At 44.5% G+C, this 59,500-nt stretch overlaps 2 protein-coding genes across 2 annotated transcripts; one reads left to right on the forward strand and one right to left on the reverse strand.

Moving 5' to 3' along the window:
• Window positions 1-7,897: 7,897 nt before the first annotated feature.
• On the forward strand, window positions 7,898-12,891 carry UPK1A (uroplakin 1A; the record flags this gene model as incomplete). Its single annotated transcript, XM_081335454.1, has 7 exons — window positions 7,898-7,960; window positions 8,389-8,589; window positions 9,244-9,318; window positions 10,017-10,124; window positions 11,360-11,539; window positions 11,660-11,743; window positions 12,618-12,891. The coding sequence occupies 7 exons, from the start codon at window positions 7,898-7,900 to the stop codon at window positions 12,660-12,662; spliced, it is 756 nt and encodes a 251-aa protein (XP_081191580.1). The 3' UTR covers window positions 12,663-12,891.
• Window positions 12,892-16,789: 3,898 nt separating this feature from the next.
• Window positions 16,790-56,085, reverse strand: ARHGAP33 (Rho GTPase activating protein 33). The gene is made up of 22 exons (XM_081334518.1): window positions 55,867-56,085; window positions 46,185-46,279; window positions 45,444-45,528; window positions 44,301-44,384; window positions 43,106-43,243; window positions 42,368-42,460; window positions 40,971-41,093; window positions 40,032-40,109; window positions 38,087-38,153; window positions 35,630-35,689; window positions 35,345-35,494; window positions 34,585-34,687; window positions 33,358-33,502; window positions 30,910-30,992; window positions 30,098-30,205; window positions 29,051-29,196; window positions 26,813-27,002; window positions 25,075-25,220; window positions 23,797-23,871; window positions 21,672-22,220; window positions 19,835-20,196; window positions 16,790-19,441 (listed from the first exon to the last, which is right to left on the reverse strand). The coding sequence occupies exons 1-22, from the start codon at window positions 55,870-55,872 to the stop codon at window positions 18,323-18,325; spliced, it is 4,005 nt and encodes a 1,334-aa protein (XP_081190644.1). The 5' UTR covers window positions 55,873-56,085; the 3' UTR covers window positions 16,790-18,322.
• Between the last annotated feature and the right edge of the window lie 3,415 nt (window positions 56,086-59,500).

Genomic DNA, 59,500 nt, shown 5'->3' on the forward strand with positions numbered 1-59,500 from the left:
AAATGGTAGAGGAAAGGAAGGCCTGGAGGAACGTTGTCCATGGGGTTGCGATGGGTCGGACATGACTTCGCAGCTAACAACAACAACAACAACCCAAAAACCAGCCTCGCCCCTACCTGCCCACACTCTATCCCCTGCCCTGCCCACAGGGCCACTCACCACCTCCATAGCCTGCCACAGATCACCCAGGCAGCCCAGCAGTGCCATGGCGGCCATGTCCTCCGCCCGCACCCCACAGCATCAACTGCGCGCGACGGGGCACAAGGGCGGAGTCTTGTCCCTGCTGCCCAGCTGCCATGTCCTTGGTTGCGCTGCTCCGTGCGGGCTGCACTCAGGGGTGACTCTCAGGGGGGGCTGCTGGTGAGAGGGCCACAGGGGGAGGGGGGCTGGAGTGACGGCGCGCATGCCCACAAAGAGGGCTCTAAGTGCCGCCTCTGGCACGCGTGCCATAGGTTCACCACCTCTGCTTTATAGCTTAACATTGTGCCCACCTCTAGCATTTTGGTGACACCCAATAGCCATCCCATTTCTCTTTCTCGGGACTGACCTCCGTGTCAGTTCCCTATTCCTGGAATTGACAACTGTGTTAGTTCCTTATTCTTATTCCGTTTTCCTAGTTACCGAGCCAGTTTCCTGTTCTTCCTTGCCCTTGCTCTGACCACTACTTTCCTCACTACCATTTCCACTCGTGTCATTGTACCCGTGAACAAGGCTCAGTTCCTCAATTCCTATGCTATCTGGTTCCGCACTCTGTTCCTGCGGAGAAATATGTGCCAGCTGCAATCTTTCACCATCTACTGCAAAGGTCACAGTTCTTCCTTTTACTAAGAATGTCCCAGCAGAAAACCGGTCTTTATTTTAATTGACTATCAAAGAAATATGTTTGATTTATACAGAAAGAATTATTAAGATATGTTTTTTTCCTTTCACAAGTATGAAAATACTTCTAATACAGTACATAATAAAACTATGCATTTGGATTTTTAACAGCATATGTTTAGCTGTCTTTCCACATAAAAAAAATATCTTGAGATTACTTATAACAAATATGGGGAAAAAATAGCATGTTATCTCTCACTGTCACGCATTCAAAACCTGAAATGGACAAATACAGTTATATATTGATTAAAAATAACTAACTGCCTCACTTTTTGAGAAAGGAAACCAACAGCTGTACAAATACAGGCTTTTGATTTGACTCTCAACCCTTTGGAATTTGCTGAGTTCACACATTATGCTAAGCTATTGTTTAATCCCATTTTCAAGCAAAACTTAGAAACTAGGCTTACACATATTGCTAAACCATAAATAATAACATTGCTTCATAAACCACAATACCCTGACTCAAAATTTGCCTTTAAATAAAAAAAACTACTTATTTTAGTATCAATCATTTATTCTTGGTTAACTGAACTATGTTTTAATTAACCAGTTTGGAAAGTTCCCCAGCAAACCAAATCATAAATCAAATGCACCCAATGGGTTTGCATAATACACTAGATTAAACAGCAGTTAACTAGTTTGCAACTCAGCAAATCATGCAAATTCTTAACACAATGTATAAAATGAGCCCCCTTTTTCTTATCTATCTGCCTTGCAGACCTCAAAAAAAATCTTTAGGAGATCATTCTATCTTTTCTATTGAATCTCCCTATGCCAGAAATGATAGTGGAGAGTCAATCAGACAACTATTCCTGGGTGGGGCAGGAATAACTGAATAGGCAAAAAAGAAGGAGGACACCAATCTTGGTTGCTGGTCCATCCAGCTTCTAAGCCAGAAAATCCAGTCCCGTTCTCTGACCCTTTTGCTCCCACCTCTTTCATAAATGTATAAAGGGCAATGCTGAGTTTATTGTATCTTGCAGAACAGGTTAGAGTTGGCTGGTGTACATCTAACAGGTAAGTGGGGCTTGTAAGGTGGGACCCCCTTCAAGATGGTTGAAGGAGCAATTGTCCTTCAGACCCATTCTCCAAATTTTACTCAAATAAATGCTAGAATTTAAATAGTACAATTAGAGCTGTACTTCATCGAAGTTCTTAATTGTGATGTTCTTCCTGAAACATAACCAGAATAATCAGCTGTAGCAAAAGCCAACTCCAATCTTAATGCCATCTCAAAGTCTAATGAGTTCATTGCAGTGAAAGCTTTGGGGACTAAGATGCTTTTGGTAAAATTGGTCTCATCTTCATCTTTTAGTGCATTTATAAATCCCTGATTTATTATGGTGATGTCTTATGCCTTGGATGTTCTACCAGTTCCCACAGGGGATGTTTACAATCTATGCTGATTAATAATGTATTAACAGCATGGATAGCTGGAAAATACAACTTTTGTTGAATTGTCAGATGCTCAACAAGCCTAGCACATTATACAGATCTAACCCATATAGTTCAGTATGTCCAAACATGTTGCTGGATGGATTGAATCATGGATATTTGTGAAGAACCACAACATAGATAAAGGAAGATTTTAGGTTTCCGAAAACCTGAGTGGAGGACGGGTATTAAAATCCTTGAAGTCTCCCAAGTAGACTAAGTTTAACTGAGCTGCAGAATCAATTATCCACTGCTTCCTGTGAAACAATATGCAAACCAATATGATACATTGATTAAAATATTGGGACTAGGAACCAATACAGGTTCAAATCCCTACTCGTTCACTCTCTTAGCAAAATGTATGTTAAAAAATGTGTTCTGTTTATTAAATTAAAAGACCTTTGAGCATCCAGAATACATTATTGAAATGCAATACTAAAAACGAATGAATGAGCCATGCCTTGTAGCAACCTGGATCTCCAAGTGCAGATATGCATGAATTTATATATGGTGGCTGGGTACCAATGCTTTTTTTGTAAAAGAAAAAGGTGCCGGAACTCACACGTCATACAACCTGCCTTGCCTACCCTACAAGGTTCCATCCAAAAAAAGGTGCCAGAACTCCGTTCTGAGCGTTCTATGACAAAAAAAGCCCTGCTGGGTACTATGATCCATTAAACCTTGTAATCTAGTGGAAGAGCAGATTGTCTCCTATACCGTGGCTATCACAGTTTAGAAGGCTTATAGTATTAAAAACGGGGGAAGAGGTGTGTTTTCCAAGCTTTTATTTAAAAGGAGACACGGGTCAGGTTAGAATCTTAAAGAGAAGATCTGTAATGAGGGGCGTTTAACAGCTACGCTGAATTCTATGGCTGTTATGAGGAAGGCTTGTGAAAAGTATCCGTGGGTTGTTTACAATTTTTCTTGTATTTCTCTCAAGGATGGTTTCTTGGTCATGCACTGCAGAAACTCTCAGCAAAGGAAACGGCTTGAGCTTTCTTCTGTCAATGATTTGGTATTCCTAAAGTTTTTAGAGAATCTTTTTATTCCTTCCTCCCCACTTTAAAGTGTGTGCTAAAGCAACACTAAACTGGGAGGGAGCCCTACTGGGTGTGATGTCAAATCTTGCCTTACCATTTGGCAAAACTCAAAAAAGGAAGGTGCTGGAGGGTGCTTTTTTGGGAGTGGGGGGGGGGGCTGCCCCAGCTAAGTTCTCCTGGCGTTTTTCTTTTGTCGGCATTTTCTCTGAAAAATCCCTGGCTTGTTTGGATTTAGCAGTTAAGCCAACAAAATGGGATGAAGGATATTCTCCAAAACAGCATCCAGAAGATACCTTAAAAGATTCATTTCATCTGTGGGTGTTGACAAAGCATGGATTTACCCTTCGTGTTTGTGGAGTTAGGGTTGTTTTGTTGTTTTTGTTTTGTGTTTTGTGTTTTGTGTTTTTGTTTTGTTTTGTTTTGTTTTGTTGTTTTGTTGTTTTGTTGTTTTGTTTTGTTTTGTTTTGTTTTGTTTTGTTTTGTTTTGTTTTGTTTTGTTTTGTTTTGTTTTGTTTTGTTTTGTTTTGTTTTGTTTTGTTTTGTGTGTTTTGCACCTTGACTTTGCTGGGATGTTTTTCTGTATTTTTTAGGGACTGCTCTCATTGTTAATATTTTTTTTTAAATTTACAATCCAAATCAGTGGAAGGATGTACAAAAATCCTAAACCAGAATGTTTCAATTTCTCAGAGAAGGATCTCCTTCTGTCCTTCAGCATTATTTTGGGTCCAACTGGTTTTTTTTTTGTTTTAATTTTTGGAAATACCTAATTTAAGAGGAAAACGATGTTTAGCTCAGCCAGATTGATTGGATTCCATACATTTCTATGAAAACTGATTCCAATGCTAAAAAGAATTGGCAGCGGTTTGAGGATAGAGGTCCTTCAGACAATGACACTTGCACACCTTGGACCAGGAGTCAAAGTCTGATTTCCCTGTTTTTACCAGAACTTGTTAATTCCTGAGACAAGAACATCAGCACAGATAAGGCTCATTATTTAGTCTGGCAGCAGTTCAAGTCAGGAGGCGGTGCCAGAATTGTGGACTGTTACCACTCCTCCATCACCCAGGTCCCACCCAGGTGGGATGGCCCTCCCATTGGAATAAGGTGGTGCCCCAGAGAAAGAAGTTGATGTTTGAGCACCCTTGCCGTTTTCAAATCCAAATCAGGACAGGGTGGTGTCCTTTGCTTCAAGCCACAAAATATCTTGGGTTGGTTTTGTCAAGATATGCATTGTTAGCTTGTTCCCCAGTCTTATCCTCTTACCTTTCCAACATATAATATCCAAGATGACTGGTAGTGATAGGGCCTTCTCAGTAACTTCATCTAAATTTTAATTCAGAAGGCCAAGTTGATGCACTCCCTCTTGATTTTGAGCCAGTGGCATGACTAGACGCCAAAGGCGCACGGAACGCTGTTACCTTCCCACTGTAGGGGTCCCTATTTTTCTACTTGCATTTTTATGTGCTTTCAAACTGCTAGGTTGGCAGAAGCTGGGACGAGTAACAGGCGCTCACTCTGTTACGCGGCACTCGAGATTCGACCCGCCAAACTGCCGGCCTTCTGATCGACAAGCTCAGCGTCCTAACCCACTGAGCCACCGCGTATATAAACCAACCCAGGAAATTAAAATATCCTGGAAGAAGACAGAAGAAAGCCATTTTTGTACCATTGCCACAAACCCCGCCCCCCAAAAAAAGGCATAGAGGATGGATCCGATCTTAAAACAAGGATCATTTAACTCAAATGAGACTTTTCTTTTTAATAATAATTTTAAATGTAATCTGGCTTGAACAAAACACATCTACTAAAAGGGCAAGGTAGAAATCCTTTGACTGGTATGGCTGGTGTGTTTACCCAATAAAATTCATAGCTTCTTAGCAATGGAAGGTTTCTGTTTAGTTTTAATTGAACTGAATAATGTGCCCAGTGCTATAGATACATCTTTTATTATACAGATAGTCCCTGACTTACAACAGTTCGTTCAGTGACCATTCAAAGTTACGACAGTACTGAAAAAAAGTGACTTATGACTTAAAACCATTTCAGCATTCCCCGTGGTCACGTGATTAAAATTCAGATTCTTGGCAACTGTCTCATATTTATGACGGTTGCAGTGTCCCTGGGGATCGTGTGATCCCTTTTTGTCGCCTTCTGACAAGCAAAGTCCACACGGAAGCCAGATTCACTTAACAACCATGTTGCTAACTTAACACCTGCAGTGATTCGCTTAACAACCGTGGCAGGAAAGATCGTAAAATGGGGCAAAATTCACTTAACAAATGTCTCTCTCAGCAACAGAAATTTTGGACTCAGTGGTGGTCCATCCTAAGTCGACTACTACCTGTGTTTTTGTTTTTATTGTATTTAATTCAGTTTACAGAGGTGAGGTTTATACCACTCAGAGTCGTTTGCAACCAGAGTAGCCTATTAATTTAGTGAAATAAATAATAATAGTAACACAGACTGAAAATGTACACATCGGAACTGATACAATACGTACCCTTTAAAGCAAGGGTCTTCAAACTTGGCCACTTTAAGACTCGTGGACTTCAATTCCAAGAATTCCTCAGCTAGCCATGAATTCTAGGAGTTGAAGTCCACGAGTCTTAAAGCACCCACATTTGGAGACCCCTGCTTTAAAGCAACTGCAGCTTTTCACAGTATTCTTTGCTAGTTGGCTTAGAAGACCAACTCCTGTTTGAGAGACACTGGTGAGAAAGAGAGTGAATTTCTAAATCCACATTCATTCCTCTCAGATCCTGATCTGCAGATAGGCAGGTGATCACTTCCTGAGAGAAAACCTTGTATTTTCTCAGAAAAGTGGGGCAAAGCACACCAGGCAGGACTGGTTTAAGTTGTAGAAAACTTAGCTCTTATTTTCCTTTCCTTCTCCCAGCAGAGCTATCCTGGATGGTGCAATGTGGACATCCAGGAATCTCTGCTATGCTGTGTCCTCAGCCTTATGTCCAACCTGACAAGTTAAACCTGCCATTTGCAGATTCAAGTGGGCAAGAATCAGGAATTGCAGACAGTCTGATCAGAGATACTTTCCCGGTGGAGTTTCAGTTGTTTGATTCTCTCCATCTGCCCCTTGCTTGATTCAGATGCACAAAAATATTGCAAAATATTTTAATTCATAATTCCATGCCCAGTTTGGAAAGCAAAGGGGCTATGGCCGAATCAAATGGCTGAAGATGTCTGTCAGCCACAGGGTAAACCAAGCATGTCCATGGGCAGCCTGAGGCCCTAGGTAGCTAGTAATGTGGCCTCACAGGATGGTAAAATTTTAACATTATGTGATATACATATATTAACTCTATTATACATTTTATATGTGGCCCAAGACAATTCCTCTTCACTCGGGGTAGCCCAGGCAAGCCAAAAGGTTGGACACCCATGGCACAGACCAGTGGTGGGATTCAAATATGTCAACAACCGGTTCTCTGTGTGGATGCTACTTCCGGAAGTCCATTCTGGGCCTGGGCAACAAAAAAATTAGCTACCGGTTCTGCCAAACTGGGGCAAACTGGCTGAATCCCACCAATGGTGCAGACTCTCTTTCTCTTCTGAATTCTATCATTTCTGAAGTTTCCTTCTTCTCTTTCTCCTCCTTTTCCCTTCTCCTTCTCCTTCTCTTCTTCCTTCTCCCTTCTGCTTTTACTGTTCCTTCTCCTCCTATCAACTCACTTAGCACTAAATATGTTAGTTGCTCTTTATCATGAATGATTTGGACCATGAATACCTCTGGCACTCCAGAATTTCAACACCAGCTTTGTCTACTTTTGGATCACATGGAAGGTATTCCTCTAGGCTTCAGAAATGGCAAGCAGAAGTCCCCTTGAAAATCTGGCAATTGGAAAAGAGGGAATGGGGTTCCCTAAATTGCTTGCAGGTTCATTCTGCAGGTCATCTAAGATACGTGGTAAACAATATATTGTTGCACCTCTATTTTTCCCAAGCATTCAGTATTAATTCCTTCCATCTTTCAGGACTCTTTTGGAGAGGTTAAAAGCATAAGAGTAGCTACATCAATGCACCTGTTGGCCTGGGAAGCAAATGCATTTTCAATGTTGCCTCCTCTTTATACTTCTCACGTGTAAACTTTGACCCATTTAAAGCAATTGAATAACAAGACCCGAAAGTATTCAGGAAGTCGCTGGCTTAAAATACATGTTTTCGAAAAGTAGCTAAGCCTGTCAGCAGTACTATCTGGTGTGTACCACAGAGAACACAAACACACACAAAAAATATGTTGATACAAATGTACATGCCATGGAACACCTGGATCACAAACTACCTTGTTAGCTAATTGGCAAACCAGAACAAATTTGCATTTTACTAAGTGCAGATGTTGAAGGTATTTAAGCTAGTTTACACAAATGCCCTTTACAGTATTCCAAAGAAGGAGAAAGAATTGAGAAAAGCAATAAACTGAATTTCTCCTTCACTTAGCAAATTGTTTTATTTTTGTTTGTTTGTTTGTTTAGCCTCCCTTCTGCAGAATTTGAGAGCCGGTATCCAAGAAGCCATTCCTGGAAAACATGGCAGAAAAGAGATCCCCCCTTGTTGTGGGGCTACTGGTGGTGGGCAATGTTATTATTATGGTAAGAGAGCAATACAACAATATGACTCAGCAATAGGAAAATTCCTGGGTTTGATTTTGATAACTGAAAAAAACAAGATGGGAATAGAATGACATAACTCATGGTTCTGATAAAAAAAACTTCTTTAGAATATTAAGTTAAACCATGATTGACTGTACCATGTTGAATGACTCATCATTGGCCAGATTCCAAAAAACCACCATGATGGGTTTCATATAATACTGTACATGAAATGAGAAATGCACAATTTGAGGCCCCCAAATTACACAGGACCCTGAAAAGGTAAGGGTGCAGCGCCGAGAGATTACAAAGGAAGCTAAACTAAACAACAACCCACTGCATCACACCCCTTGGTCATGCCAGATAACAAAGAACCTGGTCTGATATATGGTAGTTTGGTGGCTATCAACCTTCCTCTGTTTCTGCAGCTTTCAGGGCTGGCACTTTGTGCTGAGTCTATTTGGGTAACAGCTGATCCCTATAAAGTCTACCCCATCCTGGGGGTCACCGGCAAAGATGATGTCTATGCCGGCGCCTGGATCTCCATTTTCACTGGGTTTTGCTTCTTCTGCGTTTGCGTCTTTGGCATTATCAGCCTTGTGAACGGCAACCGCCTCATGGTGTTGTTGGTGAGTAACAGAAGAAATGGACTTCTCTAAATGCTACATTTTCTCAACGTAACTCTGGTTACGTTGCAAATCATGACTGTGTGATGCTGCAACCGAATGCCAAGCAACTAAATTGTGACTCCCTGACTGTGAGGGTGTACAACAGTGGTAAGTGCAAGTGCAGTTTGTAAGTAACTTTTCCAAGGCCATCATTACTTTGAACTCTTGTTAAATGAATCGTCATAAGTTGAGGACAATCTGTATCGTCATTTCAACATTAATGTTCTAGTATCACATTCTGTCTCTATAACAGCCATGCTTAGAATCCAGTGTTAAAGGCAATGCATCTCACTCTCAGATGTTCCTCCCCAGAAAATGGAATGTACGTACTGTCTCCAGATCAGTTCAAAAATGGTATAAATAATGAATGTTCATCAATATCTCTTCTATATGGATCTGCTTATCCCTCTTTGAAAGTTAGGCCATTATAATATGCCACTAGACTCGAGCATGGGACAGAAGCAACAACAGCAACAAATGTCTGTGTATCTACAAATCAAGCGATACAAGAATTATCTCTAATCCATAGTGAATATCCTGGGGAAAAATGTCTCCAGGTGTGATTTTTTTTTCTTCCGGACATTGAATCTTATTCTCTATTTTCTTATTTTTCAGTACCTGGTACTGATCCTGGTTGTCTACTTGTTTGAATGTGCCTCTTGTATCACCTCCTACACTCATCGTGATTTTGTAAGTACAGGGTGCAAATTCTTCCCAACTTGATCTAAAAGCAAAATTTTGGTTCATTCCACATGGACAGGAGTACAGTCTTTCCCAGTGTCTGCTTTTATCATGGTGAATGATCCATCCAAAACATAATTCAGTCTGGGAATCTTAATGAAGCTTCAATTTTGTCCTTTGTCAGCCTTATTACTCGAAATCATTTTCACGGTAGGCCTGCATATAATATGGGAATGTTGACAAATTTCTTTGATCCATTGGCTGTTCATAAACTTTCATGACACCCAAAGCTTGTCCAAAATAGATAAGAAAGGCCATAGTTGCTTATTATAAGATTATGGATCTTTTGATCCTACAGTTCACATCAATTCATACAGTTTGGGCTTCTGTTGGAGGCATAATTAGTTATACAATAGTACTAAATGATTCCTGGAGGAGGAACAAGTCATTTTGTCTCATTCTAGAAGAGCAAGACAATCTAGAAACATTTGGGTCTTTCTTCTCATTTTTGAACAGTACTTTTTTTCCACAGATTGCATACTTAAAAAAGAAAAACCAGAAATGCTGTGCAGAAGGAAATGTATTTGGAAATGTAGAAATCTGTTTGCATGTCTTTATGTACGCTGAAACTTTGGAAGTGAAATGTTTGTGTATCTGGGCTTGGGGAATGTAGCTGACCAACATTCTCTCCTTCTTCCCCACCCCAGGTAGCATCAAATTCCAATCTGGTAACCAAGCAGATGCTGGGCTTCTACTCAGCAGACACAGACCAAGGCCGAGAACTCACACGGATGTGGGACCGTTTCATGATGGAGGTATATATCATTATGCAGCCTATGAGAACACCCTGGCCTTTTGTCCTTCATCCAGTCGTAGCTCCAAAAGGCATGCATGTAGGGACTGTGAAATCAATGCAAAAAATGCTAGCGATTGGGAATTTTGAAGCTAGGGAAGGGATTGGAGTGAAACTGAGAACACAAAACACAGCACTAGGTATGGGACTACGGCTCTGCTCAGCCACTGATCAGAAAAAGAACAAGTCTTCACCAACTATCAGTTCTTTCGAATATTGATAGGCTTAAAAGCAGCAAAATTCAAAGCAACCCCAATCAGTTTCAACTACACTTTCTAAAGGAAGACCTGGGTGGCAGAAAGTCTGGCCCAGAGAAAGTATAGTAAGTAAGTATAGAAAGTATAAAGTCCTCGGCTTACGATCCCAACGGTGCCCACAATTTCTGTGGCGAAGTGAGGCATCAGTTAACTGAGTTTTGCTCCATTTTACGACCTTTCTTGCCACGGTTGTTAAGTGAATCACTGCAGTGGATGTTAGTAACACGGTTGTGAAGTGAATCTGGCTTCCCCGTTGACTTTGCTCCTCAGAAGGTCGCAAAAGGTGACCGCATGACCCCCCCCCCCCAGGACACTGCAACCGTCATAAATAGGAAGCAGTTGCCAAGCCTGTCAATTTTGATCATGTGAATATCGGGATGCTGCAATGTTTGTAAGTGTGAAAAACGGTCATTAAGTCACTTTTTCAGTGCCGTTGTAACTTTGAAAGGTCACTAAATGAACTGTTGTAAGTCAAGGACTAATCTGTACCCGAAAACTAAGAAAAGGCAGCAGAATATCCTGTTTGCAATAAATATAAAGGTAAAGGTAAAGGTTCCCCCGCACATGCGTGCTAGTCGTTTCCGACTCTAGGGGCTGGTGCTCATCTCTGTTTCAAAGCCGAAGAGCCAGCGCTTGTCCGAGGACGTCTCCGTGGTCATGTGGCCGGCATGACTAGACGCCAAAGGTGCACGGAACGCTGTTACCTTCCCACCGTAGTGGTCCCTATTTTTCTACTTGCATTTTTACGTGCTTTCGAACTGCTAGGTTGGCAGAAGCTGGGGCGAGTAACAGGCGCTCACTCTGTTACGCGGCACTCGGGATTTGACCCGCCAAACTGCTGACCTTCTGATCGACAAGCTCAGCGTCCTAACCCACTGAGCTACCACGTCCCTTTTTTGCAATAAATATATGATCTCTCTTTTCCCCTGTTCACTTTTAGCAACAGTGTTGTGGTGCCAATGATCCCTTGGACTGGGTAAATTATACCTCCGTCTTCCGAAGTAGATACTCTGAAGCAGTGGCACCCTGGCCATTTTACTGCTGCAAACGTGATCCAAACTTTATCATGATCAACGAGGAGGGCTGTAGATTGGGTCACATTGATTACATCAACACTAAGGTACCAATTTCTTCCATCTTTATTCTGATGTTACCTACCATTTTTGCATTCTTGGGGGTATTGGTACCATCAGCAACTCCTCTTCAAGGCAATCTTACTGATTTGTTCTTCCCTTCTCAGGGCTGCTTTGAGCACATTAAGCATGCAGTACAAAGCTATGCCTGGGGTGTCTCCTGGTTTGGTTTTGCCATTCTTATGTTCACAGTAAGTCATTGCAGAAAGGATTGTTTGGATGTGTTGGGGCTGCAATTCCAAAATTTTGTGGTGGAAACTATAAGAGCTGTGCCTTAAGAAATCAGAGATTGGGGAATGTTGTAGCTTGAGAATAGCTAACACTTGAGAATTTTTTTGAAGCTCTGCTTATCCGTGAAACATATCCTGCATGTCCTCCACTCTAGCTGTCCTCAAAAACCTCTTCAGTATCCCAGTTTCCACAAGGAACAGCTGAGTGTTCATGGGAAACTCACCAGCAGGACCAGAGGATATTAGTCTCCTCCTGGTGCTACTCTTCAAGAACTTCACTGGAAGACAATATATGTAGTTCAGGGTTGAACTATGGATTCCTTGGTGCTTTCCAAGCTTGGTTGTTTGCTTGCAGACATTTCATTATCCAACTAGGTAGCATCATCTATGTCTGATGTTGCATATCTTCAAGAACTGATATGCAGAGTATATTTCTTGCTTGTTAGACAACATCTAGCTGACAAGCCTTGAAGCCAGGCTTTCTCAACCTAGTGTTGCTTAGATGTGTTTGGCCTACAATTCTTCACCGTGCCTACAAATTCACAGAATATAATCTCAATTCATCTGTGGGCCATCAAATAAACAATGCCTTTAGAAGTCTTTCCCATAATTGGTGTGTTTTCCATTTCCACTACGCTTGGGAGGATATTGGATCAGTTGATCTCAAAGGATCCTTCCAGTCTTCATATTGCATGTGAGGATAAAATTGAAGAAGAGGTTGTGGTGGGATGGATCATACCCATTCAGCTTAAGATACCCAGGGTGGGAAAAGGGATCACCGTTACAAAAAGTTAAATAGGAGCTTGCAGTAAGAGATTTATTGTTGTTTTTCCAGTGTCCTGTCGTTCTTCTGGCTATATACCATTACACCACAATGTGAACAATTTCAGCCAAGGAAGTGGATTTTTTCCTAAGAAGAGGAAGAAGATGAACAAAGGGATAAAGCCCTTCCTTGAGGAAAAAAATCTCCATGAATTCCCCCTGTACTATAACACTTTCTCCAAGGCATGACTACTTCCTAAGATTGCTTTGGGTGTAGAGCTTACTGGGCATCTCTACATCTAAACCTATTGCATATCTCCTATAGAAAAATCATCCCAACTACTTTAGTAAATCCTTTTTTTTTAAAAAAAAGTGTATAGTAAATGTTTGGTATGTGTGAGATTTTTTAAAAAAATTCTTTGTGAAATTCTGTAAGGAACTTGATCTGTGACTGAGCTGTGTGTATTCGCTGAGAATGCCTCAGGAATCCAAATCAACTCAATCTGACAATTCAAGTTGGGTATCTAAAAATAGGATCGGAGTGATAAAAAGCCAAATCCTATAATCTATCTCTCCTTCTCCACCACCCCCTCTCTCTATATATATAAAACCAAGCCAGTGGGATTTACAAAGGTTTAAATGGCATGAAAACCCAGCCTGCGTTGACCTAGAAAATTACTCAAGACATGGACCATTTTTAATATGTTACATAACTCCCAATACTGTACTGGGAATAGTCCAGTCCCAGTTCCAGTCAAAACAGATTGGAACAGATTGGCAAAGAAGCATCAGGCTGGTGCTCAGGGTGGATGTGTCTGTCCATTCATCCATCTTTCTGTCCTGTCCACCTATCTGTCCCTCTATCTTTCTGTCCTGTCCATCTGTCTGTTCATATTTCTGTCCTGTTCATCCATCCATGCATCAGTCTGACTTTCCATTTGTCCATCTGTCTTTCTGTCCTTTTAGCTGTGGCTAAAACTCATTGGTGTTACTGATTGTGTAGCCAAGTGTGTAGAGAAGTCTCAAAAAAGCACTTAATCTTTAGAAGACCCATGACTTGCGTAGAAAATAAGAGTGGAGTGGAGTGGAGTGGAGTGGAGTGGAGTGGAGTGGAGTAGAGTAGAGTAGAGTAGAGTAGAGTAGAGTAGAGTAGAGTAGAGTAGAGTAGAGTAGAATAGAATAGAATAGAATAGAATAGAATAGAATAGGATAGGATTCTTTATTGGCGAAGCATGATTGGATACACAAGGACATTTATAACCAATACAGTTGTTTCTTAGCACTTGCTAGAATGACAACGCAGTTTAGCTTCCTGGCTGGTGTGCGTATCACAGGACAACACCTAATCTTTGCTGTAAAAGCCATTCAGATCAAATGACTCAACTCCTAAACAGATGTGTGATCCAAGAATTTCTCGCTGCGAATACTAAATGAGGAACCAAGTGGCCTGTTGTCCATTTTTAAATATGATATATAAATAAAAGGTAAAGGTAAAGGTTCCCCCGCACATGTGTGCTAGTCATTTCCGACTCTAGGGGCTGGTGCTCATCTCCGTTTCAAAGCCGAAGAGCCAGCGCTTGTCCGAGGATGTCTCTGTGGTCATGACTAGACGCCAAAGGCGCACGGAACGCTGTTACCTTCCCACCATACTGGTCCCTATTTTTCTACTTGCATTTTTACGTGCTTTCGAACTGCTAGGTTGGCAGAAGCTGGGATGAGTAACAGGTTACTCTGTTACGCAGCACTCGGGATTCGACCCGCCAAACTACCGACCTTCTGATCAACAAGCTCAGCATCCTAACCCACTGAGCCACCGCGTCCCTTGTATGATATATAAATACATACATTTTATTCCATTTCATCTCTGCAAACAGGGAGACCCACCACAGACCCGAGCTGCCAGTTTGCCTTTATTTGTTAATTGGTTTGAATTAAGCCATTTAGTACAAGAATCCCAGAAAAAAGGGAAGTCAACTTATATCCAAAAAAGAACTGCAGCACATCAGAGGCAACAAGGAAACAGGGGCTGTTAAAAACACAGGCACATATAGACAGGCCAGTACGGCAGTGATCGCTTCACAGTATTGGGGAACACGGGACTGTCACTCATTTTCTTCCCTTTCGAAGTTCTGCCTCTCATGGAGGTATTGTACAAAGTAAACAGTAGGAAGCCATTTCCTTGGTTTGTCTTTCCGTGGCTGGCCCACAGGCAGAATAAAGTGGCAGGAAGCCAAGGTGTGTGAGGGGCAACTGTGGCCACGTAACTACAGCTGCGAATATTATGCTTTGATGCTCCTGCACAAATTGCAGATGGGAAACAAGCGTGGTGAAGTACAAAGCATCGCAACCTGTCAAATCAAGGAGGACTCAAAAGTGTGATCAGGCTGCAGGGATGACCATCTCAGAAATCTAACATCCAGTTTTGCGGGATGGGTAGAGACAGAGCTAAACTGACAGGGAAATAACGATTAACGTGAAACCAATTCTGTTCTGAATTCCCAGGTCAGAGTTGCACTGGCTTAACAGGCGCTCCTTTAACGATGGCGTGGAGTTAAAAGGGACCTGAAGAAAGTGACTAATAACCCATTTTCAAAGTTATGACCATTACATCGTCCCTGATTTGGTGCTTGGCAACCAGCTCACGTTTACAATGGTTACAGCATCCTGTAGTCATCTCATTGCAACTCGCAGCCTTCGCCAGCTAGCTCTTGACAACCAAAATTAATGGGGGAAGCTGGGCCTACTTAATGATCACGTGATTCACTGAAATGACTTTGCGATTTGCTTAACAGCCGTGGTAAAAATGGTTGCAAATTTGGATCCAGACTCACTTAATGACTGCATCAATAGCAACCAAAATTCTGGTTCCAACTGTGGTCATTAAGTTGAGGACTACCTGTATAGTTAAAAGCATTAAAGATTCTCCCTCAAGCTGCCTTCACGCCTCAAATCCAGTTGCGCATAATGTCGGAACTGTAATATGTAACCTTAATCTCTGGTAAAATAAGTATTGATTGAACGATCTTGTAAATATGCAAAATTTGGTGATATTCAGGTGGAAATAGTCGCCGCCCAGCCAAGCGCTAGAAATTGATGAATTTTTTTTTTAAAAAAGTGCTTGGCGATCACTTTAGTACACCCATAATTATTACCCTGTAGTAGAAGCTTGTAGAAACCTACTTCTATTTTCAGGTAATTTCAGGGTTTGTTTAGCATAGCCAGCATTGACCTGTGAATCTATCTCCAGATCTTGGACACTCAACCTTACATATAACTAACGAATACAATAGTTAACTATCCCCAAGGCTGCCCTGTCTCCCCAGCCTGATATAACCAAGAACATGGATTAAGTTCCAACATTATGTTCTTTCATGGATGATTAGGCCTCTTTTGCCCCCAGTGTGTCTTTGCAAAACCGCAAGAGACAAAAGCTTGCAATGTTTTCGGTTCCTGGAAAAACAAGGAAGATAAGTTGTGAAGAATGTGGGACAACTTGGAAGTTTTTACCACGGTGGTATTATTTTGTTGCTGTTGTTGTTACAAAAAATGGTGAGGTTAGTGCAATTTTTCTGTTAAACCCAGATGTGGAACTAATCAATATTACGAGGGAATGAATCCCAGATCTAAAACTCTTTTAGCTCAGGTCAAGACATCCTACGCCTGTTTATCAGAGGAGTTGAAGATTTCAGACTGAATTAAGATATCCTTCTGAGGATGTAGAGATGAATAAAGTTCCTGTTAAGTGGGCAAAGTCTGTAGTGAGAACCTCTAGATCTTGCCACACAAGAGTGCCAGCCAGCTGGGGTGGCCAAGATCCCAGATCCCAAACTCTTGAGGAATTCAGCCCCCACCCACCCAAAAAAGATTCCACGGGAGGCTTCAAAATAATGCAATTAAGGCTGTAGTCCAGTTGTGCACAAATCCAGGCATCAGTCTTGCATTCCTTTGTGGGGGCTGACTTCCAAGCAAGCGTGCCCAGGAGCAGGCTGTGGATTTCAGGGGAAAGAGGCTTCAAATTTGTGCTTGGCTCTCTCTGAAAGCAATAGGATCCCAAAGTGCTTAAATTCAAGTTTGGACTGCATTCAGGAAAAATATATATTCTTCTCCGTGATGCAGGCGAGGCATTAGCGTCGTTGCTTATTTTGTTTTCTTCTCCCCCCCTCCCCCCTCTCTTATATTCTGACAATATAATCATTTGAAAAGGAGCATAGAGGCCACTTGAAAAGTGCTTTGGTGAGGGGATGCTTGGGGTACAGAGGGAGGGGGGGAAGACTTTCTTCTTTCCCCAGTCCAATGCTTCTCAGTCTTGGAGACTTTAAGATGTGTGGACTTCAACTCCCAGAATTCCCCAGCCAGTATATTCTGGCTGGGGAATTCTGGCAGTTTAAGTCCATGGGTCTTAAAGTCTCTTAAGGTTGAGAAACCTTGCCTTAAATCTCAATCTGGTCCCCAATGGCTGCTCAAGAGCAAGAAGGCATAAATGCCTGTCCCTTCTTCCTACCCCATATACCTAAAATACTGTCTGTGGAGCATGCACAACCATTTTCACAGACACACACATTCGTACACGCACCAACTCGACATGAATGTACATATCGAACAGACATGAATCCTGCTCTCAAGCACACATTGAGCCTGCAGCTTAAATCACGCCAAGCCCTCCCATGCTAGGCACGTACTGTATGCATCCCCCCTCCCCCGTCCTTTTGTAAAACACGCACACACACACACACACACACACGTTCCAAAATCCTAAATAAATACAGAAATGCACAAGACCAAACATGCTCCCCCTAGTTTTTCTCCACATGCCCCTCTGCCTAGTTGCAAACAGACAAAGCGTGCGCTCTTGGAAAAAGAGGTTGCAAGCGTGCCCGTCTGCCTTGCGTGGTGGCATCTTACATTTCCTTTGACATCTCTTGTCACAGACCAGGGGATGGCTTTCTTCCAGGAATTGGCTTAATCTCTGGGAAAACCAGCAGGGGAAGGTGGTTAATATTTTAATTGGGTTAAAAGGTTGCTTGTTACAAGTCAGAACTATTTTGGTTTGAATACTGGAAGAGGAGCACGGGCTGGGGGGGGGTAGCTGTTAACGCCCACTCTCTCCTCTCCGAAGCCTGCCATCTTCTGCAGTGGTGAACAAAACCTGACCAACAGCGCCTCTCTGTGTCAGTTCAGCGCATGGCATGAGCACTGTAGGCAGCCCTAGTGGATTCCAGGCACCCTATTGTGATTCCCATTGCCAAAGCGGTCGAGATGATGTAATCCAGAAGGAATCAGCTGCAGTCATCCCATTGGAAGCAAAGGCTCTCCTCCGAGGATAGATGTCCACGGTTGGAAAGAGGGTAAGGTGGAACAAAGCAACATGGGACATAACCAAAACAGGAAGATGGACACACAATGGAACTGGCAGAGGTGTTATGGTACCCCAAAGGCTGAAATGATGCCCTCAATTGTTCTTCTGTGATGTCATGCTGATTTTTTGGAGGGGGAGAGAAACCTCCTGCAAGGATAGGAACTGCCTGGAAAGATCCGTGTGCTCTCCAAACCATAAAGAGGTCCTCCAAACGAGGCAGGCACAATGCCCAGCAAGGGAGCCAAAGACGGGACCTCTGAGTATAACCTAACTGGGTAGTAGATCCTTCCAAAGTCTTTATTTTTTTTTTCCACAGCAATCTGTACCGTGTAATTCCACGAATACTGGCAAGGAAGAGGGGAGAGGATACCCGGAGCCCAGCCCCGAGGATCCAAACTGTGCATCTGGTCACCTCTTGTCTCTCAGCAGTAGCTGTGCGTCTGGCCCTCAGCGTACACTGTCCAGCTGGGTCCCAGGTAACACCCGGAGGGGGATCCCTCTCTCCTTTCCACATTGCCGTACTGCGGGGAAGATTCATCCAGCTTCTGCAAGGGTGCCGAGGCCTGGCTCCCCAAGCGGGGGGCGGGCGTGTCGTAAGTGATAATGGGCTCTGGACTGTAAGAGGGATGACCCCAACAGGCGGAGGGCGGGCGGTAGAACTGCCACACAGCACGACTGCAAGGCAAGACGTCCATCAGTTGGCGGTGTTGCCCTGTGGGCGCATAGCCCCAAGCCAGCTTCTGCTTCTGAGGCAGGGGGGGTCTGCTGGGCTGGGACAAAGCCTGAGGAGCTCCCGGGTCGGAATGACTTCGGGGATGTGCTGCTTCGAGGGGAGGGGACGGCACGGGGCTGACCGAAGAGCGTTCGGGGAAGGGCACGTTGACGTAGATGGGCTCCTGGCGGGTGGCCGCTGGAGGCATGGACTGGATTTGCAGCTGGGAATTCTTGAGGATGGGTTGCAGAGAGGAGGCAGCCGGAGGGAGACGGCCCTGGCGCCAGGGCCGCTCAAAGATCCCGTAGGAGGCATTGAAAGTGGCCAGATACTCCGGGGGCGGACAAGAGGGCCATGGGCGGGCCAGGCCAGGATATGCAGGAGGCTCCCCCACGATCTCGTAATAGAGGTTTTCATGCTCCAGCTGCGCAGAGGCGCTCCCGCTGACCCCCGCTTGAGGGGAGGCTGGGAAGTGGCTGTGATGCCGCAGAGGATGGTCCGTGAGGCAGGGCTGAAAAGTGGAGGACCTCGTTTTGAGGGGCAGGTGACTGGTCATGATGGGAAGGTGGGGAGGGGGTGGAGGCTTGGGCGGGGCAGCCGAGGGGCTGGACGAAGGAAAGGCCTCTGGAGGCTGGCGGAAGGCTGGATAGGGGACTGACAGGGGAGGCGGAGGGGGATGCAAACCGTAGGCAGGAGACAGGGAGGACAGGTGGTAGGGATCTGAGAAGGAAAGTGCCTGGGGGTCTCTCTGGTCTAGCTCAGCCAGGACCCTCCTGTAAGGGGAAAAGGAATTCGAGCTACCCAAGGGAGAAGACGGGCTGAGAGGCACCTGCAGAGAAACAAGGCAAACTGAGTTAAGCAGCAGGAAGGCATTTTAAGCAGGCAAACACCTCCCACCCTCATCCCTTCCTTCACCCCCTTCCCGCTCTACTGCCTGCTCCATCCCACCCGACCTCCTTGTTTTCTGTAGCTAAAATCTCCGTCAGATTTGCCAGAAAACCCAGCACGGACTTCCTCTCAAGGGCAAGGAAGCTCAGGACAAGTTGGGGCCACATCATACTCTTTTTATCTTTTGGCCCAGATCGCAACGCAGTGGAGAAAAGGCAGAGAAGTATAATGGGGGGGGGGGAAGCCCTTCTAGAAATACTACAAAATCTGCACCCTGCCTTAATGGCAAAATTATCCCAGCTCTGTGCCAGCCCTTCCTGAGCCGATCCCTCACCTGGCTGCCTCCCTTTAGGTTGCGGCTTTGGCTGCCGATGCTCCTGCCCCTGGCCTGCTGCGCCTGGAGCGGGGAGAGGCCGGGTGCCTTGGGGCTCGGACGCACCATGGAGTAGAGGGCTTGTGCGCCGCTGGTCAGCTCCCCTGCCTTGCACTCCAGCGACAGAGAGCGTCGGAAATGCATCCGGGGTTCCCTCTGCTTAAGGCTGGCCTGTCGCTTTTGCTGCAAGGCCGCCTGGTGCGCGCTCTCAGCGAGCGCCAGCGCCATCAGGCGAGCCGGGTTCTTGGGCGGAGGAGCTGGCGGGATATGCCGCAGCAGGGACAATGCACCGGGAGACACAGGAGCGGCTTCAGACTTCGGACCTGAATTAGGAAAAGAAAGAGGGCAGCATAAGGATTGCATTAGGGGGAAAAAATAAAGGTTTTCCCTATCCAGTTTTCTCCTACTCTTGGGGCAGTGCTCATCCCTGTTTCCTAGCCGAGAGATCCAGCATTGTCCAAAGACCCTTCCGTGGTCATGTGGCCAGCAGGACTATATGCCGAGGCACATGGAACGCTGTTACTTTCCCCCCAAAGTGGTACCCTATTGATCTACTCGCTTTCCAACCGCCAGGCGGGCAGGAGCTGAGGCAAGGACGAGAACTCACCCCCTCACGTGGGGCTCAGGTCTCAACCAGGCTGCCAGCTTTCTAGCTGACAAGCTCAGCATCTCTAACTGCTGAGCCACCCCGCCCCCTTGTGTTAGGAAGCGTGAACACCAACTTTGCAGGAAGGAGAACTCAGTGCAAGCTTAAATTTTTATTACTTAATAAATATCGTTAATCTAGACTGGAATGCTGAGAGCTTTATCAGAGTTAGGGAAACGATGGCTCTCCAGATGTCCCACTTTTTTATTACTTAATAAAGTAATAATACAGTTTTTTATTACTTAATAAAGTAATAATAAAGTTTTTGTATTACTTAATAAAGTATCATTAATCTAGGCTGGAATGCTGGGACCGTCATCAGAGTTGGGAAAATTATGACCATCCAGATGTTACATCCCCAGAATCCCTCAGCACAGATTGCTGGGTTTTGCAATTCAGCAAACTCTTCAGGCCACATAGCTACTCGCCCACCCACCCCCTAGCCCACAGGTCTGCAACCCGTGGCTCCGGAGCCACATGTGGCTCTTTCAGCCGTCTCCTGCGGCTCCCAGTCCTCTGCCATGTGCAGTCAAAAAAAAAAAGTGGGACTAAAAAAGTTCAACCAATCAATTCAAATATGCAGGGTAGATGCATATCTCGCCTTGGCTCCACTCTTCAGTCAAACCCTGTTCTGCGCATGTGCACACATTTTTTGCGGCTCCCAGTTTTTCCTTTTGTGAGGGAACCGGTTCCGAGTGGCTCTTTCACTGTTTCAGGTTGCTGACCCCTGCCCTAGCTCAAGGGTAGGCAACCTCGGCTCTTTTATGACTCATGGACTTCAACTCCCAGAATTCCTGAGTCAGCAGCTGACTAAGGAATTCTGGGAGTTGAAGTCCATGAGTCATAAAAGAGCCGAGGTTGCCTACCCCTGCCCTAGCCCTACAAGGCATCCCAAAAATAGCAGGTCTAGAATTTGGGAAAGTATTGATGACGGGGGAAAAGTGTGTTCATTCCAAAAGTTGTTTATTTTTTCATAGAAAATTTGTAGGACATTTTAGCAGTGTCATTCCTGGAACTCTGGGTTCAAGAAACAAACATTTGGGGAACTGCAGTCTGCCTATAGGCGGAAGTTATGTTTTAATTTATCCACTCGGTGTGTGTAACAATGGTGGTAATAATCATGAAGAGTGACAAAAAAGTACCGGTACTTACTGGGTGGAGACAAGCGATCTTGGGCTTGCGTAATCTTGCCACGGACTTCACGTTCACAAGTGTTGCTGAGTTGTCCACCTGCCGTACTCAGGAGCATGGAGATCATATGAGGAGGGGAGCTCAGGTCTCTGGACTCCCCACTAGCAAACATTTCCAGCACATTGTCGGGCAAAGAGACAGATGTTTCTGATGCATCTTTGCTGACGCTGGGATGTGAGCAGGGCGAGAGAGCTGCAACAGGACTGGCTGAGCTGGAGTCATCTGAGAAGGATGGTTGTTGCACAGGAGGGCTACACTGGTAAGTTAGTGGGTCAAAGTCCAGGCCACGAAGTCCAGGAGGACTTAATTCCAACTCTGAATCCAGCTCCGAATCACCTTCCAGCCAAGAGGAACGCCGACGGGAGGCCACATCATCTGCCCCAGTGGCCAAGACTTCACCATGGCCAGATATGGAAGAACCCAGAGAAGAACACGAGTGGCATTGTTTGAGGGTAGGGAAAGCATCGCTGCTGGAATGTGGACGTCTCAGGGAAGGCAATTTGGGGAGACCTAGGGCCAAGACCCAAAAAGAAAGAAGCGACATGGATCAAAGCTCTCCAGTCCATTTATTCAACAAGCTACATGTCCAAGAATCAACACTGTGAAGAGTATGTCTGTCTCTGAAGAACAGGTTGCTTGCGTGGACCCAGATCTTGGTGGAAGGCAGTCAGTGCTTAGCAGATTCTTGTCTAACTGCATGCATCCTACGGGAGTTTCAGAAAAAGATGGTGCTACCTGTATCCCCACTGCATGAGTTATAACTCAGTGATAAAGAACACCCTTCACATTCAGGGGATCTTAAGTTTAATGTCTAGTACAGGGGTAGGCAACCTTGGCTCTTTTATGACTCGTGGACTTCAACTCCCAGAGTTCCCCTCAGCATGGCTGGCTCAGGAATTCTGGGAGTTGAAGTCCACGAGTCATAAAAGAGCCAAGGTTGCCTACCCCTGGGATGAAAAAGCCTTCCCCAAAACCTGGAGAGCAGCTGCCATTCAAATCTGAAAATGATCAGCCCCTGATTTTTGACAGCAGGTGAAGGTCATTCTGGGACACTCGTAGGCAGAATGCTCCTAATGGCTGGTGTGGAAGACGAAAATATTGACTATTGTTCTTCTATGCAAGGTTTAGGCCCAGGTGAATTAAATCAGGCTTCATGGAAAACGTATTGAAGCAAAGTCAGTGCTATCTTTAACTTTGCAGTTTACAACTGTACTTTACTTAATATGATTTTCCTAAGATGGCTTGTTTCAAATATATTTAGAACATAAGGACTGGAAGAGTAAGAAATGGGGAACTGAAAGTAGCTGATGGGTGCGGGTTCCAATGTACACGAGTACGTGGAAAGTTATGTTCAGCAAAAGGTCAGCAGAAAGTCAGCAGAAAGTGTAAGATTGCTGACCATCTGCCTACGGTCTTAGAATGAGAAAGGGTATAAAAGATTGAGACTGGACCTGATAAGATTTGCCACTGGCTTATAGCTGTCCTTATTGGAACTTCTATGTCATTGGAGCTCATTGCAATGGGTTTTTAAGGTAAGTGATGTTTATGAGTGTGTTCCAAATTATTGCCGAAATAAACCTCTGAATCTTAAAGAATTATTGCTTTGTGTGGCTGCCTCTTGGTGTTTTTTTTATTATTATTATTATTATTATTATTATTATTATTATTATTATTATTATTATTATTATTATTATTATTATTATTATTATTATTATTATTATTATTATGTCTTTCCACGACACTGGCTTCTTACACATCTGGTTTAATGCCAAATCCAGGAATTAAGAGCAATGAGAAAATGTCTAATGGGTCAATATTAAGGAATGAAACAAGCTCATGATTCAGAAAAGCTGCAGTCGTCCTAAAGCGGCTTCCTCAACCTTGGCAAGTTTCGACTAACTGGACATCAACTCCTGGAATTGCCAGCAATGACCTTGCTAGGAACTGAAGCCCTGCTTGTCTGGAAATCGCTGCACTTGGGAGGCACTGCTTTGAAGAAATGGCTTTGGAGGGTCACCTTGAGTTCATCCAATCCATTTTAATAGAGCAGAATCATGGGGCTTCATCAGACAAAGGGGTCATTTACCTGTTAGACTAGCCTGAGACGTTAGAGATTCCTCACTTTTGGCAGATCGCAAAGTGACCGTCTCACCACGGCTCCCTACAGAAAGAGAGGGACAAACTATCATTATCCCTCTAAAAAAAGGTCATAAATCTCTCCTTGACTTTGAATCCATGGAACAAAAATATTGCCCAATTGTTATTTTTTTTTTTAAAAAAGATAACGGTATATACTGCTTAACTGGTTTTAAGAAGAAACTGGACAACCACTTGTCTGAAATGATAACTCCTGCTTGAGCAGGAGGCTGGGACTAGAAGACCTCCAAGGTCCCTTCCAGATCTATTCTGATTGATTGATTGGTTCCATCCCATTCTGCTCATATCATAACTCCGTCATAATGAGCAAATTGACACAACGCGTGAAGCCCACAGGTTAAAAAACCAGAAATGCTGTATTCCTACAATATGCCATATCCAAACAGATAAATCTTCTTAGAGCTGAGTGTGGTGGCCAATTCCACGCTCCGAGATTAAAAAAAAGTGAACATATTTTCACAGCACACTGAGCCACAAACAAGCCAATCCCATTTTAGCCTCGATTAGTCTATCTTATTGTGAAATCCTAGCACTGGGTATGAGTAGTTCTGGGTCCTTACACCCCAAAAAAAGTAAAGTACAGGTAATCCTCAACTTACGACCACAATTGAGCCCAAAATTTCTACTGCTAAGCGAGACAGTTGTTAAGTGAGTTTTGCCCCATTTTACGACCTTTCTTGCCAGATTTGTTAAGTGGATCACAGCAGTTAAATTAGTAACACGGTTGTTAAATGAATCTGGCTTCTCCATTGACTTTGCTTGTCAGAAGGTAGCAAAAGGGGATCACACAATCCCAGGACCCTGTAATCATCACAAATATGAGTCAGTGGCCAAGTGTCTGAATTTTGATCATGTGACCATCGGGATGCTACAACGGTCCTAAGTGTGAAAAACGGTCATAAGTCCCTTTTTCAGTGCCGCTGTAACTTCGAACAGTCACCAAGCAAACGGTTGTAAGTTGAGGACTACTTGCAAATGTTTAACCAAAGGGCAAAAAGCCATACGGTCTTCCCCCTGTTGCTTAAATACAACTCCCAGCATTCCTTACCGTTAGCCATTGACAGGGATGCTGGGAGTCGTAGTTCAGCCACACTTAGTAGGCCACAATTTCCCATATGTGCTCCGGCTCATGAGACTCTTGAAAATATGTCTGTGCTTGTGATGTTAGGAGTAATTTAAAAAATGGTGTGTAAACCAGCTTCCTTACCTGGTAAAGATTCTCCAAGACCAAAAATCTCTCCCAATCGATGTGATTTTTTGCGGAAGGGGACGGGGGCCTTGCCAATGGCGAAGAAAGCCTTCCAACTAGGCCCTGATATTTTCCGCAGCTTCCCATTGTTTTCTGCCTTTTGCCTACAAAGTGAGAGCACCAACAACGAAGCAGCTGAGTCCTGCTCCAGATCAGACAACTGAAGTTGACTGTTAATTCTCAGAAGGGGCCGGAATTTTTCACCTTGGTTCTCAGTGAGGGAAGAAGAAAGGGATCCCCACCTAACAAGTTTAGGTAAAGTCCTCGACTTACGGCCACAACTGAGCTACAAATTTCTGTTGCTAAGTGAGATATTTGTGAAGTGAGTTTTATGTATAAACCACGGTTGTTGGAATTGGGTATGTCTAGATTAATGAAGAGAAGGACGCAGGGGAACACGATAGCAGCGTTCCAGTATCTCAGGGCCTGCCACAAAGAAGAGAGAGTCAAGCTCTTCTCCAAAGCGCCCGAAGGCAGAACAAGAAGCAACGGATGGAAACTAATCAAGGAGAGAAGCAACCTAGAACTAAGGAGAAATTTCCTGACAGTTAGAACAATTAACCAGTGGAACAACCTGCCTCCAGAAGCTGTGAATGCTCCAGAGGTTTTTAAGAAGAGACTGGACAGTCTTTTGTCTGAAATGGTATAGGGTTTCCTGCCTGAGCAGGGGGTTGGACTAGATGACCTCCAAGGTCCCTTCCAACTTTTATTATTACTATTACTATTATTATTAGTATTACTACTACTACTACTATTATTATTGTTGTTGTTTTTATTATTGTTATTATTATTATTGTTGTTGTTGTAAATCGAGGACTATCTATATTACAAATTCATTGCATATAACAATCTGATAATGGACTTTCATGAAAACATGAGAACTGTTTCCTTAAACCACCATATTCTTTCAGCAGCAAGTATTCATAAACAATTAACTGTAATTAGTTCCCAGCAGCTAATTTCTATTTTTACTACAAATTTTATTAAAAGTTGCAAAGAAATGTTAAAAACTAACAATAATACAGACCTGAGGAAAATAAAGAAAGTAAAAGAGAAAGAAAAGATTAAAAAATAGAAAAAAGAAGCTTCCCATTTTCTTTGTAGCAAATACACAGTAAATTCTGATTATAAAATTAGTTTTTATTCTTAACTCATTTTGCTATCCATTTTTTTCCTAATAATCAAAACCACAAATCATAAGTGCATTTTTTTCTGTTTCATGCAAAAAAGTCTATAAAGGGTTTCCAGTCAGCCATAAATGTAGATATTGTTCTTTCTCTAATCAAAGAAGTCAATTGAACCAACTCTGCAATCTCCATCATCTTCACCAACCGTTCCTCGATTGAGTCAAACTTCTCTACTTTTGAGGATACAATCAACTCAGTACAGTTGTCATATATATATAAGAACAAAGTTCCATTTTTCTTCTAGCTGCCTATTCATTAGTCCCCAAAGAAACATCTCTGGTTTCAATTGTATATTAATCTTTAAAATCTTCTTCAGCTCCTAGTATCTAGAGCAGGGGTGGGGAACTAGGGCCCCTTTATGACTTGTGGACTTCAACTCCCACAATTCCTGAGCCAGCACAGCTGGCTCAGGAATTGTGGGAGTTGAAGTCCACAAGTCATAAAGGGGTCCTAGTTCCCCCACCGTTGATCTAGAGCTCAGTCCCTCAGTCCATGGATGAAACACTTACCTAGTATTAGGTGATCCCAAAACAGCAGACAGCTTCCCATCCTCCTGTGGATCTAGAGATCCACGTCTGGCTTCCAGCTTGGTGATCTTGCAGAGGGCCTGGGTGCGTGCTTGGGCTTCTTCAAGAGATAACAAGCGGGTAGAAGGGCAGCTGACCAACTGGGATTTGGGTCGAGAAAGGAAGCAACGACCTGTTAGAGGAAACAGGGAATAGTATAGTGATACAAAAATCACGGTGCAACGTCAAGCTGGGCGGAAGCCCCAAAAGAGCCCTCAAGCGATGCTTATTTATTTTATTTCAGAGGCAGGAATTCCTCAGCTCTGCAATTTGGTATAGGGAGTCCTCAGCTTACAACAGTTCATTTAGTGATCATTCAAAGTTACCACGGCACTGAAAAAAGTGACTTAGGACCATTTTTCACAGTTACAGCCTTTGTGGCATCCCGATGATCATGTGATCAAAATTCAGACGCTTGGCAACTGGTTCCTATTTATGATGGTCGCAGTGACCCAGGGTCATGTGATCCACTTTTGAGATCTTCTGACAAGCAAAGTCAATGGAGAAGCCAGATTCACTTAACAAACGTGCTACATGGCATGGGTCCGGAATACATCGGGGACCACCTGCTGCCGGCGTCGACTCCCCTCCGCCCCGTGCGTTCCCACAGAGAGGGCCTCCTCAGGGTGCCTCCGGTCAGAGAATGCCGGCTGGTGGCCCCCAGGGGGAGGGCCTTCTCTGTGGGCGCCCCGGCTTTGTGGAACCAGCTGCCGGTTGAGCTCCGGATGGCACCGGATCTCCGCTCCTTCCAGCACGGGTTAAAGACCCATTTATTTGAACAAGCTGGCCTGGCCTGATGGGGAATTACTTAGGGTTTTAATATTTGTATATATTTTTATTGTTTTTACTTTGGGCAATAATTTAATTCTTTTTCAACTTTTGTACTTTTGTACTTTTATGATATGCCCTGTTCACCGCCCTGAGTCCCTTGGGAGAAGGGCGGTATAAAAATTTAATAAAACCTAAACCTAAACCTACTAACTTAACAACTGCAGTGATTCCGTTAACAACTGTGGCAAGAAAGATTGCAAAATGGGGCCAAACTCACTTTACAAATGTCTCGCTGGACAACAGGAATTTGGGGGTCTACTATGGTTATACTTAGGAGCCTGCCTGTACCATGTTTTAATTGGGATAATGGAAAAACCATTTGAAAAAGATTGGTTGGTTCAAGTGCCATCACTAACACACCCTTCCCTCCCTTCTGAAAAAATCTGAATACTAATAAAGGAGAATATTTGTAACTCAGGGTTGACAGGAGGGGTCTTTTGGTGCTCTTTGTAGAGTTTGGTTGTTTGCTTGCAGATGTTTCATTACCCAAACTAGGTAACATCATCGGGGCTAGTCTGGACTAGTCAGGACTAGCATTGTGGATGTTACCTAGTTGGGTAATGAAACGTCTGCAAGAAAACAAGCAAGCTCAGAGAGCAACAAGGATCCCACAGTCCTCTCCTCCTCCTCCTCCTCCTCCTCCTCTTCCTCCTCTCAATAACCCACACTCTCTTCTAGCACTGATGATGTTACCTAGATAGGGTAATGAAACGTCTGCAAGAAAACAAGCAAGCTCAGAGAGCACCAAGGAATCCCTCAAAATCTGAACAATTTGGCAAGCACTTTTAAATGTTTGGTGAATTTAAAAGCACAAAAGTGAAACCCACAGAAATAGGTATGCATCTGCTGATTTAAATTACAATCTTCCTGGGTTCCTAAGAGAAGGATCAAGACTAGCACATAACTCAACACTGGATCAGATGCACTTATTTAATCTTAGGCTGCAGCTTAGAAGTTGCATGAATTGCAACCAGAACATCCTTAGTATTGTCATTTGAAAGGTTTAAGCTGAGGAACATTTGAAAGCCATTCACAAAGCTCTGGAAGAGTGTTTCTCAGCCTTAGCAATATTGAGCATGCTGGCTGGGGAACTCTGGAAATTGAAGTCCACAGTTGCCAAGATTGAGAAACATTGCACTATGGCAGGGGTCTTCAAACTTGGCAACTTTAAGACTTGTGGACTTCAACTCCCAGAATTCCTCAGCCAGCCCTGGCTAAGGAGAATGCTGGCTGGGGAATTCTGGGAGTTGAAGTCCACAAGTCTTAAAGTTGCCAAGTTTGAAGAGCCCTGCGCCATGGGGTTGCTAAGTTCTAAGCCACCTTGAAAGCATTAGCCATTTGTTGAGGTACCTGTGCTGTCTTTGCCAATGGAGGTGAAGGTGTCACTGAAGAGAACCTGAACATTGGTGAGGAGAAATTCAACCACCAGGGACTGAACTCGGACTTCTTGAAAGGCACCGGCGCCACACTGTGTAACTGACTCCAGAGCCATTGACCTGGCATGAAAAGGGGAAGGAATGATTAGCCCCATCTGACAACAGAAAGACCCAGATAGGAAGAGCATGATGGTCAAGGCCCAGGAAGCCAGCTTTATGGCATAAAGGGGACACAACATAGCAGGAAGGGCAGCCCAAATCCAAAAAGCATCATGATTGAAGTCCTTCATGGGTGCAGGCAGAGCAGTGCACCATGAGGGATTATGAGAAAATGAGGATGAAGGGGCATTATGGGGGAAAAAAACAGTAGGGCAGAATAAGGCAGGCAGATGAGTTAAAAAGCAGCATTTCAGATTTGTTAGAACAGACCACTTTTGGGGAGGGTGGTAGTTGTTACAGGAGAAGCAGCAACGATAATAATGTGGCTAGGACCACGTTACAGAAATTAGCAGAACCAAGGTTTCCTGAAACATTTTTTCACAAATGTTTGGGGGGGAGGGGGGAATGCTGGGGTTTTTTTTTGTTTTTTTAAGCCACCCTATTCTAAATCAAATTACATTCTAAAAATGGCAGGAAACCCCCCTCAGCTGATTTTCAGCTGTCCTGATGCAGGACAGGGTAGAAGTTGCTTCGAAGCCTGCTAAAAGGTCTTTTCCAAAATGGCTGCTAGCAAAATCGCAATGGGGATCAAGCCCCACCGCCATCCCTTCAGGCCAAGGTGCCACCAGGTGGTGGGAACGAAGCAGAGACACCCAAGGGACCTTTGAGACTGGTGGCTCCTTCTCTCCCAACAGAAAGGTTGAGCTACATGTTCCCCTGTTAGCACTGACGGTAAGGCTAGCCGAGAGAAGAATGGCTGGCAACTCAAAAAATATTTGGAGAGCGGTGCAGAGGCAGATGGTGCAAAAGGAAGAGTCGCAGAGGGAGCGCCAGGGCAGGGCCATTGGTGTGGGCCTCTCACCGCAGCAGGTTGGGTGCCCAAACGATGGCTAAGTTGCGGATGTGCATGCTGGTGTTTTGACTGTGCATAGCCATGCTTGCCAGATGCCGTAGCAGGAATTCCAGAGTCCTGTTGGGATAGAGCAGAAACTGCTACAGGGTGTTCTGTCCCAGCCTACTTGAGCTCCTTGTTAAGTTCACAAGGAGGAAACCCCTCTTCAAATCAAGCAGGCAGAAACCACAGGACAAACCCAAACCCCTTTTTATTACTCACAGACGTGAGGAAAACAAACACAGTTCATCGCAACTTGATTCTTAACCCGAACGGTTGCCTTTAGCAACCAGCACCTCCCACACCTCCCCTTTTATTATGCAGCCAAGGCGTGGCTTTCCTAATGCCTGCTCCTTTGCCTCCAGAGCCGCCCCATTGCATTCCTCTGTCCTGCTCTCTTTGCTTGCCGGGCGTTTATGAGCATCCTGGATATCACCCAGCTGTGAGTCGTCACTATCCCCCCTCAGACTCCCAGCACAGCTGTGTCTCAGCCTGAGCACGAGTAGAGGGGCCAGACTCCTCATCAGACTGTAGTCTTGGAGCTCCTCAGAGCCTCCCTCTGACTCTGATGTCACTTCCAGGCCCCTCCTCCTCCTCTGAGACCTCGGACTCAGCTGCCGGATCCACGGACTGGCTAGGAATCACAACACAGGGAGAGTCTGCTTCAACCCACTGAGCATTCTACCCCTCCAGAGGCTTCTCCCCATCCAATCTCCCCGCCCCCCCCCCCATCATTGCACTCCCTTCTCTTGGCATTTATCCATGTCCCCAACTATGCCTACCGGTAGTGCGGTGGGGGTAATTGCTGGATCACATCATGTACCCTCACTAAGCGCTCTTCATTCCCAGCAACTGAGACAGCCTCCTATGATGGGAGGGGAGGAGAAACAAAAAGAGAACGGAAGGAAAACATGTCACTGTCAGCGTATTTATGGAGTCTTTTTATTTCTGGCATTTTCATACTGTCTTTCGTCAAATTCAGGTTCTCTAGGGAGGATACAACCCGCCTCAGAAATGACTCTCTTAGCACATTTAAGGCTAACGAAAGAAGAGCAGGAGGATTGTGCACATTTGCCATGTTGTGCATTCTTCTGACTTTTGTATCAAGACCCCATGGAGCAGCAAAGTTCATCTGAAGTTCTGACATGTTCATCTTTACCCCGAATCTCCTACTGAAGTGCAACCGAGGGGACTGAGTCAAGAGGCAATGGTTAGTACAGTACTGATATTATAGAGTATAATATAATCTATTTCTTTTATAGAGTGACCAGAGTGCAGATAAATGGCTGGAAATAACATCAGAAGAGTCCCACAGCAGTAGTGTTTATTCATTTTTATTCTACCTTTACTATTTTTATGAATAACTCAAAAGCGGTGAATACACATAACACTTCTTCCTCCTCCCCACAACAACAACCCTGTGAGGTGAATTGGGTTGAGAGAGAGTGACTGGCCCAAAGTCACCCAGTCAGCTTTCATGCCTAAAGTGGGACTAGAACTCACAGTCTCCCGGTTTCCTAGCCTGGTGCCTTAGTCCCTCTATAGGGTCTCCTGCCTGTGCAGGGGTTTGGACTAGAACGGTGGTCCCCAACCATTGTAGCTTGGCGGCCTGGCCTGATGCAGTGGGAAGGGGGGTTGAGTGGAGGGTGTGCTTGTGCGCGAAGCTCCATTCACACGAATGGAGTTTTGCACACGAGCACAAGCGCCCTCTGCTCGTGTGAGTGGAGCTTTATGTCCGTACGTGCTTACCCATCTCTCCCGTGGCCCGGTTTTGAGCAGGCCATGGCCCGGTAATGGGCCACGGCCTGGGGATTGGGAGCCCCTGGACTAGAAGACCTCCAAGGTCTCTTATTCTGTATTCCTGTCTGTAATATGAATATGTCCATGGACTCAGAAGGAATTGAGCCTGACTCACAAGGAGTCCGACTAAGGTTCTTCCCGCCTATAAATTCCGGCTGCTATGTTTCATGGAGCCACGAAAGGGAACAACTTTTGCTTTGTTTCAATTCAAGTGGAAGTTCAGAAAAGGGTCTGAAACATCAAGAGAAGAGGCAGCTGGTCAAAGGACTATCCCTGAGCAACAAATTGAGCTTCTGGGTTTTGCAGGATGGCCTGTTAACGAATAAGAAATACCGCCAAAGTAAAAGAAAAACAGTACGAAGAGAATGGAAAGGAATGGGGGGAAGGAGGAAAAGAAAGGGGGAGGGCAGTTGGAGTTAACTCAGCTTAAAATAGCACCACACAAAGAGCAGGTAATACAAAAGAATAATAAAGCAGGAGAAATTGCCGCTCATTACGTGGGCAGCACAGCCGTGGGACAGCAACGTAATTGTACTCCTGCTTTTCCACCTCTTCCCTCTCCCTCTCTTTGTTCTACCAATCCCACTCTTCTGCCTAAGAGGGTGTGCAGCTCAGAAGTGAGTGTGTGGTGCCAACGCTCTCTTCATCATTTGCATCTCCAGCAGGTGTACACTGGAGTCGCTAGAAGAGCTGCAGAAATGACTGGCTCCCTAAGATAGGTAATCAAAGTCACATGAGTAGGGGAGACTTATTATTAATGTTAAATGTGGATTAACATAAAGACGTTGTTAACCAATTCAATTTGCATCCTGATGCCGAGTTCCCTTATGGATAAATGAATGTATCTTTTCCGTTTGTGGCACCGAGATGATATTACAACTCCTAAGGAGAGTTCACCTGTACCCATCTTGCATTTCTTCTAATCACTTGGGCAGTTTTTAGGAAAGGCGTCTATCGTTACCAACTCTTTCAGAGAAATATATGAGGGAGGGAGGGAGGGAGGGAGGGAGGGAGGGAGGAAGGAAGGAAGGAAGGAAGGAAGGAAGGAAGGAAGGAAGGAAGGAAGGAAGGAAGGAAGGAAGGAAGGAAGGAAGGAAGGAAGGAAGGAAATAGAATAAATAAGGAGATGTTCTAAACCAGGGGTCTTCAAACTTGGCCCTTTTATGACTTGTGGACTTCAACTCCCAGAATTCACCAGCCAGCGTGCCTGGCTGAGGAATTCTGGGAGTTGAAGTCCACAAGTCATAAAAGGGCCAAGCTTGAAGACCCCCGTTCTAAACCCTCAGTGAAAGGCTCGTGAATCTGTGCAACGAGGAAGCAGCTTCCTCTCAACTGGACGTACAGAAGAGTGAGCTACTAAGGTACAGCTCACTGGAAGTGGGAGCTACAAGAAAGGGAATCTTCTCTTAACGTTTTTTTAAAAAACCTACCGCAAATTTGTTGTAGAGCTGATAGGTGAGCAGAGGGTTCGGCAACTCCCGGAAATACAGCTTGCAGAGAGAGCTAACCGAATGGATGTCTTGCAAGTACACGTCTTTGGAGAGCTCAGGGACCCGCTCGCTATCAAATTCATGCCTAGGGACACAGACAGAGAGGATTTGTCAGGGAGCAGGAGAAGTTGCCTGGGTCCATTGTCACATTCATTGAGGGCTCCGATGGAGAAACTATTTTGATAGAAAGACAACAGTAGGCAGATCTATGATGCAAAGCAGGTGGGATCCTGGTCTATGCTATTAGGTTTTTTTCTAGGTTTTATTTAATCTGATTTTTATCTTGCTTTTATTATTCTGTATAAATAACTCAAGGTGGCGAATATATTTAATATTCCTTCCTCCTCCTATTTGCCCCATATCAACAACCCTGTGAGATGATTTCGGCTGAGAAAGAAAGTGACTGGCTCAAAGTCACCCAGTCAGATTTCATGCCTAAGGTGGGACTAGAACTCACGGTACTCTGGTGTTTGGCCCAGTCATCCAATCATCTTTCATGTCTAAGGTGGGACTAAATATCACAGTCTCCTGGTGATTGGCTCAAATCACCCTGCCAGCTTTCAAGGCTAACGTGGAACTAGAAGTCACAGTCTCCAGGTTCCTAGGTCAACACCTTTACCACAAGACTAAAAAAAAATAGTTTTTTCTGAGTTTTGGAAGAAAAGGACAGTGACTCTTATCTGAGAATGCATGCTCCGTTTTTCTTGGACTCTGCCTCAAAAGAGCAAGTTTCAGACATTCTGGTTGGAAAGGAGCCACAAAGAAGACCTCAGGCTGTTCAACTCTGATGTACTGTATGTGGTTAGACGCCCATTCACATTTAATTTCTCTACGCCACAAAATATGGGTGGGACTTTACTACATAGAAAAGGAGACAGGTATGAGGCATACACATAGACAAATCTGCCCACCACCTAGGTCAGGGGTAGGCAACCTTGGCTCTTTTATGACTCGTGGACTTCAGCTCCCAGAATTCCTGAGCCAGCCATGCTGAGGGGAAAGGGAGAGGTTTCCAAACTCAGCCATGCTGGCTGAGGAATTCTGGGAGTTGAAGTCCATGAGTCATAAAAGAGCCAAGGTTGCCTACCCCTGGCCTAGGTATTGTTAGTTGTTCCTTGCTTGCCTTCACAAGCTCTCTCTATTGCCCCTACCATGGTCTACACTCACCGCAAACGCTGGATGTTAGAGGAGACACCGGAGACACGATATATACCATCCACGATGCCATGCTTTTCGATGAAATCAGAACAAGAGCGTAATACCTGGGGGACTGACATTACAAAAATAAAATCATATACGTTGTCTTCATAATTCTTTGGGGGGGGAAAACAGACAACAGAGAACTACTATTTCCTGCTGACATTACATCATTCAGGAATATGGCAGGGGGTTGAGAGGGAGAGAAGGTGTATGTGCATGAACATATGTGTACCTTTCAAAATGTTTAATCATACACCCACATACTTCTAACTCCGTGAAGAGGGTTTCATCCGGCAGTGGATTAACTCAGGATGATGGTGATGCTTTTGATAAGAGGAGGAGGAAGAGGAGGAGGAGGAGAGGAGGAGGAGGAAGAGGAAGATACACACATACATACCCTGTCTTAATGATTAATTAAGTCCCTGGATTTTCACAACACGTAAGCCATTAATTAACTCCAACAGACTGGATTCATGCAGCATGCTAAGCCACAAAATAATATTAACCAAGGTTAAAACTAACCAAGCATGGGGTGTGAATACAGCCTCTAGATTTGTAATCATCCTAGTTAAGCATGTAGGGTGAACACTGCCATAATTTTGTCATTATGAATGAGGGTGGGGTGGGGTGAGGCCGGGAAGCCATAGCTCCTTGGAAGAAGGCAATGAAAAATAACATTTCATAGCAGACCAGTCACTCTTCCTGTACTACAGATGAGCTAACTTACCATCACTGCCTGAGTTTTTGAGGTGTTCTCCTAAATCACAGCCAAACACCCTCTCCCTGAGGATTCCCCGCTGCTTCAGGCGCTGTTTGCTGGGTCTGGACTTCATGAATGTACGAAGAAACCCAATGAGCTTGCCATGTTTCTTAGACACTGGAAGAGGACAAAAAACAGGGAAGACGGAGTGGTATTGAGCTTAGAAGCAGGGAGACAAACTTTTCAGTCAGCTTTCCTCCCAGCTGACAATTAGCTTCCATCTCCTCCTATTTCATTTAGGTTGTAATTCACCTGAGGTTGGAGACAGGAGGCCATGAGTTCTGGGGAGGACGCAGCTTGTCCCCTCTGCATCTACACAGGGAGACACAAAGAAAGTTGCAAAAACTCAGAGAGAAGAAAGGAAGAAATCCACATTTTAGTTTAATGAAGAGAAGGACGAGGGGGGACATGATAGCAGTCTTCCAATATCTCAGGGGCTGCCCAAAAGAAGAGGGAGTCAAGCTATTCTCCAAAGCGCCCAAAGGCAGGACAAGAAGCAATGGATGGAAACCAATCAAGGAGAGAAGCAACCTAGAACTAAGGAGAAACTTCCTGACTGTTAGAACAATTAACCAGTGGAACAACCTGCCTCTAGAAGTGGTGAATGCTCCAACACTGGAAGTTTTTAAGAAGAGACTGGACAGCCATTTGTCTGAAATGGTATAGGGTTTCCTGCCTGAGCAGGGGGTTGGACTAGATGACCTCCAAGATCCCTTCCAAATTATTATTATTATTATTATTATTATTATTATTATTATTATTATTATTATTATTATTATTATTTCACCAGGATGGTGGGGAAGAGGATAAGAAAGATGCACAATGCTAAGGTCAATTTTCTTCGCACACAAGTAGTGCCTCACCTAATATAATTGAGTCCCACTCTGGGCCGGAAGCTCCCAGAAATATTCAGGCCCAAGGAAATAATACGTAAATAATTTTTTTTGAATAGGTCTCCAGACTAGTGTGTTTCTCAGCCTTGGTGACATGAAGATGCTGTCTGGGGAATTCTGGGAGTTGACGTCCACACATTTTCAATTTGAGAAACACGCCTCCCAGACCATTTCAAGTCAAACCAAATGGAAAAGGTTAAGAGAAGAGTAAGGAAGATCATCAGGGAAATGGAGATGAAATATTACAAATGCTACAAAAGCAAGCCAAGGGAATTAAATATATTTAGCCTTAAGAAGGGACATGGTGCCTCAGTGGGTTAGGACACTGAGCCTGTCGATCAGAAGGTCGGCAGTTTGGCGGGTCGAATCCCGAGTGCCACATAACAGAGTGAGCGCCTGTTACTCCTCCCAGCTTCTGCCAACCTAGCAGTTCGAAAGCACGTAAAAATGCAAGTAGAAAAATAGGGACCACTACGGTGGGAAGGTAACAGCGTTCCGTGCGCCTTTGGCATCTAGTCATGCCGGCCACATGACCACAGAGATATCCTCGGACAAGCGCTGGCTTTTCGGCTTTGAAACGGAGATGAGAGAGTCGGAAACGACTAGCACGCATGTGCGGGGGAACCTTTACCTTTACCTTTAGCCTTAAGAAGGGGATAAGATAAAGGTCATCACGTAGCGTACCAAAAGAAGGCCATATTTGGTTTGCTCTTATCCCAGAGTGCAAAAAAACAGAAAAAAATGGACTTTTATTAGGAGAAATTGATTAATTGATTGATTGGCAGATTTTATATGATCTACCTCATATAATGATTGTAGGCAGCTCACAGCAACCAATAAAAATGAAGATTAAAAAAATGAAACCATCCTAGAAATTTTAGAAAAAAAGTTATATTTAAATTGTTTCCTATTGAATTAATAAGAATTGTATTCATTCAAGGTTGACGAAGAGAATATTATTGGAAGAAGAGGAAATCAAACAAAGCTATTATGTGGACTTTGGAGTATAAAAATTGATTGTTAGTGATTACTTTGTAAATATAAGCCCGAATACTAAGTGTTTATGTTAAAAAATCAATAAAATATGTTTTTAAAAAATGAAACCACCCTTTCCCCATATGCCAGACCCAACAACCTCCCAGGTCAAACCCCATTATAGCCCAACACTTGGGGGCAAGAGCCAGGTCTTCGTGACCATTCCAGAAGACTCAAAGGAATCTCTTGGTGAGAAGCTGGTCCAAAGGGCTGGGGTGACCCCCAAGAAGATGAGCCTCTGAGACCTCCTCAGGTGACAACATTTAAGGGAGGGAACCTGGAGTACGCCCAGCCCATCTAACCTAGTAGGACGGAGAGATACCCTCACGTTCATAACACTCTGACTGGATATAATGAAAAACTTCCTGTGCTATACGAAGCTTGATCATGAAATTCATGACCTCTGAAGGGAAGAGCCTTCCATTTGCTGGACAATTTCAAGCAGCAGCAGAGTAGACATTTATCAGTGATGCTTTAGTTGTATATTTGCACTAATCAGAGGGTAAGGCCTCCATGACCTAAATGACCACTTAACTGACTTTTGAATTCCAGGGTCCTATGTTCTCCAGATCTTTCCACCACCTCAGACTAGATCACTGATAACCCAGAAGAGGGAACTTTTCCACAAAGGCTCCTGTTTATGCAGTGTTCTCCATGTGGTTATTTGTTTTATCAAGGGCCAACTACAGTTTAATAGGCAGGAAGATGACAAGGGATTGTAGGTCAATTAGTTCATTCCCTTCGCTTGAGGCGGAATCTGCAGACCACAGGAGACACTAACCTGATTTGACTCCAGGGCTAGGACGTTCTGAGAAGAGCTCCACACATTCGCTGGGGAAGAAACCCACCTGGGAAAAAAATACAAAATCCCTCTAGGTACGAAGTTACAGGAAGTTACAGGAAGTTACAGGAAGTTCTCAGCTTACAACCATCCATTTAATGACTGCTCAAAGTTACAATAGCACTAGAAAATTACAACCGCAACAAAGCTATTTGATTTGATTGAAAAGTGTGACTTACAATCAGGTCTGGCACTTATGACCACACAATCACAACTCAGGTGCTTGGCAATTGGCGTGTATTTATAGTGGTTGCAGTGTCAAAGGTCACATGATTGCCATTTATGACCTTCCCACGAGGTTTTTGACAAACAAAGTCAATGGGAGAAACTGGATTTGCTTAACAAATCACACAGTGATTCACTTATCAACCAGGGCAAAAAGGTTGTAAAATTGGGCATGACTCCCTTAATAATAGCATCCCTTAATTCTTTTTTTTTTAATTCCATTTATATCCCGCCCTTCTCCGAAGACTCAGGGCGGCTTACAAGCTTAGCAGTAGCCTTCATTCTATGTATATGCCTGCTTATTAGGGCTTTCACACACACACCCCAAGCAGCATTATTACAAAGTCAGCTTATTGCCCCCAACAATCTGGGTCCTCATTTTACCTACCTGGGAAGGATGGAAGGCTGAGTCAACCTTGAGCCTGGTGGGACGCGAACCTGCACTAATTGCAGGCAGCTGGTGTTACTTAAGGAGGCATTAGCCCACTGCACCACCAAGGCTCTTAGCAATGGAAGTTCCAGTCCCAACTGTGGTCATAAGTTGAGGATTACCTATTTGGGAATAACTCACCCTGTCCCTATTTATACTTGTTTTTTGTGAATACGGAAAACAGAGAATTTCCACAGCAACAAATCCAGCCAGATCCTATTTTAAACGTGTATTGATTACGCACTGGCCCACACTTTTTTCAATACCACTGCACAATTAATTTAATAACTCTTTTTAAAGGAGACTAAAACAGGTTTCGCATTAATTAAAAGACAGGGAAAATAGCACAAGTGCTAAAACTGGAAAGGAAGCTTTTTGTGCTTTTAAAAAAAAAATCAGTTTCATTTGTGCTGAAATATTTTAGACAGCAGTGATCAAATGATCCCACTAATTCCATCCTTCCAAAGAAATTCTTATAACAGCAAGCAGCAGGAAAGTCCAAGGGAAAATGATGGGTAGGAGAAAGGGTTCAGAATCCTGCTGATTATCTGTCATTTCCCTTTGTATGGCCTTGTCCTGGACCATTTTTCAGATAAAATGTGAATCTGACAGTTTTTGTCCACTGTTTTCCAATCCAGCCAATGCTGGCTGCAGAATTCAGGAATCCATACACCTGGAGGTTAGCCACGTTGGGAACCACCATTTAAACTGCGGATAGGAAAGCATTACAGAGGGTGGTGAGCACAGCACAAGACATTGTGGGCTGTCCCCTGACACCACTGGATGACCTCGCCAGGGCCCGCTGCCTTGGAAGAGTGAGGAAAATTCTCAGTCATGACTCACACCCTGGACGGTATCTCTTTACTCTCCTACCATCGGGTGGGAGATATAGGAGTATAGCCAGCCGTACCAACAGGCTGAAGAACAGCTTTTATCCATGGGCTGTTAGGCTCTTGAACGGGAAATAATTCTATAAACTTTATGTATGATTGACTTGCGAGGCCGGTGTGTTGTGCAATTAGTTCACATGGTGTAATAAGATGGAGGGTTTGTTGTCACTGTGAGTTAGGGGTGGGGGCACGAAGGGAGGCTCAGCCAATCTCAATGTCTACATGGTTGTACTTTGACAATAAAGGTTCATTCATTCAACCCAAGTGTATGTCAAATGCACGATGTTGGTTAAACATCCCAGCTTCATTTACACAGCCGCTTTGTAATATCAAATCCAACCTGGAAACCGTGCTTCCCACGCCACCAGCTCCTGTCCTCTTTGGGGGGCATATCAATCACAGAAATGATGTCTCCAACCTAGAAGAAAGAGATATTTTTTTTTAAAGGATTATATTCATGCAGAGAGGTTCAACACTGTGTCTACGGATTCTAGTTTATTGCCAACACATCAAAAAAGGAAAATCATCTAAAAGTAAACCTTGATTTACAACTGGTCACTTAGAGACCATGTGAAGTTACAAAGGGCCTGGCAAAAGCTACTCACAGGCTTGATTTTGAAGTTACGACAACCACACGCTAACTGTGGTCATGTGATTCCATTTCAGGCACTTGGCAACTGCCTCACCTTTATGGCTACTTGCTGTTTCCGCAGTCACTTTTTTGGCATTTTTTGCCCGTTTCTGGTATTTACTTCTAGTTTCTGGCAAAAAGACCCATCGACTAAGATAGATTCACTTAACAACCATGGCATTCAATTAACAATCACCACAAAAAATGTCATAAAATCAGATTTGGTTATGTGGTGATCCGCTTAATGACTGCAACAACTGATGGCCATAATTCTGGGCTTAATTACAGTCTTAAATTGAGGATTACCTGTATATCTTTTGAAAAGCAATGCACTAAAGCAGTGTTTCTCAGCCTTAGCAATTTTAAGATATGTGGACTTCAACTCCCAGAATTCCCCAGCCATCTAAGTTAAGCTAAGCTAGCTGTGAATTTCTGGGAGTTGAAGTCCACATATCTTAAAATTGCTAAGGTTGTGAAACGCTGCACTGGAGCGTTGCTTTCTTTTTGCTAAAGAACAGAAAATGGATTTCCAAATACCTTTTGATCTAGGAATAGAGAAGGAACTGTAGTTTGCCTAACAAGCTTAGAGAGCCACGAGCCTACAAAGATCGGCTGTTGGGAGTAATGTGTGCTGGTGGCAGACCTCACCTCAAAAGAGAGCTCATCAGAGGCCTGTGCAGTGTAACGTTTAACCACGTGAGCAGCTGCAATGGCAGGGACATTGATAGAAGCTTCTTCGTTTACCAAGAGTCGGTTGCCGTGATTATCAATCTGAAATGAAACAACCGGAAGAAAGCAACTTAATGGGATTCAGCTTCGTAACATCCTTTGGATTTCAGGAGTCTAAAATTGGGTTGTACAGTAAGTACAGGTTGTCATCCATTTTCTAGTAGGACAATTTTGCTTTTTAAGACAAGAGTTCAGCTCAACTGGGTGGGGGGGATCTATGCGACTCCTGAAACTATTGCCCACCTACAGGGTGGCAATGATGCCCTCATTTAGTTTTCCCACAATGCTTTTCATACACATTTTCTACAATCTAGTGCTCAACAGATGCATTGAAAAACTTCTTACATTATTCCCAGACAGTATAAGTCAGACATGTCAAACTCACGATGTCATGTGATGTTGCGCGATGTATCGGAACTTTTTCCCCATTGCCGGCAATGGGGTGGGCGCGGTTTCTTTGTGATGCGTCCGGCCCATGGGCCGGCAGTTTGACACCCTTGGTATAAGTGAAGACTGTGCCATCTGGTAGGCCTCGTTTAACTAGCAGTTGCTTAGCTAACTGTTCAAAATTATGATGGATCTCAATGAAGACACTTATATCCCACATTAGAAGTGACAATGGCCAGGTCCCCTTCATGGTCACTTAATCACATTTTGGGCATTGGGCAACTGACTGGCATTTACAGCAATTGCGGTGTCCCGCCTTTACATGACAGCGATTTACAGCAGAGAGAAGAATAGACATAGTTTAGACAAATTTCTTCATGAATTGAACAAAGATGATGATCAGCCATTAGATATGCTTTAAGGGTGAAAAAGTTGCAAATCACAGAAGGGCTTCAGCATCTTTGGGGAGGGGAGGTTGCGATTACTCAAAATTATTCTGTCAAATATTGGCAGCCTACCGCTGAGAAGTGGAAATGAGAGTTATGATAAAGCAGGAAAAAAATAAGTTTTTTATTCTTGGCATTTCTATCTACCCACAAGCACAATCTCTTCGGGGAACTCTGGCATCAGTTACTTAGATCAGGAGTCTTCAAACTTGGCCCTTTTATGACTTGTGGACTTCAACTCCCAGAATTCCTCAGCCAGGCACGCTGAGGAATTCTGGGAGTTGAAGTCCACAAGTCATAAAAGGGCCAAGTCTGAGAATCCCTGACTTAGATGACGTTACTACCAAAGTTGCTAGAGAATTGGGTAGCCCTTTAAATTTAATAAAATAAATAAGTTGGCATGTTTTCTATCTCTTCCTCCCCACCCACCCCATCTTTAATTTGTTGGCCTCCACTCAACAAAAAAATCCCCTGGATTCTCACCTCCATCCAGGTGAGAACTGGGCTGCAATTGATATTGCTATCCACAATAGCAGAAAGCTTCTCAAGATACTGTGAAAGCATGGGCACCAGCAGCTGTAGGGAGTGAAATAAACAATATGAATAAATAGCTGTAGTCTTTTCCAAATTCAAGTCCCAAGAAGAACCAACAACAGCTTGAGAGTGAGTTTGGGAAATTTCCCCAATTGGAAAAATTCTTCACAGCAGTTCATCTTATCCAGTAATGTCTACTCTGAATAGCAATTATTTTCCAGAGCAGTCTTTCTCAAGGTCAGCAACTTTAGGAAGTGAGGACTTCAGTTCCCAGAATTCCTTAGACAGCATGCAGTGCAAGGGATTCTCGGAATTGAAATCCATACATCTTAATATTCCTGAAGTTGAGAAACAATGTTCTAGAATCTTGTAGATGGCTTTCAAATGACGATATTAAGAATCTTCTGGCTGCAATTCATGCAACTTCTAAGCTACAACCCATTCCAGTATTCCAGGTGAGGTTCTTCCCTCCAAAATTTTGACAGAACAGGTTGAGGCTTTAGTGTAATAGGAGACCATTCTGATTATTCTTCCATTGTTCATTATACAAGCAACAGACCTGAAGATCTTGAGCAATCTTCATCTTTGCTGAACTTAAAGGTCAACCCAATGATTGGGAAGTATTAGCTGGCCACAGAAAGTGTTCCCTTATACACACAAACTGCAAAATGGCTCCCAGACAGTCACCTCAGGATGAGCTTGCACATGGCTGAGGGGTGGCAATTCAGGAAGCTGAGAGAAACGCCGGTCAAAGATACAGCAATGCAGGTGAGCATCCAAAGTGCGGAATTCCTCATAGCTGCGATGTACCTGCCAGCTTTTCCCCTGGACCAAAGTAAGGAAATATTGTAAGTGGCTTCATCAGTGAGGTTGAAGCCTGTCAACACTATGCCTATTTGTATGTCAAACTCAGCATGTATAAATGTATTTAGCTCTTATGAGAACTGTGTGTGGTAGGTGATTACAGATTGTGAGACCCAGGTTTGAGTCTACCTCCAGCTGTGGAAACTTTGAGTTAATCAATTGTCTATGGAGATTCTCAGTCATCCAAATCGTGGTTGTCCCAAAGATGCTTTTTCAAAAGACAACTGGATTCTGCTTTTCCTTGAAGATGTTCCCCTTCTCATCCAAGCCGTTCTGACTGTCAGCAGAACTGAAGAAGCTTCTTGGATGAGAAGCGAAGCGTCTTCAAGGAAACACAAAGCCCAGTTGCCTTTTGAGTTAGTCATTCTCCTCTCAGCCCAACATATCTCGTAGATAGGTTATGATGAACAAATGAGCCTTGGTGGAGCAGTGGGCTAATGCCTCCTTAAGTAACACCAGCTGCCTGCAATTAGTGCAGGTTCGAGTCCCACCAGGCTCAAGGTTGACTCAGCCTTCCATCCTTCCGAGGTAGGTAAAATGAGGACCCAGATTGTTGGGGGCAATTAAGCTGACTTTGTAATAATGCCGCTTGGGGGTGGTGGTGAAAGCCCTAATAATAAGCAGGCATATACATAGAATGAAGGCTATTGCTAAGCACATTGATTTGTGCTTTAGATTGTAAGCCGCCCTGAGTCTTCAGAGAAGGGCGGGATATAAATGGGATTAAAAAAAAATGGTTAAAGAAAATAAGAGGGAGGAGCACTTTATACACAGCTTTGATCTTCTACAGAAACAGCGGCATGGTAATTTCACAAATCTATAAAATAGCCTTACACTGGACCAGGCCTTATATCTATAGCAGAGTTTCGGTAAAACGCACAGTAGCTAATTATGTCTGTAATCATTCCTTCTTGGATTAGCAGCAACTAATCAGCCGAAAACCTTGCTCCAGATGAGAAGAAAATGCAATTCAAAGAAGCCAACTCAACAGGTTTTGCCAACTGTTGTCGTCTCTCACCTGACAGGTAACCTGAACAGGGAATAAAAGGCTTCCTTCCTCCAAATTGTTGAGGTTTTCATTTTGATCAGGGGCAAACTGAAGCTGAAAGAAGAAAACAAAAGCAGTTATAGGATATTTCAGTTTTAACATCATTACACCTACCTGCAAAATGCCCGGCTTTTCAAAAACATCCAGGTTCTAAGGCAGGGGTAAGCAACCTTGGCTCTTTTATGACTCGTGGACTTCAACTCCCAGAATTCCTGAGCCAGCCATGCTGGTGGGGGGGGGGAAGGGAAGGGGGAGATTTCCAAGCTGAGCCATGCTGGCTTAGGAATTCTGGGAGTTGAAGTCCATGAGTCATAAAAGAGCCAAGTTTGCCTACCCCTGCTCTAAGGCAGGGCTTTTCAACCAGTGGTACGGGTACCACCTGTGATACATTGGCATCTGGCAGGTGGTACATGACCATCCTAGAAAAGTGGTAGCGGGGGAGGGGAATGAGCTGAACCCGTGGCAGCACCGCACAAGCCTGAGAGAGAGACGGCTGGAGCTGCAGGGCTGTCAGGGCTCAGCAGAAGCGCCAGGATCAGCGCCAGGCTCCAGCTGGAGCTTGGCGCTTCTGAGCCAAGAAGAAGCACCGATCAGCTGGAATGTTGCAGCATCTCCAGGATCTTGTGATTTACATTCAGATGCTTGGCAACTGATTTATATTTATGACGGTTACAGTGTCCCAGGGTCATGTGAAGTGACCAAAACCTGCTGCAACCACCCAGCAGAGGGGGGGGGGGTAAAAACCAAATATCCCCCACCCCAGCCTCGCTGCCAATCCTCAACAGAAATGCTCACAACAATGAAAACCTCGGACAGGAGGAAGAGCGCCGCCGGGCGGGCAGGCAGGTGTCTTGCTCGGCTGTGGCTTGGGGGGCACTTTTTTCAGTGCCATTGTAACTTCGAACAATCACTAAGCGAACTGTTGTAAGTTGAGGACTACCTGTACATCATTTTTTTCCTTTTTTGACACCTTGCTAGGCGACTGGTGGTACTCAGATGCTGCCATATCCTAAAAATGGTACAATGGGTGAAAAGGTTGAAAAGCCCTGCTCTAAGGAATGTTCATGTTCCTTACCCTTGGAAAAGGAAGGGGGGGGAAATGCATTGACACACCTGGATGTGTCCAAAGTCCACGGCCTCATAGTGGAAATGGGCACATTCAGTCAACTTGGGGAAATGGCCTCGTGTGATAGAAAGCCTGTGGAGTAAGCAAAAGATATTAGAAATGAATCAAGCCAATTGAAAATTCCAAACTTCAGTCTCATCAGGAAGCCGAAGCATTATATGATCTGTGTCCAAGGTGAGGAAACTGTGAAATTGGCCATGCTGGTTAGGACTTTTGGAAAACATAACTTCTCCATCTCTATCTTACGGAGAACATGAAAAGCAATCCCTCGAAGCCCAACCTTACTGTGAACTCTTGAGCCTCTCCCTCCTTAATTGCTTTGCATTTATATCCATTGAAATTCCATGGCTTGATGTGGAACAGTCTTCTGCAACCTGGACCCTAAAGATGGAGGCTTCAAGACCCAGAGGTCCTAGCACGCTGGCTAGGAATTCCAAAAGAAGTCCTATCTAGAAGACCCCAAGTTGGGGAATGCCAAATGCCTTCAGAAGCATTCTTCATCATCAAGATGCTTTCAGACCTGAGTTTATTATGCAGCCACCTTGACGTACTCGTGTCTTGCACCAAGTATCAGCGACCTTGCACCTTTCATTTAGGGCCCTTCTATATTTCACTACCGCTTCTATTTTTCTTCCTACTGCGGCAAATCCATTAAGAACAGAATGAGAAAATAACTGCAGATTATCTTTGGAGTGAGAGTGCTTGCACTTCCTCTCTCTAAAAGTTACCTCTTTATTGGTTTTCCCTTGAGGTTACTGGTGGTGTTGCCCAAAGTGCGCACTTGTCCCTCGCCTGTTGCATCAATGCTGTCTGTGCTCCGAGCCTGCATGGTTAAAACAAGCAAAGTATGCACAAATTTAACTTATCACATGCTGCGTGGTTCATAAACGTTTTCCGGGGGTCACTGCCTTTGCTTAACTCTTGTGCTCTGTTTCCACACAGCAACCAAGGGAAGAAATAGCTGTCAGAGAAATTTCATGGGGGCTCAAGAAGATAATCCCAGGGATTGTTATCAGATGTGGTGTCAGTAGACTTCCGCTTATGCAACAGAATTTCCCTTTCTTCCCTTCCCCCCTTTTCACCCTCTCCACTCCTCAAGTATGTTCCAGAAAGTCTTGAGTGGCTGCACAGGAAGAAATACCGTACATTTATCTGACATGTCTCTCTTCCCAACAGCCTCCAAAAATGTAATAATCCAATCTCATCTTGCATTAAAAGCAAGCAGACTGTTCTGAACCAGCCTGCTACCGGCCTTGCAGAAAGGCAACCCCTGTACAAACGGCAGAGGCTGGAGAGCGTCTGAAGCTGGAAGGCATCTGCCAAGATTTATTACACAAACAACAGAACAAGAAACAAAACACTGGAACTGTGATCCTCAAACGGAGCGGTTGCTTTCAGCAACCAGCCCTTCCCCAAACACTCCCTTTATTAGAGTTCAGGGCGTGGCCTCCCTGTGCCTCCTTCCGAGGAGTCCCACAGCCTTTCTCTGCTTGTTCCTGCTTGACTGCCTCCTGCGTCGGGCGTCCTTGAACAGGGCCAGCTGTGGGTCATCATCATCCGCACTGTCGGGCTCGCGCAGCTGAGAAGAGGGCCCTGGCTGGGGGCTCTGCGAAGCCTCCAAGCCATCATCAGCACGTTCGTCTTCAACACCCTCCTCCTCCCCCTCGTCTGAGTCATCCGAGACATCCGAGCCGGCTGCCAGACCCACAGGCTGGCCCTGAATCACAACACAGACAAGGTCTTGCTGGGATTTTTTTAATGTTAAAAAACTGCTTCAGGGAAGACGAAGGAAAAGGTATTAATAATTCTAGATATTTCTGGTCATAAACTGCTCCAAACAAGAAAAAGTTATTTTTAATACCTTAAAGAGTAAATGCATCACAGCAAAAATGTTTACGCTGTATAGTACAGCATTCAAGTGGTTCCGATAGAAAAGAATGTATCTTTAACTAATGGGATATACATTCCTTGCAAGCTAAGTCCTAAAATTGTTATCCTCACTGTCATCTCAGCCATCCTCCAAGGAGCTCAATGGTACAAAAATGTGGGTATCCCACATTTGAAGGAAAGAGGGTGGCTCAAAATATTCCAGTGAGCTTTGCAACCCAAGGGTGATTTCTAATGCTGGGACTTCCCAGGAAAGGTTCAATAATCTAATAATTATAGTAGCTGATTTGCTTGCTTACTTCTACATAACATAAGAGAAGATAAACTGTATACTGTAGGTTTCCTTCAATAAAGTATAAATTGAAGTGAAACCAGCAAGAGTAGTACAATAGTATCATTTGGATTCCAATGTGCTATGGGTGAGCTCACAATTTGCCTTGAAGAGAGCCATAAGAGTTGAAAGGCGATCTAGTTCTATAGGAGATCTAGTCCTTTAAAATCCAACTTCTCCAGTTCCTGTTTTGAGGTTCTTGTGGTGAGTCTTGCTTCTAGAGGTTGTGGGTACTCCAACACTGGAGGTTTTTAAGAAGAGATTGGACAGCCATTTGTCTGAAATATTCTAGGGATTCCTGCTTAAGCAGGGGTTGGACTAGAAGACCTCCAAGGTTCCTTCCAAATGTTATTCTGTTATTCTCTTAGTCTACTACATTGTAAAACAGTGTTTCTCAACCTTGGCAACCTTTAAGATATGTAGACTTCAACTCCCAGAATTCCATACTGGCTGGGGGAATTCTGGGATTTGAAGTCCACATAACTTAAAGTTGCTAAGGTTGAGAAACACTGCTGTAAAATATTTTGCTCTTCAATCAAATACACTGTATAATCAATAAAGTGTTCTACATCTTAAATCAAAACACCCTTTTCTTGAAACCAGGCGCATCTTGGGAGTAGAACCAAAAATAACAAATTATGATAACTCTACATACGGCTGAAAATAATCTATCAAATTGATGCTTAACTCTATCCAGTCCCTTCAATTCTTCCTTATAGAGCAGACATGTCAAACACAAGGCCCGGGGGCCAGATCCGTCCCGCGAAGTGGTTTCATGCGGCCCGCAAAGCCATCCTGGAAACAGTGAGGGAACGGCCCCACTGCCTTGGTCCTGGCCCAGAGACCCTTCTTCTGCCAGAGACCCTCAGATCTGTCCCACTCCTGCCCAGGCTCCCATAGGCACCCTTGATGCGAATGATGTAGAGTTGGCCACGCCCACCCAGTAGGCCATACGCACTCTAGCCACGCCCACCCAGTAGGCCACGCCCACCCTGGCCATACCCACCCGGTCCCCTGAGGGCAACCGCAATGCTGATGCGGCCCTCAATGAAATTGAGTTTGACACCCCTGTTATAGAGCAGGGGTGTCATGCCAAAACTGCGCCCACCCCAGCTCCGGCGATGGGGGAAAAGTCGCGATATGTCACGACACGTCAAGTGATTTTGCAAGTTTGACAGCCCTGTTATAGAGCTTGTCTCCAGGTTTCTCATCCCACTTTGCGGAATTTGATGAACAGCTGAAACGCTAACAACTGAAGAAAGCCCTCCGTTTAAAGTGTGATCAAAGCAGAGGACAGCAATTCCTTTTACGATAGAAAAACTATACTGTTGTTAATGTAAACCACAATATAGCCAGAAATCGACAGATCACGGCGCAAACTTCAAACCAACACCACTTCTTTTTTCTCTCAAAATCGTATGTTGCAAAACCACATATGTGTATTGGTATTGCCATTCTCCAGCTCCTCCTTCCAGGCTGTTAGTTGAGGTGTGCTGACGTCATCTCCTGTGTTGTATTTACTATGCATTTCTGAAGAAAAAGAATATGCTTTTTGAGGCCGCCATCTGGCTCCTAAACCTTTTAGTTTTTTAAGCAGAGACTCAAAATTTATGTGATCTTCAAGTCTGTACAGTCAACAGCCTAATGCCCCAGGAGCTGGTTTTGATCTTCAAACCCTAAACCTGTCTTTTGTTATTGAGCATCCCGAAGACATGTTGAGTTACAGCTCACATCATGCCAAATTTGGGCAGGTGATACATACAAATTATGGCTCAAAACACCTGATGGGATCAAGTTGAAGTAGACAGCTCTAAAAGGCCAGGATTAGAGGAGAGGAAGACTTACTATCTATCCTATGGAACTGCACATTTACTTCTATTAGAGAGAACAACCTGAATGAAGAGGGAGCAAAGGAATTGTTTTTTGGTGGGGACCTTCTCTAAAAGTGGGACAAAATATCCGCCAACCTGGAGGCCATGGTTATGATCCAGGAGACCTATTGGATGATGTAGTGTTTCTGATTCAAAGTGGTTTTGAAATTTTCAGTGGGTCAGTGTTAATTAAGCTGTTCAAGGTTATTGCTATGAAAACAACCTGCAATGTAACCAAATGATTTTTCTCCTTCACCCTGTAAATTTCCTTTCCTGGGAGTGTGATCAGAGAACAAAAACCATCCTCCAATTTGGCCTTCAATGTCTAGGCCAGGGGTAGGCAACCTTGGCTCTTTTATGACTCATGGACTTCAACTCCCAGAATTCCTGAGCCAGAGGTGCATGAGTCATAAAAGAGCCGAGGTTGCCTACCCCTGGTCTAGGCAGAGGCATCTACCGTGCCATGTTGGTTGACGAAGAGAATGGAACCTGATGAGAAAAGAAGCGTCAAACTTCTCCAGGTCATCCCAGTTTCCAATCAAGCAGGCAAAAGTCCCTCTGCCCCCCCCCAGAGAAAAAAAGAGGGAAGGCTGTTGCTATACATCAGGGCTCTTCAAACTTGGCCCTTTTCTGACTTGTGGACTTCAACTCCCAGAATTCCTCAGCCAGGCATGCTGGCTGAGGAATTCTGGGAGTTGAAGTCCACAAGTCAGAAAAGGGCCAAGTTTGAAGACCCCTGCTATACATGGTTTATTGAACAACTGCAATTGGTTTACAGACCACATTGTTTATAAGTCACACTACATGTTAAGTATATACCTTAAGTTAGAACCACAAAATTCACATTATAATTTAATATGATGCATGATTCTAGTGTGTTTAAGGTTGTTTGAAGGAAATAGCCAGATGGCACCCCAGGTCTGAAATTCTATCCTCAAATCCACCTGATGCTGTTTGACATCTTTGGAGCAACAGGTAAAAATTGGATTGCTCCGTTAGATAAATTACTTCTTCATGATAATTTTTAAAAATTGTTTACACTAATTTAATTGCCTCGTAAACCATGCTAAGAATCTACTGGGACTGAAGGGTGACCTATAAAATTTGAGATTTTTAAATAGTAACCACGTTTCCATAGGAGCTGCTGAAAACAGAAGGGAAGAATGTTACTATCTTGGTCACACATGTTTACAAGATAATAAACAGAAAATAAACAAATATAGAGAGGATGGAAATATGCTGAGATATGCTGTCTGGCCAAGATCACCCAGTAAGTGCTACAAATAATGAACAGTTGAGCCCAAATCTCTGTAAGCTTAGTCAAATCAATATATTAAGCCAATTCAATTCTAAGGATTTTAAATGAATCACCGAGATTGTAAATGAATCATTTACAAAATCCTGATTTGTACTTAAAAGTCTACATTGGATCATACGAATAAAGGTTTGTTTGTGAATTGTTAAAATGTCTAGTAAATGTAGAACAGCAGCATGGTGCCTTTCACCATTTTTCCTAAAGACTCAACCCTTATACCTCACAAAATGGAGAATAAGAACCACAATCTTACGACCTCAACTGAGCCCAAAATTTCTGTCATTAAGTGAGATATTTAAGTGAGTTTTGCCCTGTTTTATGACCTTAATTGCCACAGTTGTTAAGTGAATCAGGCTTCCCCATTGATTTTGCTTGTCAAAAGGTTGCAAAAGGTGATCACATGACCTTGGGACACAGCAAGTATGAACCAGTTGCCAAGCATCTGAATGCTTGATCACATGATTATGGGAACGCTTCAAAGATCGTGTTAAAAATGGTCATAAGTCCCTTTTTTCCAGTGCCGTTGTAAGTTTGAAGGGTCACTAAATGAACTGTTGTAAGTCAATGACTATCAGTATATAGATTTCTCAGCTGAAAATAGAATTCTTGCTGGAATTCTTGAGTTATATTCTCAGCCTTTTTGCTAATAAATACCATTAATCAAAACTCTTTGAGTTTCTTTGACAATTCTTTGCAAGCCATGTTACTACAAGAAAACCCTAACAATAAGCTAATTTCCTCAGGCATTGCAACAAATGTTGTCTACTATTTGGAAATCTGGTGCTGATACCGCAAAAGGAACTGCCTCTTAAATGCCACTGTTGCGTACCATGTGGTGACTTCCCTTTATTTGCTGCTACCCATAAGATTATGTCCCAACCTGATAAGGACCCAGATTGTTGGGGGCAATAAGCTGACTTTGTAATAATGCCGCTTGGGAGGGGCCGAAAGCCCTAATAAGCAGGCATATACATAGAATGAAGGCTATTGCTAAGCACATTGATTTGCGCTTTAGATTGTAAGCCGCCCTGAGTCTTCGGAGAAGGGCGGGATATAAATGGGATTAAAATAATAATAAAAATAAAAAATAAATAAGCAAGGCCACTATCAATGTTCAAAAAAAGGAAACAATCTCTTCCTCCTAAAATTGTTTTTTTTTCCCTACTGTGTGCATTTTCACAGAAAGTAGCTCTCTGACTTGTTCTGCATTTAATATCTAATCTTGCTCCATCATCAGTTTTCTAAAGCAATATCTCAAACCCATATGGAGCTTTTCATTATAGACTGTGACAAGCTAAAAACTGATTCTACCTAACTTCAACACCCGGTTTCTTCCATCAACCAGAAAGCAGATTGAGGTAAGTCAACTCTTAGCTGGAGCTGGCTATAAAATTATTATCTGGAAAGTTGTAGAGGACTGTCAGTGTTGACATGTGACATGTGAAACATATAGCTGACACTGTAAGTATTTATTGTATGTAGAAGAACCACATGGGATTGTCAAAATACATCACGTTCTGAATATTCTCCATAACAGAAGTATTTTTTTTTAAAAAAAGCATTTCATAAAGTCTTTGCAAAAACTCACTTTACGCTCAAAATGTCTTTGAAATTTAAACTACTTAGGGCTCCATTCTTTTCCAAACTCTGCATTTATTTACAACCTATTTTGGCAGGTAAACTAAAGTTCTCCAGTTCTCCATCTAAGTCAATCAGTAAAATGAGTGGCTAAGCAGTCCTCATATCTGGAAATCTGTAAGTTGCCCGTTTCTAGTTAATTCCCAAAGGACCAACCTTTATGAAAGCAAAATAAAAATACTCCAGTATATTAGAGCTTAACATCAGGCTGGAGAATGGTAACAATTATAGAGAGAGAAGAGGGAGAGGGGGGAGAAAAAGAGAGAGAGAGAGAGAGAGAGAGAGAGAGAGAGAGAGAGAGAGAGAGAGAGAGGGGGAGAGAGAGAGAGAGATATCAATTCAATCCAGTTGAAGCTTCATGCTTGGTAACCAAAGAATAATGTTTCCTACAATGGGATAGAAAACCAATGAATAGGAAATAATGACACAATGAAAAGGGCATGGTTAATTGGCTACGTGGCTAGTATACTGACCACCAACATTTTATTGCAGATCCCACTTGTGCTGTCATTAACATTCACAACACTTAACAAAAAGCTCACAGTCCAAAAGATAGCAGAATTATTAGACTTATTTGGCACAACCCAAAGAATACCACAAACCAAAGCATCCATTATGCTGAAAATAAGTACCTACCCCACTACATGCAGTACAGATCAATGATAAACTAACCAAAGCAATAAGCTACAAGGAGTGAAGAGTAGAAAGTTACTAAGGTTGCACTGATGATGTTACCTAGTTTGGTAATGAAACGTCTGCAAAAAAAACCCGAGGCTCAAGTTCGCCACCACTGATCTAGCCAATGGTAGGGCTGTCCTAGGATTCATCCCAGTTATCATTGAACCTCATTGCCATGGTCTTCTGTGCCTAGATCAGTGTTTCTCAACACCACACAAACACTCAACACCTTGAAGATGTGTACATTTAAACATCCAGAATTCCCCAGCCAGCTATGGAATTCTGGGAGTTGAAGTCCACCCATCTTCAAGTTGCCAAGATTGAGAAACATTGACCTAGATATCAAGCTAGGATTTGTTTGTTCATTTGACAACATTTGCATTTTCACTGTGTATATACATAGGTATATAGAGGATGTTGTTCCTGCTTTAGAGTAAATACGAAACATGACTGATTTACTCTTTAATGTGGGTTCACATTTATGCAATGGGGGAACATTATTTTTAAGGTGATAGGAAGAGAGAAGGGCAAGGGGAGGTCTGCATTGGGAAAACATAGGGACAATCATACGGATAGCTGAGAATATTCTTCTGCTCAAAAGAATAAAGCTAGGTAGTTACAAGGGTGGCCAATTCTGGAAAAAAATCAAGGAAATGACCCTTCCTTATGGTATACATGAATCATCGCTGATGGGGGGGGAAGCAGCTTTACAGATTTTTGGATCTGTTTCAAAAAACCTGCAAAACCTGTTCAATTAGTTGAATAGCAGGAGGATAGCTTGTGAGACCAAGCCCATCTTAAGCCATGTTTTACTTTCTTTTTGGACAGATTTAAAAAAAAACATTATTCCTGTCCACTCAGCTGAGGTATACATATACAACAGGATATGAATAGATTCATCTATTACCCTAAACCAGGGGTAGGCAACCTTGGCTCTTTTATGACTCGTGGACTTCAACTCCCAGAATTCCTGAACCAGCAATTCTGGGAATTGAAGTCCACAAGTCATAAAAGATCCAAGGTTGCCTACCCTGGCCCTAAACCATTATAAAGGTAAAGGTAAAGGTTCCCCCGCACATGCGTGCTAGTCGTTTCCGACTCTAGGGGCCGGTGCTCATCTCCGTTTCAAAGCCGAAGAGCCAGCGCTTGTCCGAGGACGTCTCCGTGGTCATGTGGCCGGCATGACTAGACGCCAAAGGCGCACGGAACGCTGTTACCTTCCCACCGGAGTGGTCCCTATTTTTCTACTTGCATTTTTTTTTATGTGCTTTCGAACTGCTAGGTGGGCAGAAGCTGGGACGAGTAACAGGCGCTCACTCTGCTACACGGCACTCAGGATTCGACCCGCCAAACTGCCGACCTTCTGATCGACAAGCTCAGCGTCCTAACCCACTGAGCCACCGTGTCCCTGAACCATTATAGGACTGGTTTAATGTAGGTTACATACATCCAGCTACTGATGTTTGCAAATCATGGCTTATGCCTTTAGCCCATGTGTGAAGATACTGAGGTTTACTCAACAACCATAATTAAAGCAAAATAGCACTGAATATGATACGAGCACCGGCCCCTAGAGTCGGAAACGACTAGCACGCATGTGCGGGGGAACCTTTACCTTTACCTTTATGATACGTGAGCCAGCATTATGTCGGATTTCTTTAAGTATTAGATTCCATCTCTCATAAACCATTACCGCTCAGCTGTGGATGATGGGAGGTGATGCAGCAGAGTGGGATACAACAAAAATGTGGCCTTTGAACCTGATTAGCTTAAGGTAGATTGAAGGAACTGCCTTTTATATTAGATATTCCTATCAACTCCCAAATGTCAGGAAACTTTGTCTAGTGGTTCTGAAGATGACAACTGAAACAAAATCTCCTGCCAGAAAATAGGATAATATTCCACTCTACATCAGTGAAATTCCCATTTTTCCTCTCAATGGCCTCCTTCTGCCTTTCTTGCTTCTTAGGGTGCAAATTCAGATGACCAGGCCTGGCAACTTAACGCTTCCCAAGAACTGAGGTTATATAAAGTGGAGAAAGGTTGGGAGGAGGGGGGGGAGAATGTGGATGGGATCTCTTAATATTTATGCAGATCTAATCTAATATTGATGATAGCCAGGGAAGGGAGGGCTTAAAGAGATGTCCCCGGAGGAACATTTTTTTTAATAAAAAAAAATGTTTCCCGGGCAGAGCCATTTGGGCCTTGTGTGGGGGGGGGTCTATTGAGGACATCCAAACTGTCCACTGCCCAGATCTTAGGATTTCAAAGACTTCCCTTATGCCCGGTTCTCTGGAGCTGGGGAGAGGAAAAGCATTGGGGAAAGGGGCGATTCGGGGAGGGGGGGGTCCCCTCGAAATGTGCTTTTCCCCCCCCTCCCCGGACTCCTGACCTGAGGTGGGGGGGCGGAGGAGGAGGAGGGGCTGCGGTTGAGGTTCGCAGAGACTTTCATCTCTGGCCGCTTATGCAACCACGCGCCAGAGGGGAGTCGCGGGAACGCGGCGGCGGGGTTGGGTCGCGCGGGGCGCCCCTTCTGGGTTTCGATGGTAACAGGTGCAGGTCGCGGCAGTCGGAGAGCGGGGCTTGCCCACCCCCGCCACCCCATCCCACCCCCCCCACCAGACAGCCAGTCGGTCGGACGGACGGACAGACAGACGAGCCCTCTCCCGCCCAGCCGAGCCTCCACTCACCACCATGGCGCCGCGAGCCCGCCGTGCCGCACCGACGGCCGCCCGAGCCAGCCCCGAGCCGAGCGGAGACAATAGGGGAGGGCGCAGCCCAGCCGCCCGACTCCGACCACACAACCGCCCGAGCCGCTCCGGCCCGGCCCTTCGGATGCTGGTCCGTCCTCCTTCTTCCCGGTCTCCAGTCGGCCCTCGAGCGAGGCAGCCGGGCGAGGCGAGGCGAGGCGAGGCGAGGCGGCGTGGGATGGCGCACTCGTCCCTCCGAGCTTCGCTCCTCGCTGGCTGGCTGGCTGGCTGGCGGGGGCGGGCTCAGCCTTTGGAGAAAGAGCGGCGGCGGAGGCGGCGGAGTAGCGGGGAATCGATCGGTCGCTTGCAACAAAAGCGGCTGCGAGCCGAGGCCGCGAGGAAGGCGGCGCGGCCGGGAAGGTGGCGGGGAGAGGGGGGAGCAGATCGTTCCTTCCCTTCCCCACCCCCCCACCCCGCGCAACATCAGATTTTTCTTAACGCAATCGCTCTCCGGCGGGGTGTGTGTGTGTGTGAGTGTGTGTGTGTGTGAAGGGGGAGGGGGTGTTGCAAAGTATCAATATAGAAATTATATTGATAGAAATATAGAAATCTCAATAAATTAAAATTAAAATTAAATCTATGGATTAGGTGTATATCAAAACAAAAAGGGACACCCGGCGAAGCAGCTGGAAGGGGCTGCACAAAGGGGCTTCTGTCTGCGCAGCCGGCAACTCTGTATCTCCCCCCCCCCTCCACTCGCTGCTCTCAGAGCACTTTCCCTCCCCAAGCGTTCATTATATCAGCGTTTCCCAACCTTAGGAACTTGAAGATGCGTGGACTTCAACTCCCAGAATTCCCCAGCCAGCTATGCTGGCTGGGGAATTCTGGGAGTTGAAGTCCACGCATCTTCAAGTTCCTAAGGTTGGGAAACGCTGCATTATATAGATACTTTCTCTATCGCGCCTCGGGTCTCCACTACCCCCCCTCGCCCCTCCCGGAGGCACCGATATTGGCCAGGTCCTCCCTCCGGTTCATTCGCGCTGGTGCTGCCCTGTAGAAACGAAGCGTCTGGGGAGATTTCGCTTTCCTCCTCCTCCTCCTTCTCCTCCTTTTTTAACACATAAAATTTATTTCTTCTTTCTCACACGTTCCCCAGTCCTTGTGTAAATCAGCCACCTCCCTTTTCTAGGGCTGGTAGCGGCTGAACCACGAAAGAGCTGAAAGCGCTTGTGTTGCACCTGGGTGGAGGCAGGCCCCGTTCAGAGTAGCTTGACACCCCCCCCTCCCCCGTTATCCACACCCACCCACCCACGCCTCCAAAATCTTTACTTTTGTGGGTCTACCAACCAAACGAAGCCTGGATGAGATTACCCAGGAACAAGACAACACAATTCAGAGATACTGAAGAGACACACAAGCCCTCACCTCTCTCGCACACAAAGATTACTCTCCAGATGCGATGGACACTAACTCCCAAAAGCCTAGTTAGTGGCCAGGGCTAGTTAGGGATTAGGGGGACCAAAGTCCAACACCTCTGGAATTCAGGAAGGGAAGGGGAGGAAAGCTGGATTGAAAAACTTGCCTTCCTAACTATTGAAGGAACAGGAGACAAGAAGATGACTGGGATCAAGCTGCCAATCTCAACGCAAGCCCCTCTCCTGCCTTCTCTTAAAAGTAAAGGTAAAGGTTCCCCCACACCTGCGTGCTAGTCGTTTCCAACTCTAGGGGCCGGTGCTTATCTCCGTTTCAAAGCCGAAGAGCCAGCGCTTGTCCGAGGACGTCTCCGTGGTCATGTGGCCGGCATGATTAGACGCCAAAGGCGCACGGAACGCTGTTACCTTCCCACCGTAGTGGTCCCTACTTTTCTACTTGCATTTTTACGTGCTTTTGAACTGCTAGGTTGGCAGAAGCTGGGACACGTAACAGGCGCTCACTCTGTTACGTGGCACTCGGGATTCGACCCGCCAAACTGCTGACCTTCTGATCGACAAGCTCAGCGTCCTAACCCACTGAGCCACCGTGTCCCTTACTGCCTTCTCTTGGACACGTCCAAATATACTATAAAGGCCAGAGAAGGACTATCATTCCTACAGATGCTCAGAAGATTGTTTTCCAAATCTTGAATATCCGTGAATGAATGTTTCGTGCACTGGTGTAATCCTGCCCTTACACAAGCTGACATGGCTCTGCCCTCACAAGTGGGTCAAACCAAGGTAGACCGACCTAGTGAGATCCCAGTATCTAACGGGAATAAGTTATTTCTCAATACGTGTCCCAGCTGTATTGTTTGACATATGAATCGTCCCAGGTAGCTCACAGGGAGGCCAATGCAGATTGGTGCCGACAATTCAGGAATGCACTGAGGGAGCCCTACTAATCAGCAACCCCTCCTCCCACTGTTTCTGATGCGGTCAATGCAAAATAACAGATAATACCTATATTGAAAATGAAATGTCTGCAAAAAAAACCCAAGCTCAGATAGCACTAAGGATCCCACATATTAATCCTGAGCTACAAATATCCTCTTCTGTCGGCACAGGTAGTTCTCGACTTATGACCACAGCTGAGCACAAATTTCCATCGCTAAGCAAGACAGCCAAGTGAATTTTTGCCCCAGTTTATGACCTTTCTTGCCACAGTTGTTTAGTGGATCACTGCACTGGTTAAATTAGTAACATGATGATTAAGTGAATCCGGCTTCCTCAATGAATTTGCTTCTCCCAAGGTCAGAAAAAGTGGTCACATGATCCCGGAACACTGCAACTGTCATAAATATGAGCCAGTGGCTAAGCATCTGAATTTTAATCACGTGACCATGGGGATGCTGCAACGGTTGTTAAGTGTGAAAAGTGGTCATGAGTCACGTTTTTAGTGTTATTGTAACTTCAGTCACTGAATGAATGGTTGTAAGTCAAGGACCACCTGTACCATCCTGGAATCCCCATTCAGCTCTCTCCTACATTATTTTTTTATACTTTTTTATTCCAACAAAAGTAGGCTTGATTCATGTCACAGCATTACACTCAGGAAATTAACAACACCCAAGCTCTGCTCTGAAAGGGCCCCAACCTCCATCCCAAGGGACCAAACAGAATTTCTTGCTGTCTCAGAAGATCTGTCTTATCCTGTTATTTATATTCTCTAGTCTAGATCATCAAAAATGCTCTCCCAGAATTTCATCTGTGGGATACACACAAGAGACTTTCTGTTCTTGTAGCTAATGCATTGGAACCATCTAGCCTCTCTGGGTTCTTTAATCCTCTTCTATAGGTAAAGGTAAAGGTTTCCCTGCACATGCGTGCTAGTCGTTTCCGACTCTAGGGGCTGGTGCTCATCTCCGTTTCAAAGCCAAAGAGCCAGCGCTTGTCCGAGAACGTCTCCGTTGTCATGTGGCCAGCATGACTAGACGCCAAAGGCACATGGAACGCTGTTACTTTCCCACCGTAGTGGTCCCTATTTTTCTACTTGCATTTTTACGTGCTTTCGAACTGCTAGGTTGGCAGAAGCTGGGATGAGTAACAGGCGCTCACTGTTACGCGGCACTCGGGATTTGACCCGCCAAACTGCTGACCATCTGATCGACAAGCTCAGCGTCCTAACCCACTGAGCCACTGCGTCCCTTAATCCTCTTCTA

Source organism: Vipera berus (assembly GCF_964194415.1).
Source record: "Vipera berus genome assembly, chromosome: 9".
In the NCBI taxonomy this organism is placed as follows: Eukaryota; Metazoa; Chordata; class Lepidosauria; order Squamata; family Viperidae; genus Vipera; species Vipera berus.

Bases quoted from the DNA above. Each gene is read 5' to 3' on its own strand.
- ARHGAP33 (XM_081334518.1), bottom strand. The intron at 43,244-44,300 runs GTGAGAGACGAC...ACTTTGGTCCAG, and splicing joins CTGTTCAGGTTACCTGTCAG to GGGAAAAGCTGGCAGGTACA. The intron at 35,495-35,629 runs GTGAATTACAAC...GTCCTCTTCCAG, and splicing joins CCTCCTGTCTCCAACCTCAG to TGTCTAAGAAACATGGCAAG.